At 39.6% G+C, this 72,089-nt stretch overlaps 1 protein-coding gene and 1 long non-coding RNA gene across 11 annotated transcripts; one reads left to right on the top strand and one right to left on the bottom strand.

Annotated features, from left to right (window-relative positions):
• Positions 1-37,982: 37,982 nt before the first annotated feature.
• LOC113275565 lies at positions 37,983-44,099 on the bottom strand. 10 transcript variants are annotated; one of them, XR_003323671.1, is made up of 8 exons: positions 42,804-44,099; positions 42,497-42,546; positions 42,127-42,251; positions 41,902-42,025; positions 41,375-41,673; positions 41,207-41,283; positions 39,754-40,726; positions 37,983-39,631 (listed from the first exon to the last, which is right to left on the bottom strand). It is a non-coding gene; the product is annotated as an uncharacterized LOC113275565 (long non-coding RNA). The 10 variants fall into 10 exon arrangements; XR_003323670.1 differs by having other exon boundaries at positions 42,127-42,289; XR_003323676.1 differs by lacking the exons at positions 41,902-42,025; positions 42,127-42,251 and having other exon boundaries at positions 39,754-40,357; positions 40,475-40,512; positions 40,623-40,726; positions 42,804-44,097.
• A 1,368-nt stretch (positions 44,100-45,467) lies between these two features.
• LOC113272553 lies at positions 45,468-48,222 on the top strand. The gene is made up of 5 exons (XM_026522374.1): positions 45,468-45,615; positions 45,718-46,511; positions 46,685-46,740; positions 47,001-47,550; positions 47,725-48,222. Exons 1-5 carry the CDS (start codon positions 45,468-45,470, stop codon positions 48,220-48,222), a joined length of 2,046 nt encoding a protein of 681 aa, XP_026378159.1.
• Positions 48,223-72,089: the final 23,867 nt, after the last annotated feature.

Genomic DNA, 72,089 nt, shown 5'->3' on the forward strand with positions numbered 1-72,089 from the left:
GTTTAACAATCTACCATAAATAAATGAATCCCAATCATAACTACCAAGGTTTTGTAAGCTTTCAGAATCTCCCAAAACAACCAACCATGCTTTTGAAACGTTAGACGAACTCGTTCCGGTGAATACTTGACCAACAACCCAAAGAAGAAAAATCCTAGTCAATTCCTTCCAGTTCCCAGAGTTGTACAAGTTTTCCCTACTGTAGGCGCCTAAGTCAAATGGCAATACGAAACTTGGGGCTACTAAATCTAAAGGCAGCTAGGTTAGTATTAGCGCCTAACTAGTACAGTAAGTCCGAGATTCGACATCCTATAGGATTTAGGAATATTAGCGTTGGGCGCTATTTTCATTGGTGTTTTTCGTCTTCTAGCACGCTATTCTGAATAGCGTTTTATGCTAATCTGATTAGTGTTTTCATGAATTCCACGGACCATCCCACGAAATCATGGAACATGGATTGGAAAACTGTGGAAGACCCCAACTTGGAAGCCAATAGACTTGACATTCCACAATTTTTCTACACTTGGAATAGGTTGGTGTTGATGGTGGTTTTTAGCTTAGGGTCAAAATCGTAAAACCTTGCATCTGACGTCACTCTGCAAAGAAACGGTGTCGTGAGTGCTAACCTCTCCACCAGCATATTTATTGAGCCATTCAGTATATTTACATGAAATTTATCCAGACTGGCGAATGTAGCAACCATCCAAAACGCTCTGTAAATTTCGGCACCTCGCCAATACAAGACTCACTGAGTACTTTCTTGTGCTATGTTCCCCGGAAGAACCCTTAATATCGGTATGGCATGACGGATTTGTGTTTGATCGCAGCAGAGTAGCATGAACCTCCAAGTACCAAAATTAAGGCCATTGCACAAAATGCTCAGACGGAAAGCACGCTGCATTCTGTAAATAAGGATTTTTGTGGCAGCATACAAAATCCATCCAATTATTGTGATAACTCACAAAAAGCTCATAAACCCGACTAACTTGCAAAAATTAGGGTTTCGCGCCCCGCGCAGCACACTAGACCCCTTGGTCGAAACTATGCTTAGCCAAACTAGGCAATTAAATCCGCCGCAGCCTTAAAAGAGGTTTCCATACTAAGTTGGTTTCCCAAAAACCCGCGCCAACATGCCAAGCAGCATGCCAAACGTGCGTGCCATATGCACATGCCAATCGGCATGCCAAACATGCCAAGCAGCATGCCAAACCCACCAAACGCGCGTGCCAGATGCACATGCCAAGCAGCATGCCAAACCAGCCAAACACGCGTGTCAGACGCACATGCCAATCGACATGCCAAGCAGCATGCCAAACCCGCCAAACTCGCGTGCCAGACGCACATGCCAATCGACATGCCAAACATGCCAAGCAGCATTTCATACCCGCCAAACGTGCATGCCAGACGCACATGCCAATCGACATGCCTAACTTTCCAAACGCGCATGCCAGGCGCACATGACAACGGACATGCCATATACGTTCGTTAGGGTTTCGACATACCAAACCCTAATTTAGACAAAGTTGTCAGGCGTCGACAGAAGGTATCCATAATCAACGACTATCCTTCCTCATGAGATGCAATCTCAGCCATCCAAGTTCGCCATCGAGCTGACAGAATTATGGCAACTTTCAGGTGACCAGCCGCCTAAAATTAATGGCCATGGCTACGCCAAGCGCCACTTGAACCACCGTGCCACTGGCATGCACGAGCCATGCCAGCCATCCCGCATTGCTACTGGCGTGCACCAAAAACGCCACTGCGCCACCTTCAGGCGCCAACACAAGGTAGCCACAATCAACGGCTACCCTTATTTCATAAGATGCGATCTCAGCCATCGAAGTTCACCACCAAGCCGGCGATCTTGTGGCAAGTCTTAGGCGACTAGCCAAGACGAGCCTAATAGCATCACATGCTATTTACCTGCGGAAAGCCTCTCAATTTCAACTTGTCGCACGTAGCAAAGTGCTACATGTTTTCCACGAAAACACTCGAGACATCAAAACATGTCACAAACTGGGGGATACTCATCAGGGTATTGGTCTGGCGGTTTACAGCGTGCGGCGTGCAATACGCCTGTTACAAGAAAGTGTCATATAGCGAGGTGGTTGGTAATGGAAAGAAGTAGTGGTGAAACGTATCCTTCATTATGGAAACATCAATTCCAGGCGTTACCCGTTACTCTTTTCTTCCACCACTCAACCGTTTTCACTTCCTACGAGACCAGGGTACGTTTTATTGCGACTTGTATAAATAGGTCTCACCTATTTCCACCAAACGACAAGTTTTGGTCAGGAGAACAATGCAACATTCAGAAATCACCTGATAGCCTTTTCATTCAGCTAGGCAGACCAATTTTCTGATACAAGTCACGAAACACCCACACTTACAGAATCAACTATTCTGGTATCAACACTTTCTTCACTTCCCTCCCTAAGACCAATCCTTCTCATTCACTTTGTGATCGAAGCAAGCCTGGAACGACCATTTCTTGGTTTAGGCCAGATTTGTAAAGATTGATCTCTCGAATCAAAAGTACTCCCGTGTAGTACATTGTTTAGGGTCTAGACTCGTTTCTCATCCACACACACGAAATTACCAAAAACAGCAGAAACTGTTTTCACCCTCAAACAATTGGCGACCACAGTGGGAGATTAATCTCTCGGTTACAATATCAATTTCTCAATTCCCGATTCTATCTTTCAAGCTCGTTCTCAAGATGTTAGAACTCAGGTCCAAATCAGCAACAAATCCTGAGAACACTGACGCTGAAATTATCCCCGGCGTTAACGTTCCTTCCAGTGGTGTTAATACGCCACTTGTCAACACCATCAACATGGAGAATGTTACTTCAATGTTACGCCCTCGATTACCAGAGCTAGAGTCTCTGCCGCGGAAAATGCTCTTTCAGGTGTTATACCTCCAATCACCAGAGCCAGAGCCGCTGCCAATGTTTCATCAAGTATGACTCCTCCAACCGTCACCAGAGCCGATGCTACTCTACCATCAGGACGAGATACTGGAGGATCCATAAGAATCCGATCTCCTCTTACCACTGTTGATTTGATGGAAAGACAAAAGGTTCTCTTAAGGCTCAGATAGACATGGCTACAACACAGAAAGAGATACCTATTTTCCTCAAGAAACTAACAGAGCGGCTACCACAAGAGTCACGTCAACCACAAATGGAGCCGACAAGGAATACTTTTAACATCCGGCACAGGCACTTCAGCAGGACGCGCGTTTATAGATGAAGAGCCTCGCGTTGCTCTTGAACACCTAGTAGAAAGGAATCAGCAATCCAATTTCATCACACGTGAAGATCAGGAATGACATCTCCAAAATCGAGGCAAAGAAAATCAGCAACCCTCCTGAGTTCACAGAGACCCTCTTCCCGTCAGGAGCCGCATGATTTTTGGGGACTTCACCCACAAAATCGTGCAGTCTATGATGAAACATTTATGTGAGATTCTGTATTTCTCCAAGGCGCAGCGTCAATATATATTTGAATCCCTCAACCGCACTGCATCAGGAAAGCAACTGTTCCCAGCCAGGGAAGCCGTTCCCAAACCCCAACCTTTCCTGGAAAGCACGATTGATAGATGAAACTAGGGACTCCTAACCACTGTTCACTTGAAGGATGTCGAGTTTGACAGCATGCTTATTGAAGCGGCCTTCGACTTAAACATTCTAACCGTCGAGGCTCTGAGAGTTACAAGGAAAAATCAAACAGAAGAAGCGCATTATTTCCCATGAGAGAAAAACACGACTTGCCGACCAGCACTATTTGTGACGTCTTCCCATATGCCATATCGTGTCAAGTTGTTTTTCGAAGTCAAGGGTTAATAACGCCCTCACTGGAGTTTTCTACAAGAGCCACTTCGACGTCTCTCTCCAGGAGCCACTTCAATGTTCTCTCCAGAATTCGCTCCGCTTCAACGTTTTTCTCCAGGAACCGCTTCAACATTTCGCTCCAGGAACTGCTTTGACGTTCTCTCCTGAAGCCGCCGCTTCACCGAAAACAAATACAAAAAGAAGGGAATAAACTCACATACGTGAGTTATCAAATACCATCAATATTCATGTTCGTGGTCATCCAAGGTTCGTGCTCATAGCCGCCATACTCCTTCCTTCCAAAGTTCGTGCCCGTAGCCACCAGACTCCTCCCTGTCAAGGATCGTGATCACAGCCATCCAAGGATCATAGTCGTAGCCACTTTTTGATCCATCTCGCCAAACCTCGTGGTCGTGGACAGTTTACTCGCTTACGAATCCAGCCGATCCCTTTGCTTCCATGGACTCCCATGCAATTCCAGCCAACCTATTTTGGTTCCCACGATGATATAGTCTCTTCTGATCACATCTGCTGCCAAGAAATGTTGTTGCTCGTTTGTCGATACCAGCCAGAGCTTTACCATAGCAACAACCACTACAAAGTTTCACGTGGAAGAAGTAATAGAGTCACCAGTACGGATGCGAGATGATGTGTTTATCGTGGTCAACTCATCGACCATACAATATAGAAACATGTAAACCACACTTGGGGACTGAGGCTCTACACAGAATCCCTTCATTGTCGAGAACATTTCAACTCAGAAGGGACAACCGACCAAGAAGTCATGACCGTAACAAGGTCACCACTATTCAAAGACATAGTGCAAGGATATCACCACCTCCTTGTCTGGAAGGAGCCTGACCAACAAACAATATTTCTCTCAGCCATTCATAAGCGTTGTTGTTAGTGAGGAATCAAAGAGGAAAGTCGCGCCTCATCAAGCCACGCATACCAACTACACCATGCTTGCCACATCACCTACTCAGAACTTAACACCACCTACCCAAGGCGTGCATGAAGACACGCATCACTGATAGGATCCGGAGATACCTATATAAATGACCGCAATCGCACAGCGTCCAACTAGTAGACAGCGGCAAGTACAGGTCGTTCCCACAGGGAGCGGTGAAAATACTGTAATCAATATCTCTAATAAAACTAACAGAAACAATATTTTTGGATTTTTAGATTTGAAAATGAAATAATAAAATTAAAGTAAAATAATAAAGTGAACTCGCAGAGTGAGAGCAGGTAACCAGGGTTTATAATATCCGCTACTATTTATATTCAATTACTGAAATGAAACATAACTCCTGAATATTTGTCTATTGTTTGTTCTATGGACATCACCTATTATAAGTATTAGAGTCGCAAATATCGCTAGGACACCCTAAGCATGGCATATCAAAAGACTAAACCAAAGCATACACCATCAAATTGCATTAGCGAGAAAATTATACGAAACTAAATTTAGGTTCACAAATGATACCTGACTATTATAAGCATACCCCATCAAAAGATTTTAACTCAAGTATGAAATATCAAATAAGTAGACGAACATATTTGTATTCCTAACAATTATGCGCAAAGATTATTGTATACAAAATCGGTGAAGCAACAACACATATCATCAATCCTGGCCGACGTCTTCTTTCCCGTCTCTGTTCAGTTCTCCCAGTTTCGGCTCCAGAGGCCAACCTCCTCTTTTCTTTCTCGAATGAAAATATGTATAGTGGTGTGAGAAGCCAGACCTAGCAAATCTCTGCCAAGGCCCTGTCACCAGCGGTACATTACTAGCTCCAGCACCTAACCCCATCTTCTATCTGGTCACCACGTATCTGCCTCCGGCTACAACATCACATTCTCCACCGAGTGCACCCATCTCAGCCAACACCATTTTTAACTTCAGGCCATTACCAAACTTGTTTCTGAAATCAATTCTTTCCCGAGCATGGCCGCAACTCTATTTCTTCATAGTTACAGCTCTCACAAATTAGCTGCTCCAACGAAGTCCAACCAATGCTATCCATCTCAACGTCTCAGCTTCCCAGCTCTCGAAACAAAGACCTGATTTTACTCGAAATGAGCCCAACTTTGGTCCATGCAAGAACCTCCAAATTCTGTTATTTCCAGCCAACATCACCAGCAACGATTTCAACCAATAAAACCCCTTGATATACCTCGCTTTGCCGCTGCAAATTACTTCCCAATCGTCAACAGTTCATGCTACAAACCAACCAGCCATATCCATCAACATAAACCAGTTCCGCAAGCATTCGTTTAAAAATCGTTGTTGACGTCGTCATTTCTCAGTTGATAAAAATCATTCGAATCCAATTAAGCTTCAGATGAGAACCCCTAAATTTAGTATTGTTGTTGCCGGTGTAGAGACCCAGAACGACCAATATTATTGCCTGCAACTTCTTCTCTCTGTCCGTTTAAGTCTCAGTCACCAAATCTCATCGACTGCAACCATTTCACACAAAACTCGACGACAACCAACACCATCTTCTTTGCAGCTGCAACCTTATTCAGTACACTAAACTCCAACAGCTCATCTTTCTCCCTGGCACCAGCAGTCATCCATATTCCACCATCTGCATCTCCCATTAAGCATCGGTTGCAACCATCTTTCATTTGTTTGCTTCTCTTTTCTTCTCAGCTAAGTCTCAGATCTCTTTTCTTTGGTAACAAAGTCACCTGGTAAAGAAGAAAGGTGATGTTTGATATTCATTACAATTCACGAACCACTACAGAAATGTGGATGGAAAATGGACACGTCCACACATCCATAGCCCACTAGTGCTGCTGACGTGCTTAAACAAAGAGAATCATTTCTTTGTTTCACTTGATCAATATCTCTGGCCGTGAGTTTGGTTAAGAGGCCTGACAATATGAAATAGGCAACCAAGTTTGCTGGCCATGATAAAATAAGCTTGGTCCCTGATGTCGTGAACAGTAATGGGTGCTTTTGTGTGGCAAACACCATTATAGCTCTTGATTTAGCCGTGATTCTTTCCAGGTGATCGTATTCACTTGTATTTTCTATAAAAAAAGGCACTAAAATAATGTCGTTAGCTAAAATATCGAGTCCTAACTAATATAATATGGGTATAAAATGTAGCATTTACGTGCTTATCAACACCCTCACATTTATATTTTGCTAGTCCTCGAACAAAAACAGAAAATTGACCCGCTACACAGTTGGTCATATCATAAAGAGAGTTAGACCCGCTACACAGCTGGTCATAAAATGAAAATTTGAAATACTCTATAAAAGACCCGCTACATAGCTGGTTATGACAAATACCATACACAAGACCCGCTACACAGCTGATCATAACCCTAAAAAGCATACAATATTTTTTTACTTTTTTTTAAGACCCGCTACACAGCTGATCATCTTTTTTTTCTTTTTTTTTTTATGTAGACCCGCTAAACAGCTGGTCATTCATTAAGGGTGGACTCCCTCTTAGTTGGAAATAGGAGCCGTGGGAATGGGGCTCTAGGAACAAAGCCGGTCTCAATATGACCCTCTATCAGTCTCCTCAATTCCTGGTTCAGAAGGGTGAACTACAGCATGTTCACTATCAGGCATGAAAACCTTGTTGTCTATCACTCTACCACTCCTAAGGGTTTTAATTGCATTTACATGATCAGATGATCTTTCACTTATTCAATTAATTCCTCGAGGGTTGGGTTGAGTTTGACTAGGAAACTTACCTCTTTCTCTTAAAGACTCATTTATCTGACTAACCTGGGTTTTCAACTGGGAAATAGCCTGAGAGTTAGCCTGACCTATTCTTTTATTTTCTTCTAAACCTTGAGCAACAGATTGCTGAGACTGCACAGTGTTACGAGTTAACAAAGCAAGAGACTCTTCTAAACTCATAATCTTCTTATCCGAAGGGTTCTGAAACTGTGCCGGAGCTGAAGGATTCTTAGTATAACCAAAACCTGGGGGAACCTGAGAGTTACTAGACTGACCTTGATTCTGGCCCTTAGACCAAGAAAGGTTGGGATGGTTTCTCCATCCAGGGTTATAGGTTTCTGAATATGGGTCAAGCTTCTGACGGTTATCGAATATAGTGTTGTTATAAAGATCATTGGCTTGCTCCTCAACAATATGGCCTTCCCAAAAAGGCTATATTCTACCACTATTAACACTAGAATGACCTAGTTCTAAGGCTTCTAACCTTTTGGTTATGGCTGCTATTTTAGCATCTGACTCATAAGATCCTTCTACCCTATTGACATTTCCTCTACTTAGAAGAATTTTTTTCTGGGGTTCCCTACTAATTTCCCATTGTTGGGTCTTATCGGCGATTTCATTCAAAAATGTCATCGCCTCATCAACAGTTTTATTCTCAAACCCACTTGTGCATAAGGACTCAACCATGGTTGTTGATGAATAATCTAAACCCTCGTAGAGGATATGAACTAACCTAACCTTCTCTAAACCATGATGAGGACATTAAGATATTAAGTCATTGAACCTTTCTAAATACCTATATAAAGATTCTCCCTCTTGTTGAGCAAAAGTACAAACTTGTGTCCTAATAGACGATGTTTTGTGCCTTGGGAAAAACTTCTGTATAAAGGCAGATGTAAGTTGGTCATAGGTTTCAATTGACTCGGAATCCAAACTATACATCCAAGATTTGGATTTATCTTTTAAGGAAAAGGGGAATAACCTAAGTTTCAACGCATCATCACTAAGGTTTTTAATTTTCAGAGTATTACAAACTTCCTCAAATTCCCTAACATGAAAATAGGGGTTCTCATTCTCTTTTCCTAAAAGATTGGGAGCATCTATAAAGTCCCAGGTTTGAGTTCATCATTTTTCTCGGTTTCAGCTAACTTGATACAAGACGTACGAGAGGTCCTAGTTGGGTTTAATAAAGCTTTCAAAGTTTCTATTTCTGGCACTACCAAAGGATGAGGAGTACTTTCTTCACTAATTGTCAAGTTTTCAAAGCTGAAATTTCCAAAGAAAGGGCTCTCAAAAGAAGAGTCTTCGAGCTCCCCTCCTTCACAAGAAGAACTACTAGGTTTGTCGCTAATCAAACGACCTAGAGTGTTTCTTTTCCAAGCCACCTCTCTAATGACCTCGGGCATACACTAGAAAAAACAACAAAAAAAAAGTCCTAAAAGGAAGGGAATTTCTATGCAAACACAAACAAGGATGACTCCACCACAGCAAACCTACTGATTTCTAGCAAACAAAAAGCATGATGGCTCCACTTAGATTGTTTCTAGACCAGCTTCTAATCCTTCGAAAGGGAATTCGTTAAAATTTAAGCAAACCCCTCTGAAATCAGTCTGAGTTAAAGTAAGTTGAATAGAGATGAGGGAAGCTCAGTGGAGCTTTGATACCCAAGGCCTCACCGGCGTTACAAGGCGGCGTATTCAACTCACAGAAAGCATCATGAACTTCAAAGTATGCTCAAAAGAGTAACCAATATTTTTCGAACGATTTTCCTATTAAGCTCGTTACCCTATAGGTCTCGTTCTAGTCAAAATTTTAGGCTTAGGTTCGCGTTTGGTTTTGTTTTCCTAAGGCAGGCAAGAAGAGAACGGTGATGAAATCCAAACCCTTATCTTTTATGGCAAGTCCTTGACCTTTACTAGGAAATTAAAGCAGCCGTTTTCAATTCCTCAACATATATGCAAACGAAGGAATACAGTAAACCCGCTGACAGGGGATTCACGGGTGTTTAGATAAACTTACCTCCCGTTTCAGACGGGGGATGAACCGCTGAAGTCGACTCGGGCCACGACTCCTATGTCATGTACGAACCCGAGGGCCGAGGCGATATCGTAATCGCCGTCCTTCTCTGCAAACAATTTATTTTTAAACTACCCTTCCGTATGGTTTTAAAAAAAAAGTCCACAGTCCACAATCCAAAAATATAGTGCAAAAGAAAAGGAAAGTCTAAAAAAATAAAATAAAATAAAATAACTCTAAAGAATAAAAACAAAATAAAATGTCTCTCTCTCTATTTTTTTAATTCATTTTTCTTCTTATTTTCTTTCGCTTCTTTCTTTTTGCTTTTACTCCAAATCTTTTAAGTATTCACCAAAACCTTTGGCAAATTTTTCCTTCGCTCCAAATTCCAAAATCTGTAAGGAAAAGGACAAAACCCAAAAACGTAAAGAAGAACAAATAAAAACCTAAAAAAAGAAATCTAAAAACTCTAGCCTAAAGAAAAGTCCGCGTCGGCGGCACCAAAAATTAATGGGATTTTTCAATGATGTTGTAGTAATAGGTTCGTTGAGACTTGTGAAAGTAAAAGATTCTAGATTTAATTTTAAGACTAAAAATATAGCAAACTAAAAGTGATATGAAAAATATGGAGAAGACTGGGGCTATGGATTCCACTATTCACCAATATCAAAGTGATTTATATTCTCTAATTATAATCATGCAAATCATGCATTCAAATTGATTCTTAATACTGCAATAGTTGATTTTTTAGAAATAACAATTGTAGATCGAAAGTATGGGACATCAAAACCCTAGCATGCTCCATCAATTGAAATGACAATTGTTTAACAAAACCCATTTTATCAATTTATTTATCAAGGAAAATAATCATATAATAATTACATAAATTAGAGATTACCACTTTTCATTGGTGAAATAGCTTCCTCCTTCGCCCCAGAGGATGGGTTTAGCTCACCATTATGTAAACACGCTCAAAATATTTCTTCATTGCTTCAAAAATTGTTTACAAAGATGAAATGGAGAGAAAATGATGAAAATCGGGTGTTTGCAACGTTTTTAATTGTTGCAAAACACTGTTACAGAGAACGATAAAAGGAAACCGTTGTTGTTGCCGTAGCTTCTAAGACTCACGCCTCTGTGTTGTTAACACTGTTGATAAACGACTGTCTTGGTTGGTCTGTTCTTCGTGTTCTTCAGCTATGCAGCAGCAGAAATGATAGCTTTGCAACTCGATTTTTCTTTGCACGATGGTGTTCTAAACTCTCCCAAACTCTCCGTCCAACTCTCTGGTGCCCGAGCACCTATTTTATACTCAACATGGTCATCCAATCTCTGCATTAAATCCGGAAATCTCTTCATAACTCGTCAGTGAAAAAAATATTCTCGGGAATATTTTCTTCCCTATTTTACCTCCTCACGCGTTGATTCTCTGCCAGCACACTCTGAACAGGTCAATACACGTTCCATAATGTTGATCGAGTCATTAGAATATGTTCAAACTCTCCAAAACCCGTGAAATATTCTTCCCGAGAAAGTGTTGCTCTGTTTACGTCTACGCGAGAATCCAGCAATTTTAATCGATCAAATCACTCATGATAGTTTTGTTGGGACATATCACAACTACCCAACAAATTTCAGCCCTTTAGTCTACCCAGAACTCCTTCAAACTTCGATCGAAAATCACACAGTTCTGTTCTTCATCTTCCCGCCAAAATGAAACTCAAAAGAAGAAAATGGGTGCTAGGGATGAATTTGGGATATACATAGCCGTGGGTGCTGAGGATGAATTTGGGCTACGCATAACTTTGGGTGCCCCTTAGCCAAATATGGGGTCCATATAAAAAATGTCCTCCGGGGTTCCTTTAGCAGTTTTTCGAGCCGAATTTTCCAAAAATGTTTATTTCCCAAAAATACATACAAACACACAAAACACCATAATAAGTACAAAATCGAGTACCAACATAGAGAAAATTGAGGACAACTTAGACATAAAAAATGTGTCTATCAATCACCAACAAAGCCAAATTCGGTGTTTCTAGATTTCCAATTTCCTATGGAAGGGTGCATGGGATGCCAGAAGTTGGGTGCAATGCAGAATTATCAGGTGCGACTCCCGCCCACTGATCAACAAATGACGAATCAAAAAATATTGCCGCCTTCTTCAATTCGTCAACCACCTTACCAGCAAAGGCAATAGGACTTTACGAGCCGCAAGGATTTCTCAACATAAATCCGTGCACTGCATCAAAGCCTCCAAAAACACACCGCAGAGATATTCACATATCCGACCACGCCATCGTATCTATGACCAGACAGAAGGAACTGGGGACTTCTCATCGCATCACATTCGATACGATAGTCCATGATTCGGAAGATGTTTCGAAGGATGTCCCCTGGAATGAAGTTCTTGGAGACTTATTAGCAACACGTCAACAAAATAATGCCTCTCATCTCCTCTACTTTATCTAGCGATTCCGGAAGATGTCGACCATACAAGCATCCACAACATCGCAATCAGAAAGTCTAGGTACCGAATAACCTAAATCCAAGGATGAACCAACAACGCAACCACAATCTCCAAGATTAGCCCTGACATTATTCAATCCATCCATCCCAAGAATGCAATGGAGTTTGGTAAACTTTGAAATCCACTGGATAGGTCAGATACTCATTCTTCTGGAGTCAGAACCTTATTACACATTCTGGAGAAGATCGATGGTACTGTTGGGTGGATACATGCGAGAGCACCTACCTTGAGTTATCCCGGCTCGCCTTGCTGCTGATTATAACTATTGGAGATTACTTTTTTACCATTAATGCTCGCTCCACCACCGCTAACAAATGACGAAGAGGATCCAGATACTGCGGATGAAAGCATGGAGCCGGACGAACAAAAAACAGAAGAGGGTCGATACCCATTTCATAAGAACGCAGTTTCTAGAGTTTGAACAGAATAAGGATTCCTTATTGCTCCATGAACGGGAATAGATGAATGGGCGCACCACACTCATGCTCCATAGCCGAACAAGTAGTGTGCCAATATCTCCGCTCGATGACCGAACCAGCAGCGCGCCAGCAGGAGGAACACCAGTCGCTCAACCAGCAACTCTCCATGGCTCCAGCACTCCGCAGTCAAGTCAAACTCTCCATGGCTCCAGCACTCCGCGGTCAAGTCAAACTCTCCATGGCTCCAGCACTCCGTGGTCAAGCCAACTGTAACACCCAGTGTTTTTAACATGACGCATGCTAAACGATGCGTCATGGCCTGATATGAAGCTTCATTCAAAGCTTCCGATGCTCGGTAAGAGGTAGATTGGCTTAAGTCCAATACCTCGCCAAAATGGCGCATTATGTTTGGCATTTGTCCAAGAGCCAAAGCTCGCATCATCATGATGCATTAGGCCAGTTGGGTAGGTGGCCTTGAGATCTCAGCGTAATCATTGCCCATTATGAAGGCTATTGGCTTAGAGCCAATATCGCACAATCATTGTGCATCAGGCTAGAGCGGGCTGGCCTAGAGAATATTGCATAATCATTATGCAATACGGCAGAACGAGTGGTGCATAATCATTATGCATCAAGCCAGAGAGGGCTGGCCGAAAGAATGTTGCGCAATTATTACGATGAACAGTGAAGCGGGCATGCCATTTTGCTCCCCAAAACATACTTTTAGAAGTTCCATTGAGACATATATAGGGAGGGGTACTTAGTTGAAGGTGCATATGCGGACTATGCGCCAAGTAAGCTTCATAGCTTAGCCGGAAGAGTATAAATGATTCCTAAAGCTCATTTATAGTTTCGTAGCCTTGCTATGTGGGCATTTGATGCTTAGGCATCACCATGCCACGCCGTTGACCCTATGATGCATAATCATTATGCATCTTGACGGAATGGCCTACGGACCAGGCCATTACCATTTTTGATAGGCTACGACCTTGCAAACGAGTTGGTTAAGCATCTGTACCTTCGTTGATGAACTACGGTCTGTGCTTGATCCCTTTAGAGTAGGTAAGGGTACGTAGGAAGCCGCAGTGAGTTGCATCATTGCCGATCCAGCACTTTGTCGCTCATATCATCTAATTGTGAGATGATTACGACATTCCGGCCTCTCATATCATCTAACCTCGGTAGCTCGATGCAAGAGATGATTGCGGCCATGCTTGATGAGGCTTAGTTGCATGCCAGCAAATGGATGCGCATACTTCCTATCAAGCTACAAAGAGTAGGTACGCGAGGTAAGGTAGGGAATGGCAAGGGCTTGGTGCGGCCTATGCCGAAGTCTAAGGCTCACGCCTGGAGGTATGACGGTTGCTCAGCTAGATAGGAAATTCAGTGATGAAATTCCTATGTAGAGACAATCCCTTGATGCATGCGATATGCATTGGCCTTGGCCTTATAGCCTTACACCCTTTAGCGGACAAGGGTGAGTTTGGAACGGTGTGGAAGCTAAGTTAGCTGCATCATGCTCCACGAGCATGCTTGCAAGGGCAGATGGACGTGTATATGCCTGGGGATGAGACCCATATCGTAACTTCATCATGGCGCACCGGGGGATTTATGGCCTGCTGGGCAACGCGCCAAAGGCGTAATTTTCCGATCCGTCAGTTGGTATCAGAGCAAGTTCCGAGAAAACTCTAGGGACTTGTGCGGAGTGGACTCATTGGCGAGTATTTTCCTTAATGGAAACTTTAAGTTGGAGAGTAGGCCAACTTTTGCGTGGAAAGGAGTTTGTAACTGCTATGCCAGTTACTATGCGAATCGAGTTGAGCTTGTTTAAGTACTGTGAGTTTTCCTGGCCTAAGTGGCACCCCACTTACGAGTGGATATCTGGAAGACCGTCTGGGACGGTGGGTAGGCAATGAGACTGATCATCCCCACACGTTGACAACTGGCCAAGGGTGTGCGTTGTCAGGTGATGAGATTTTTTTGAAGTTGTTGTAGTAATAAAGATTCGAACTCTAAGACTTGTGAAGATTAAATTTAAAGGTTTAATGAAAATAATAAAAAAAAAAGTTACTTGGACTAGGGGTTCACCGAATTCATATCATAAGGTTCAATTATATATTCTTCGGCAATTAGAGCTCAATAAATAAAATATACTGACTCTTATTTTTGCCAAGGTAGATTCTCAAAACATTAGTTATAAATCATAAGCATGGGACATCAAACATTTAAGCAAGCATGACCCATCGAATAAAATAATAACTAATTAATTCAAATCATAAATCAATTTAAAATAAGTGCAAAAGTCATATAGAGAATAAAATAATTTTACCATGTATGAAATTCAGCTTCCTCCGTCGTCCCAGTGATGGGGTTTAGCTTCTCATGTTGTAGACACTCTTAAAAGATTATTTTATTGATCGAAAAGTGTTTACAATGGTGAAAATGAAGAAAAATTAAACGCAACTATTTTTCTCTACCAAAACTCCCCCCTCTCCGGATGATGTTTGGTCCTATTAGCACCCTATTTACACACAACAACCCATTACTCAAACATCTTTTCAAAATATTCTTCCATAACTCCACCAGATCTTCTCGTTAATGAAAGATATCTCAGGAATAATTTCTTTCTCCATTTATCACACATCTTCCTCTATTTGCTAGAATAAAATCCTGGGGATATTATCTTTTTTTATTTATAAATAAAACCACAGATTTTCTTTCTCCTTTTCAATAAAAACAAACTCATCAATATATTATCTCTTTTAACTTCAAGATATGAAAACTTCCTGTATAATAGGCAAGAAGATATCTTTTCCTTAAATCTTTGAGATCTCCCATAATTATGTGAACCTGTTTCAAATGAAGAAGAAGAGGGTGCCTCTATCCATTTGTTGGGTGCCTTTAACAAGTTGGGTGCCCGTATCTGAAATGATGGGTGCCTTTATCAGTTCCTCTGGTTGCCTTTAACACTTTTTCGAGCTATTTTTCCAAAAGAGCTTATTTTCTTGAAAAGACTTAAAACAAGATTATTAGTGATTAAATTAGTCATGGCCAATGTAGTTATGGGTGAAATGTGTCACACTTGCGTGCTCATCATCAGGCCCGACTAGCATCCCACTTACGAGTGGCAACCTGGATGACCGTCAGGGACAGTGGGCAACTGGAAGCTGTTCCACACAGTACCGCGCAAAAACCTTGTCATTTCGATGACATCTTTCAGCCTGGTGAACTTTAGGAACTCTTTAGTGTGTAGTATGGGACGCACATTTAAGAAAACTTGTTGAGATATCCTTTTGGCATGGGACAATTGATAATCTTGGTAATGTTGTGGACTCTTTTAGGATTCCTGAGTAGGCAATATTGGATGTCTTCTCGGAAGATCTAAATTGTTGTTCATGACAACTTGAAGAAACCCGTGATTTTTGAGCATCTGGTATGGGACTTTTTCTCGGGAAATCCAAACCGAAGAGATTGTCCACAATAGTTTTGGTTTTAAATTTCGGGGACAAATTCTTTAAAAGGGTTGAATAATGTAACACCCAATGTTTTTAGCACGACGCATGCTAAACGATGCGCCATGACCTAATATGAAGCTTCATTCAAAGCTTCTGATGCTCGGTAAGAGGTAGATTGTCTTAAGGCCAATACCGCGCCAAAATGGCGCATTATGCGTGGAATTTGGCCAAGATCCAAATCTCGCATCATCATGATGCATTATGCCAGTTGGGTAGGTGGCCTCGAGATCGCAGCGTAATTATTGCGCATTATGAAGACTATTGGCTTAGAGCCAATATCGCACAATCATTGTGCATCAGGCTAGAGCGGGCTGGCCTGGAGAATATTGCCTAATCATCATGCAATACGGCAGAACGAGTGATGCGTAATCATTATGCATCAGGCCAGAGAGGGATGGCCGAACGAATGTTGCAGAATCATTGCGATGAACAGTAAAGCAAGCACGTCATTTTGCTCCTAAAATATGCTTGTAGAAATTCCATTAAGACATATATAAGGAGGGGTACTTAGTTGAAGGTGCATACGCTGACTATGCGCCAGGTAAGGTTCATAGCTTAGCCGGAAGAGTATAAATGATGCCTAAAGCTGATTTATAGTTGCGTAGCCTTGCGATGTGGGCATTTGATACTTAAGCATCACCATGCCACGTCGTGGACCCGATGATGCATAATCATTTTGCATCTTGCCAGAATGGCCTACGGACCAGGCCATTACCATTTTTGCTAGGCTACGACCTTGCAAACGAGTTGGTTAACCATTTGTCCCTTCGTGGATGAACTACGGTATGTGCTTGATTCTTTTAGAGTAGGGAAGGGTACGTAGGCAGCGGCAATGAGTTGCAGCATTGTCGGTCCAGCACTTTGCTGCTCATATTATCTAATTGTGAGATGATTGCGACATTCCGGCCTCTCATATCATCTTAGTTCGGTAGATCGATGCAAGAGATGATTGCGGCCATGCCTGATGAGGCTTAGTTGCATGCCAGCAAATGGATGCTCATACTTCCTATCAAGCTACAAATAGTTGGTACGCGAGGTAAGGTAGGGAATGGAAAGGGCTTGGTGCGGCCTATGCCAAAGTCCAAGGCTCACACCTGGACAAGACTCAGCGGTATGACGGTTGCTCAGCTAGATAGGAAATTCAGTTATGAAATTCCTACGTAGAGACAAACCCGTGATGCATGTGATATGCATTGTCCTTGGACTTATGGCCTTACACCCTTTAGCGGACAAGGATGAGTTTGGAACGGTGTGGAAGCTAAGTTAGCTGCATCATGCTCCACGAGCATGCTTGCAAGGGAAGATGGACGTGCATATTCCTAGGGATGAGGCCCGTATCGTAACTTCATCTTGGCTCACCGGGGGAGTTATGGCCTGCGGGGAAACGCGCCAAAGGGGCAATTTCCCGGTCCGTTACACCAACTCTCCATGGATCCAGTACTCCGTGGTCAAGCCAACTCTCCATGGCTCCATCATTCTGTGGTTAAGTTAATGCCAACGCTCCAGCATTCCGTGATCCAACTAGCAATCCTTCCAAGTGTCATTTCCACCATTCCACGGACTGAAGCCAGTTTCCACCATCCCGCGGACTGAAGCCAGTTTCCACCATTCCGCGGACTGAAGCTAGTTTCCACGACTGAAACCAGTTTCCACCATTCCATGGACTGAAGCCAGTTTCCACGACTGAAACTAGTTTCCACCATTCCATGGATTGAAGCCAGTTTCCACGACTGAAACTAGTTTCCACCATTCCATGGACTGAAGCCAGTTTCTACGACTAAAGACAATTTCCACCATTCCGCGGACTGAAGCCAGTTTCCACGACTTAAATCGGTTACCACCATTCCATGGACTGAATCCAGTTTCCATGACTGAAGCCAATTTCCACCATTCCGCGGACTGAATCCAGTTTACACCAACACAGAAGAGTAAAAAAAAAAGAAGAAGCACAAAGATACATACCTGGAATATGCTCGCCTGTTGTGTCGTCACTGCTTTGCCGGTAACTCCAAAACATGAGAATAAAACTGATGATACGGGATAAAGAAGATGGGCAACGCCTTTTATAGGCACGACTGTTTGGGAGTTTGAAAGGAGAGAGGTTTCCTAATTTTGGTTACACATGAAAAGAGGCAACCAGACCCGCGCTAGCAAGGCTCCATGGCGCCGACAGTACACGACCAAGCTAACGCCAAGATCCCTCTCCTAGCCAGCGCCATCTCCGCGTCGCAGGCAAGCCCTAACCAGCGCCATCCTCCCCGCATCCCAGCCAGATTAGCGCACGTCGCCTCAAGCCAAGCCAATGGATCCATGCCCAAGCCAAGCCAAGCAGCACCATCTCCACGTCCAAGCTAAATACAATGGCTCCATGGCCAAGTCAAGCTAAGTGATAAGCACGAAAGTGCGACGCATTTTAACCCATAAATACATTGGCTAGGACTCGTTATTTCTCTAATAAACTTGTTTTAAGTCTTTTCAAGGAAATAAGCTCTTATGGAGAAAGTTGCTCGAAAAGTGGTTTTTACACCCCAGCGGACACGTGTTAAGGACTCTCACTATTGGATAAGGGGCACCTCAATTACTAAGGGGCACTTCAATTACTAAGGGGCGCATTCTTTACTATTCAGCACCTATTTCTAAAGGGACACCGAAACTGGATAAGGGGAGGTCATCTTCAACCTTTTGAATCTTTGAAATTTGGCGGGAAAATGGCAACAAAATTAGGGTTTCAGTTTTAGAGGTGTTTGGTTGAGACTAAATAGCTCAAATCAAATGGGTTTGCTCCTAGAACCTAAACATGGATGGTAATGTGCTCTGAATCAGTTAAGTTGGGCTGGATAATCACGGATTGATGTAAACAGGAAAGAACAGTTTTGGCGGGAAAGTATAACTCTCACCTGCGGATTATTTTGGATTGATGCCTGTAGAGATTTGCTCGGATTTGTTGCCGTGTTTGGATAGATTTGAGACAGTTAGAGTTAAACAGGGGAGGTATATGTTCCATGCACGTAAAAAATAAAGGATTTTTCATGATTTGATAAACAGGGGAAGTGTTAAATGCTCGAGAGATACTCGATATTCTGGCAGTGATTTGAGAGATTTTGTCGTGAAGATTCTCTGAGATTTGTTTGGAAATATCCTGTTACACTTAAACAGGATTGGTGGGTGCGTTAATATGGGAAACAATGGGCTGTGTACGTGGATTTTACAAAACAGAGTTTGAAGATATACAGAGACTTTGTTTGTGTTATCTTAAAAGATACGTGCTGATTTGGAGGATATTTGTCGTGGGAGTATATTCTGAGTTGATTAGAAGATTTTGGAAAGATTTTCGAGCAAGAAAGAAGACGCGTAATGGAAACAAATATCTCGGGTTGTCTGTTATTTCTCCACGAGATGGTTGAGCTGTTTTTGGGAGTTGCATGAGGTGAAAGAATGTTTGAATCTATCCGGTACGTGTTGGCAACAAGTTTGGAGTATGAAAACCACGAGCAGAGGCGTGAGAATAGAGAGAAGAAAAATATAAGTGAATAATATCTCGAAAAAATGGAGAGAGTGATTGCGGAAGATTTTGGAGTTATTGTTGATTATTTAGAGGCTGTCGGGCATAAATAGTCTTCTGGGGCAGTGAAAAAGGGCATCGAGTGATTGGGGAGGCTACAGAGTCGAGAGAATTGCTGCAGAGAAATCTGCAGCAGCAGCAGCAGAAAAACAGTGAAGAACGAAGAACAGGCTTGCAAAGACAGTCGTTTTCCAACAATGACAACGACACTTAGCCGTGGGTCGTATATCTACAGTGGTTGCGACACATAGTGAAAGTCCATCTAGCTTCTCTGCTCGATAGCCGATGCACCTACGTCCATCTCAGCGCCAACTTTTCCATTCCTGACAAGTGACATCCGCAGCCCAAGACAACTCCAAACCGCGTCCTAGCCAATGCCCTAGACAACAACGCCATGAATCATTCCTTAACCACGCCATGAATCATTCCTTAACCAGTAACCAAAGATGTCGCACCGGTGCCAACATCCCATGGCCAAAACGGATTTATGCAAAATCCACCAACACAAGGATCACGGATTCCTCATGCCTTCCGCCAAAGGTTAGTTGAATTTCCTTGGCAATCACTTCACGTCTTGGTCTTTCGATTTTACTCTTTCCTGTCACCATCTCATGCTTACCCCGCAACAATGCCACTGTTACGTGCTAAGCATGGGACTTAATGTTTATGGTGGTTTTTAGCTTAGGGTCAAAATCGTAAAACCTTGCATCTGACGTCACTCTGCAAGAAAACGGTGCCATGAGTGCTAACCTCTCCGCCAGCATATTTATTGAGCCATTGAATATATTTACAAGAAATTTATCCAGACTGGCGAATGTAGCAACCATCCCAAACACTCTGTAAATTTCGGCACCTCGCCAATACAAGACTCACTGAGTACTTTTTTGTGCTATGTTCCCCGGCAGAACCCTTAAATATCGGTATGGCATGACGTATTTGTGTTCGCTCGCAGCAGAGTAGCATGAACCTCCAAGTACCAAAATTGAGGCCATTGCACAAAATGCTCAGACGGAAAGCACATTGCATTCTTTAAATAAGGATTTTTGTGGCAGCATACAAAATCCATCCAATTATTGTGATAACTCAGAAAAAACTCATAAACCCGACTAAGTTGCAAAAATTAGGTTTCGCGCCCCGCGCAACACACTAAACCCCTTGGTCGAAACTATGCTTAGCCAAACTAGGAAATTAAATCCGCCGCAGCCTTAAAAGAGGTTTCCATACTAAATTGGTTCCCCTAAAACCCGCGCCAACATGCTAATCGGCATGCCAAACCCGCCAAACGTGCGTGCCAGATGCACATGCCAATCGGCATGCCAAACATGCCAAGCAGCATGCCAAACGCGCGTGCCATACGCACATTCCAATCGGCATGCCAAACATGCCAAACCCGCCAAACGCGTGTGCCAGACGCACATGCCAATCGGCATGCCAAACATGCCAAGCAGCATGCCAAACCCGCCAAACGTGCATGCCAGACGCACATGCCAATCGGCATGCCTAACTTACCAAACTCGCATGCCAGGCGCACATGCCAAACGGCATGCCATATACGCTAGTTAGAGTTTCGTCATACCAAACCCTAATTTAGACAAAGTTTCCAGGCGCCGACAGAAGGTAGCCATAATCAACGTCTATCCTTCCTCATGAGATGCAATCTCAGCCATCCAAGTTCGCCACCGAGCTGACAGACTTGTGGCAACTTTCAGGTGACCAGCCACCTAAAATTAATGGCCATGGCTACGCCAAGCGCCACTTGCACCACCGTGCCACTGGCATGCACGAGCCATGCCAGCCATGCCGCATTGCTACTGGCGTGCACGAAAAACGCCACTGCGCAACCTTCAGGCGCCAACACAAGGTAGCCACAATCAACGACTGCCCTTATTTCATGAGATGCGATCTCAGCCATCGAAGTTTGCCACCAAGCCGGCGAGCTTGTGGAAAGTTTTAGGAGACCAGCCAAGACGAGCCTAATAGCATCACATGCTATTTACCTGCGGCAAGCCTCTCAATTTCAACTTGCCACACGTAGCACAGTGCTACATGTTTTCCACGAAACACTCGAGACATCAAAACATGTCACAAACTGGGGGATACTCGTCAGTAGGGTTGTCAATGGATAAATATCCGTTGGATATTGGCCATACCGATAAGGTTAAGGTTAAGAGTTATCGGATATCCGATAACATCCGGCGGATATCAAAAAATCCAATTCGATAAGGTTAAGGTTAAGCTATCGGATTTTTATCCGTTAAAATTCGGTTTCATTAGTTCCAACTGAACCCTATCTTAGTTTTATTTAGCGATCAAACCTAATCCACAATGGAAGGCGATGAATGCCCAACATCAATTGCTTTCCTACCAATAATGATTTCCAATAAAAGAATTCCAAAACTAAAAACATCTGTTTTAGTACTTAAATTATCAGGAGTTAAATAACCAGGATCAAGATAACCAATTGTACCTTCAGGTGGAGTCGATATAAGCCGAAAGTCATCGACATGACACCGCAGAGCTAAACCAAAATCACTAAGACGAGCACCAAAATGTCCATCAATCAAAATGTTTGCTGATTTAATATCCCTATGAATTACAGGAGGATAAAATGTATGGAGTGTATCAATGGCTTTAGCTGTTTGAAGAGCAAGTCTAATTCTTCGAGACCAATTCGGTACTGGTCGAGCATTAGAATGAAGTACTTTATAAAGGTTTCATTACTCATGAACTCAACGACTAAAAAACGGTCTATAGAATCATCAGTAGTAAAACCAAGTAAATTAACAAGACTTGGACTTTGGATTTTCGAAAGAATATCAATTTTGTTATCAACTTCATTTTTACTATCCGAATTATTATTAGAAGTCAAGTTAAGAGATGAAGAAGAACGAGATGGTTTTTTAACAGCAACTTAACGGTCATTGTGAAGAACAGCGTATTCTTCGACACAGACTAAAGAATATAGAGAGTATTCTCCGACACAGTTGATAGATAATACCTAAGGGTAGGAAATTACAAGCACACCCCTAGGCTATCGGATGTCGGATATTAACCTAACGGAAGAAGTCTATTCCGATTCCGATTCCGATAAGAGGTAAAATCCGACAAAATATCCGATTCTGATATCCGATATGTCGGATTAAATCTTATAGGATGTCAGATTTTCGGAAACGGATCTCGGATTTTGGCTATCAGTTGCCATCCCTACTTATCAGGGTGTTGGTCTGGTGGTTTACAGTGTGCGGCGTGCAATATGCCTCTTACAAGAAAGTGTCGTAAAGCGAGGCGGTTAGTAATGACAAGAAGTAATGGTGAAACGTATCCTTCATTATGGAAACATCAAATCCATGCGTTACCCGTTACTCTTTTCTTCTACCACTCAACCGTCTTCACTTCCTACAAGACCAGGGTACGTTTTATTGCGACTTGTATAAATAGGTCTCACTTATTTCCACCAAACAACAAGTTTTGGTCAGGGAAAAATACAACATTCAGAAATCACCTGATAGCCTTTTCATTCATATAGGAAGACCAATTTTCTGATACAAGTCATGAAACAACCACACTTCCAGAATCAACTATTCTGGTCTCAACACTTTCTTCGCTTCCCTCCCTAAGACCAACCCTTATCCTTCACTTTGTGACCGAAGCAAGCCTGGAACGACCATTTCTTGGTTTAGGCCATATTTGTACAGATTGATCTCTCGAATCAAAAGTACTCCCGTGCAGTACATTGTTTAGGGTCTAGACTCGCTTCTCATCCACACACACGAAATTACCAAAAACAGCAGAAACCGTTTTCACCCTCAAACAATTGGTGACCACAGTGGGAGATTAATCTCTCGGTTACAATATCAATTTCTCAATTCCCGATTCTATCTTTCAATCCCGATCTCAAGATGGTAGAACTCAAGTATGGATCAGCAACAAACCCTGAGAACACTGGCGCTGAAATTATCCCCGACGTTAACGTTCCTTCCAGTGGTGTTAATACGCCACCTGTCAAAACCAGCAACATGGAGAATGTTACTTCAGGCGTTACACCCTCGATTACCAGAGCCAGAGCCTCTGCCGCAGAAAATGCTCCTTCAGGTGTTACACCTCCAATCACCAGATCCAGAGCCGCTACTGCCGCTCCCAATGTTTCATCAAGTATGACTCCTCCAACCGTCACCAGAGCCGCTGCTACTCCACCATCAAAACGAGAGACTGGAGGAGCTAGAAGAAGCCGATCTCCTCTTACCACTGTTGATTTGATGGAAAGACAAAAATTTCTCATAAGGCTCAGATAGACATGGATACAACTCAGAAAGATATACCTATTTTCCTCAAGATACTAACAGAGCGGCTATCACAAGAGTCACGTCAACCCCAAAAGGAGCCGACAAGGAATACTTTTAACATCCGGCGCAGGCACTTCAGTAGGACGCACGTTTATAGATGAAGAGGCTCGCGTTTCTCTTGAACGCCCAGTAGAAAGGAATCATCAATCCAATATCATCACACGTGAAGATCAGGAATGACTTTTCCAAAATCGAGGCAAAGAAAATCAGCAACCCTCCTGAGTTCACAGAGACCCTCTTCCCGTCAGGAGCTGCATGATTTCTGGGGACTTCGCCCATAAAATCGTGCAGTCTATGATGAAATATTTATGTGAGATTCTGTATTTCTCCAAGGCGCGGCGTCAAGACATATTTGCCGCCCTTAACCGCACTGCATCAGGAAAGCAACTGTTTCCAGCCAGGGAACCGTTCCCAAACCCCAACCTCTCCTGGAAAGCATGATTGATAGATGGAACTGGGGACTCCTAACCACTGTAAACTTGAAGGATGTCGAGTTTGACAACACCCTGATTGACGCGGCCTCCAACTTCAACATTGTAACCGTCGAGGCTCTGAGAGTTGCAAGGGAAAATCAAACAGAAGAAGCGTATTCTTTCCCATGAGAGAAAAACACGACTTGCCGACCAGCACTATTTCTGCCGTCTTCCCATATGCCATATTGTGTCAAGTTGTTTTTCGAAGTCAAGGGTTAATAGCGCCCTCACTGGAGTTTTCTACAGGAGCCACTTCGACGTCTCTCTCCAGGAGCCGCTTCAATGTTCTCTCCAGAAGTCGCTCCGCTTCAACGTTTTTCTCCAAGAACCGCTTCAACGTTTTTCTCCAGGAACCGCTTCAACATTTTGCTCCAGGAACTGCTTCGACGTTCTCTCCCGAAGCCGCCGCTTCACCGAAAACAAATATAAAAAAAAAGGAAATAAACTCACATACGTGAGTTATCAAATCCCATCAATATTCATGTTCGTGGTCATCCAAGGTTCGTGCTCGTAGCCACCACACTCCTTCCTTCCAAGGTTCGTGCCCGTATCCACCAGACTCCTCCCTTTCAAGGATCGTGATCACAGCCAGCCAAGGATCGCAGTTGTGGCCACTTTTTGGTCCATCTCGCCAAACCTCGTGGTCGTGGACAGTTTACTCGATTACGCATCCAGCCGATCCCTTTGCTTCCATGGACACCCATGCAATTCCAGCCAACCTATTTTGGTTCCCACGACGATGTAGTCTCTTCTGATCACATCTGCTTCCAAGAACTGTTGTTGGTCATTTTTCGATACCAGCCAGAGCTTTACCATAGCAACAACCACTACAAAGTTTCACGTGGAAGAAGTAATAGAGTCACCAGTACGGATGCGAGATGATGTCTTTATCGTGGTCAACTCATCGACCATACAAGAGAGAAACATGTAAACCACACTTGGGGATTGAGGCTCTACACGAAATCCCTTCATTATCGAGAACCTTTCAACTCATAAGGGACAACCGACCAAGAAGTCATGACCGTAACAAGGTCACCACTATTCAAAGACATAGTGCAAGGATATCAACACCTCCTTGTCTGGAAGGAGCCTGACCAACAAACAGTATTTGGCTCAGTCATTCATAAGCGTTGCTATTAGTGACGAATCGAAGAGGAAAGTCGCGCCTCAGCAAGCCACGCATACCAACTACACCATGCTTTCCACATCACCTACTCATAACTCAACACCACCTACCCAAGGCGTGCATGAAGACACACATCACCGACAAATCCAAATTCGGTGTTTCTAGATTTCTAATTTCCTATGGAAGGGGAGCATGGGATGCCAGAAGTTGGGTGCAATGCAGAATTATCAGGTGCGACTCCCGCCCACTGATCAACAAATGACGAATCAAAAAAGATTACCGCCTTCATCAATTCGTCAACCACCTTACCAGCAAAGGAAATAGAACTTACGAGCCGTAGGGATTTCTAAACATAAAGTCGTGCACTGCATCAAAGACTCCAGAAACACGCCGTAGAGATATTAACATATCTGGCCACGCTATCGGATCTATGACCAGACATAAGTAATTGGGGACTGCGCATCGCATCCCATTTGATACAATAGTCCATGATTCAGAAGATGTTTCGAAGGATGTCGCTTGGAATGAAGTCCTTGGAGACTTGTTAGCAACACGTCAGCAACAGAATGCCTCTCAGCTCGTCTACTTTATCTAGCGATTCCGGAAGATGTCGACCGTACAAGCATCCACAACATCGCAATCAGAAAGTCTAGGTACCAAATAACCAAAGCCAAGGATGAACCAACAACGCAACCACAATCTCCAAGATTAGTCTTGACATTATTCCATCCATCCATCCCAAGAGTGCAATAGAGTTTGGTAAATTTTGAAATCCACTGGAGAGGTCAGATACTCATTCTTTTGGAGTCAGAACCTTATTACACATTCTGGAGAAGATCGATGGTATTGTTGGGTGGATAGATGCGAGAGCACCTACCTTGAGTTCTCCTGGCTCGCCTTGCTGCTGATTATTACTATTAGAGATTACTTTGTTACCATTAATGCTCGCTCTGCCACCGCTAACAAATGATGAAGAGGAGCCAGATACTGCAGATGAAAGCATGGAGTCGGACGAACAAAAAACAGACGAGGGTCGATACCCCTTTTCATACGAACGCAGTTTCTAGAGTTTGAACAGAATAACGATTCCTTATTGCTCCATGAACGGGAATAGATGACTGCGCGCACCACACCCATGCTCCATAGCCGAACAAGTAGTGTGCCAATATCTCCGCTCGATGACCGAACCGGCAGCGCGCCAGCACGAGGAACACCAGTCGCTCAACCTGCAACTCTCCATGGCTCCAGCACTCCGCAATCAAGTCAACTCTCCATGGCTTCAGCACTCTGTGGTCAGGTCAAACTCTCCATGGCTCCAGCACTCTGTGGTCAAGTCAACTGTAACACCAAGTGTTTTTAGCATGAGCATGCTAAACGATGCGCCATGGCCTGATATGAAGCTTCATTCAAAGCTTCCGATGCTCGATAAGAGGTAGATTGGCTTAAGGCCATTACGGCGCCAAAATGGCGCATTATGTGTGGCATTTGGCCAAAATCCAAATCTCGCATCATTATGATGCATTAGTCCAGTTGGGTAGGTGCCTCGAGTTCGTAGCGTAATCATTGCGCATTATGAAGGCTATTGGCTTAGAGCCAATATTGCACAATCATTGTGCATTAGGCTAGAGCGGGCTGGCCTAGAGAATATTACATAATCAATATGCAATACGGCAGAAAGAGTGATGCGTAATCATTATGCATCAGGCCAGAGAGGGCTGGCCGAACGAATGTTGCGCAATCATTGCGATGAACAGTGAAGCACGCATGTCATTTTGCTTCCTAAAATATACTTGTAGAAATTCCATTAAGACATATATAGGGAGGGGTACTTTGTTGAAGATGTATATGCAGACTATGCGCCAAGTAAGCTTCACAGCTTAGCCGGAAGAGTATAAATGATGCCTAAAGCTCATTTATAGTTGCGCAGCCTTGCGACGTGGGCATTTGATGATTAGGCATCACCATGCCACGCCATGGACCCGACGATGCATAATCATTATGCATCTTGACGGAATGGCCTACGGACCAGGCAAACGAGTTGGTTAAGCTTCTGTCCCCTCGTGGATGAACTACGGTTTTTGCTTGATCCCTTTAGAGTAGGGAAGGGTACGTAGGCAGCCGTAATGAGTTGCAGCATTGCCGGCCCAACACTTTGTCTCTCATATCATCTAATTGTGAGATGATTGCGACATTTCGGCCTCTCACATCATCTAATCTCGGTAGATTGATGCAAGAGATGATTACGGGCATGCTTGATGAGGCTTAGTTGCATGCCAGCAAATGGATGCTCATACTTCCTATCAAGCTACAAAGAGTTGGTACGCGAGGTAAGGTAGGGAATGGTAAGGGCTTGGTGTGACCTATGCCAAAGTCCAAGGCTCACGCCTGGAAGAGACAAGGCAGCATGACAGTTGCTCAGCTAGATAGGAAATTCAGTGATGAAATTCCTACGTATAGACAAGCCCGTGATGCATGCGATATGCATTGGCCTTGGCCTTATGGCCTTACACCCTTTAGCGGACAAGGGTGAGTTTGGAACGGTGCGGAAGCTAAGTTAGGTGCATTATGCTCCACGAGCTGCTTGCAAGGGAAGATGGACGTGCATATACCTGGGGATGAGGTCCGGATCGTAACTTCATCATGGCGCACCGAGGGAGTTACGGCCTGCTGGGCAACGCGCCAAAGGCGTAATTTTCTAGTCCATCAGTTGGTATCAGAGCAAGTTCCGAGAAAACTCTAGGGACTTGTGCGGAGTGGACTCATTGGCGAGTATTTTTATTAATGGATACTTTAAGTTGGAGAGTAGGCCAACTTTTATGCGGAAAGGTATTTGTAACTGCTATGCCAGTTACCATGCGAATCGAGTTGAGCTTGTTTAAGTACTGTGAGTTTGCCTGGCCTAATTGGCACCCCACTTACGAGTGGATATCCAGAAGACCGTCTGGGACGGTGGGTAGACAATGGGACTAATCATCCCCACACGTTGGCAACTTGCCAAGGGTGTGTGTTGTCAGGCCCGACTAGCATCCCACTTACGAGTGGCAACTTGGATGACCGTCAAGGACGGTGGGAAACTGGAAGCTGTTCCACACAGTACTGTGCAAAAATCTTGTCATTTCGATGAAATCTTTCAACCTGGTGAACTTTAGGAACTCTTGAGTGTGTGGTATGGGATGCACATTTAGGATACCTTGTTGAGATATCCTTTTGGCACTGGCCAATTGAGAATCTTGGTAATGTTGTGGACTCTTTTAGGATTCCTGAGTAGGCAGTATGGGATGTCTGCTCAGAAGGTCTAAATTGTTGTTCATGACAACTTGAAGAAACCCGTGATTTTTGAGCATCTGGTTTGGTACTTTTGCTCAGGAAATCCAAACCGAAGAGATTGTCCACAATAGTTTTGGTTTTGAATTTCGGGGAAGAAATCCTTTAAAAGGAGTGAATAATGTAACATCCAATGTTTTTAGCATGACGCATGCTAAACGATGCGCCATAACCTGATATGAAGCTTCAATCAAAGCTTCTGATGCTCGGTAAGAGGTAGATTGGCTTAAGGCCAATACTGCACCAAAATGGCGCATTATGTGTGGTATTTTTCCAAGAGCCAAATATCGCATCATCATGATGCATTAGGCCAGTTGGGTAGGTGGCCTCGAGATCGCAGCATAATCATTGCGCATTATGAAGGCTATTGGCTTAGAGCCAATATCGCACAATCATTGTGCATCAGGATAGAGCGGGCTGGCTTAGATAATATTGCATAATCATTATGCAATACGGCAGAACGAGTGATGCGTAATTATTATGCATCAGGCCAGAGAGGGCTGGCCGGACGAATGTTGCACAATCATTATGCGCAATCATTGCAATGAACAGTGAAGCAGGCATGTCATTTTTCTCCCCAAAACATACTTGTAGAAATTCTATTAAGACATATATAGGGAGGGGTACTTAGTTGAAGGTGCATATGTGGACTATGCGCCAAGTAAGCTTCATAGCTTAGTCGGAAGAGTATGAATGATGCCTAAAGCTCATTTATAGTTGCGTAGCCTTGCGATGTGGGCATGTGATGCTTAGGAATCACCATGCCACTCTGTAGACCCGATGATGCATAATCATTATGCATCTTGAAGGAATGGCCTACGGACCAGGCCATTACCATTTTTGCTAGCCTACTACCTTGCAAACGAGTTCGTTAAGCTTCTGTCCCTTCGTGGATGAACTACTGTTTGTGCTTGATCCCTCTAGAGTAGGGAAGGGTACGTAGGCAACCGCAATGAGTTGCAGCATTGCCGGTCCAGCCTTTGTCGCTCATATCATCTAATCGTGAGATGATTACGACATTTCGGCTTCTCATATCATCTAAGCTCGGTAGTTTGATGCAATAGATGATTGCGTCCATGCTTGATGAGGCTTAGTTGCATGCCAGCAAATGGATGCTCATACTTCCTATCAAACTACAAAGAGTAGGTACGCGAGGTAAGGTAGGGAATGGCAAGGGCTTGGTGCGGCCTATGCCGAAGTCCAAGGCTCACGCCTGGACAAGACTCGGCGGTATGACGGTTTCTCAGCTAGATAGGAAATTTAGTGATGAAATTCCTACGTAGAGACAAGCCCTTGATGCATGCGATATGCATTGGCCTTGGCCTTATAGCCTTGCACCCTTTAGCGGACAAGGGTGAGTTTGGAACGGTGTGTAAGCTAAGTTAGATGCATCATGATCCACGAGCATGCTTGAAAGGGAAGATGGACGTGCATATGCCTGGGGATGAGGCCCGGATCGTAACTTTATCATGGCGCACTTTGGGAGTTACGACCTGCGTGGGAACGCGCCAAAGGCGTAATTTTCCGGTACGTTGCACCAACTCTCCATGGATCCAGTACTCCGTGGTCAAGCCAACTCTCCATGTCTCCATCACTCTGTGGTTAAGTTAACGCGGACTGAAGCCAGTTTCCACCATTCCATGGACTGAAGCCAGTTTCCACGACTAAAGCCAATTTCCACCATTCCGCGGACTGAAGCCAGTTTCCACCATTCCATGGACCGAAGCCAGTTTCCACGACTGAAGTCAATTTCCACCATTCCGCGGACTGAAGCTAGTTTCCACGATTGAAGCCAGTTTACACCAACACAGAAGAGTAAACAAAAAGAAGAAGCACAAAGATACATACCTGGAATATACTCGTTGCTGTGTCGCCACTGCTTTGCATCTAACTCCAAGACGTGAGAAAAAAAAATGATGATACGGGATAAAGAAGATGGGCAATGCCTTTTATAGGCACGAGTGTTTGGGAGTTTGAAAGGAGAAATGTTACCTAATTTTGGTTACACATGAAAACAGCCAACCGGACTCACGCTAGCAAGGCTCCATGGCGCCGACAGTCCACGGCCAAGCTAACGTCAAGAGCCCGTTCCTAGCCAGCACCATCTCTGCGTCGCAGCCAAGCCCTAACCAGCGTCATCCTCCTCGCGTCCCATCCAGATTAGCGCACGTCGCCTCAACCCAAGCCAATGTCTCCACGCCCAAGCTAAGCCAAGCAGCACCATCTCCGCGGCCAAGCCAAGCCAATCCAGCAGCGTCACGGCCAATCCAAGCCGAGCCTGCAGCGCCAACGGCTCCGCGCCCTAGCCAGCACCAACAGCTTGCATCCTCTCAGCACTATCTTCTCTGCTCGATAGCCGATGCACCTGCGTCCATCTCAGCGCCAACTTTTCCATTCCTGACAAGTGTCATCCGCAGCCCAAGCCAACTCCAAACCGCGTCCTAGCCAATGCCCTAGCCAGCAGCGCCATGAATCATTCCTTAACCAGTAGCCAAAGATGCCCCAACGGTGCCAACATCCCATGGCCAAGACGGATTTATTCAAAAGCCACAACCACAGGGATCACGGATTCCTCATGCCTTCCGCCAAAGGTTAGTTGAATTTCCTTGGCAATCTCTTCACATCTTGCTCTTTCGATTTTACTCTTGCCTGTCACCATCTCATGCTTACCCCGCAACAGTGCCACTGTTACGTGCTAAGCAGGGGACTTAATGTTGATGGTGGTTTTTAGCTTAGGGTCAAAATCGTAAAACCTTGCATCTGACGTCACTCTGCAGGGAAACGGTGCCATGCGGCTAACCTCTCCACCAGCATATTTATTGAACCATTCAATATATTTACATGAAATTAATCCAGACTGGCGAATGTAGCAACCATCCCAAATGCTCTGTAAATTTCGGCACCTCGCCAATAAAAGACTCACTGAGTACTTTCCTGTGCTATGTTCCCCGACAGAACCTTTAATATCGGTATGGCATGACGGATTTGTGTTCGCTCGCAGCAGAGTAGCATGAACCTCCAAGTACCAAAATTAAGGCCATTGCACAAAATGCTCAGACGGAAAGCACACTGCATTCTGTAAATAAGGATTTTTGTGGCAGTATACAAAATCCAGCCAATTATTGTGATAACTCACAAAAAACTCATAAGCCCGACTAACTTGCAAAAATTAGGGTTTCGCGCCCCGCGCAGCACACTAAACCCCTTGGTCGAAACTATGCTTAGCCAAACTACGCAATTAAATCCACCGCAACCTTAAAAGAGGTTGCCATACTAAGTTGGTTTCCCAAAAACTCGCGCCAACATGCCAAGCAGCATGCCAAACCCGCCAAACGTGCGTTCCAGACGCACATGCCAAGCAGCATGCCAAACCCGCCAAACGCGCGTGCCAGACGCACATGCCAATCGGCATGCCAAACATTCCAAACAGCATGCCAAACCCGCCAAACGCGCATGCCAGACGCACATGCCAAGCAGCATGCCGAACCCGCCAAACGTGCATGCCAGACGCACATTCCAATCGGCATGCCTAACTTTCCAAACGCGCATGCCAGGCGCACATGCCAAACCGCATGCCATATATGCTAGTTAGGGTTTCGGCATACCAAACCCTAATTTAGACAAAGTTGCTAGGCACCGACAAAAGGTAGCCATAATCAACGGTTATCCTTCCTCATGAGATGCAATCTCAGCCATCCAAGTTCGCCACCGAGCTGACAGCTTTCAGGTGACCAGCCGCCTAAAATTAATGGCGATGGATACGCCAAGCGCCACTTGCACCACCGTGCCACTGGCATGCACGAGTCATGCCATCTATGCCGAATTGCTACTAGCGTGCACGAAAAACGCCACTGCGCTACCTTCAGGCTCCAACACAAGGTAGCCACAATCAACGGCTACCCTTATTTCATAAGATGCGATCTCAACCATCGAAGTTCGCCACCAAGCCGGCGAGCTTGTGGAAAGTTTTAGGCGACCAGCCAAGACGAGCCTAATAGCATCACATGCTATTTACCTGCGGCAAGCCTCTCAATTTCAACTTGCCACACGTAGCAAAGTATTACATGTTTTCCACGAAAACACTCGAGACATCAAAACATGCCACAGACTGGGGGATACTTATCAGGGTATTGGTCTGGCGGTTTACAGCGTGCGGCGTGCAATATGCCCGTTACAAGAAAGTGTCATAAAGTGAGGCGGTTAGTAATGGCAAGAAGTAATGGTGAAACTTTTATGGAAACATCAATTCTAGGCGTTACCCGTTACTCTTTTCTTCCACCACTCAACCGTTTTCACTTCCTTCGAGACCAGGGTGCGTTTTATTGCAACTTGTATAAATAGGTCTCACCTATTTCCACCAAACAACAAGTTTTGGTCAGAAGAATAATACAACATTCAGAAATCACCTGATAGACTTTTCATTCAGCTAGGCAACCCAATTTTCTGATACAAGTCACGAAACACCCACACTTACAGAATCAACTATTCCGGTCTCAACACTTTCTTCGCCTCCCTACCTAAGACCAACCCTTCTCTTTCACTTTGTGACCTAAGCAAGCCTGGAATGGCCATTTCTTGGTTTAGGAAAGATTTGTACAGATTGATCTCTCGAATCAAAAGTACTCCCGTGCAGTACATTGTTTAGGGTCTAGACTCGTTTCTCATCCATACACACGAAATTACCAAAAACAACATAAACCATTTTCACCCTCAAACAGTTGGATTCTACCATAAGACTTGCTCTAACTCACTAAAAGAAATGGTTATAAACCAATTTTATATTGATCCTTACATAAATAATGAGGTCTTAACTTCATTTATCAGAACTAACTCATTTTTTAGGGTTTCGTTAACCATTAGTTTTGTTTCTCTCCTCTAGACTACCTAACAAATCGCAAAAACTACTAATGGTCGTATCTCCCTTCCTTTTTTTCGCCTTTTCATAATTTTCAAGCTCTTGTTGAGATAAAATGGTACTTGCTCGCATCCATCTTACACCTTATCATTCTATAATACTTAAAATATGATTTTGGTTTGGTTTCTCAACCTGAGAAAACCAAAGAGAAAGACTTAATTTATATATGAATCACCAGAGGCTTACAGAGACTTGTACAACAAACAATAACAAAAATAACTTAGGCTAAACCTAAGCTAATAAAGGAAACTAGCACAAGCGATTACAGTAAACTATCAAAATCTAATATAAGAAAACACAGGCTATGTAATAACTCCAATACCCACTCTCGATCTAAGCGGATGATCAGTGACATTAAGCTTAGAGCGAAGAGAAGAAAAATATTGTTTAGGAAGTCGTTTGATGAAATCGTCAACAAGTTGATCTTTGTAGAATAAAAAACGAACATCTAGTTGTCCACGTTGAACTCTTTCACGTGCAAAATGATAATCAATTTCGATGTGTTTAGTACGGCCGTGAAAAACAGGGTTCATAGTGAGGTAAGAGGCACCAAGGTTGTCACACCATAGAACAGGTGGATTACAGACTGGAGCGCGAAGTTCTTTCAGCAGGGATTCAATCAACGTAAGCTCCGCAGTAGCAATAGCAAGACCTCTATACTCAGCTTCAGTACTAAATTTCGGAACTTTTTTGTGCTTTCGGTCACTCCAAGAAATAAGATTGGATCCTAGAAAAATACAGTAACCACTCGTCGAACGTCTATGAGTTGGATCCCCAGCCCAATCAGCACTTGTATATGCTTGAAAATTTATTTTCAGTGAAAGGGAATGTCGAAGAGTAATACCAAAGGTATATGTACCTTGTAAATAACGTAAAATCCGTTTGGCGAGAAGTAAATGCTTGTCGGTAGGATTTTTCATGAACTGACAGACTTTGTTAACAACAACCGCAAGCTCAGGAGGAGTAAGCAATACATATTGTAAACCACCGACAAGGCTTTAGTAAACTGTAGGATTAGATAAAAGAGTTCCACCTTTAGGATGTATGTCAGTAGAAGTATTTAATTAAGTACTCACTGGCTTGGTTCATATTAGCACGTTCTAATAAGTCTTCAACATATCGGCGTTGAGATAGAAACAATCCATCAAAGATACGAGTAACTTCAATACCAAGAAAATATGAGAGATTTCTGAAATCTTTCAAAGCAAACTCTTTGTGAAGAATATCAATTAAAGATTTCAAACAAGCTAGAGTAGATCCCGTCAAACTGATATCATCAAGGTAAACAAGTAGGTAAATAATACCATCATGGGATCGACTCATGAATAAGGAGGAGTCTTCTCGTGAAATAACAAAACCAAGCCTTTGAAGAAAAACACTTAATTGAGTGTACCATTCCCTGGGTGCTTGTTTTAGGCCGTATAAGGATTTATGCAGTCGACATACATGATCATGATATTATGAATCTGTATATCCCGGTGTAAGAGAATCAAAAAGAGAACATGTCCATGAAGTCGGCCTGTCTGATACCAACTTATAATAGGATTTTGGTTTGGTTTCTCAACTTGAGAAAACCAAAGATAAAGACTTAATTTATATATGAATCACCACATGCTTACAGATACTTGTACAACAAACAATAACAAAAATAACTTAACCTAATACAGGAAACTAGCACAAGCTATTACAGTAAACTACCAAGAGCTAATATAGGAAAATACAGGGACTACGTAATAACTCCAATAATAATAGTTCCATAATTTTTAAATTACAAACCTACAATGCAGAAGAAGGTGATTCACTGTTGTTTTTTTCTTGTCTTGGTTGAACAATTAACACATTTTATTTAGAATCAAGCACCCTCTTCTTAGCAAATTGAAGACTAATGTAATTAGATTTGGTACCGTAGACCAATTGAATTGATGTTGATCATAAAATCTTCATAATCACAAACAAATAATTGACAATTTCATACATTATCATAAAAAGAGAACTGATAATTTCATATTATCCATGGCCTTCTAAGCCACAAAATTAGGTACTACATATCCGTTGGAGATAATTCAAAATACGTTACTATGTTTGTGCTAGATTTGTTTACTGATTTGGTGTTTAGATTTTAAAATTATTGATTTAGTCGTGGAATTAAGCCTAACAATTATAGATTTTAAACGTGCATTTAGTTATTGGGTACGTGGGATTATTGATACCTACAAAATAGGAAATTAATGCAATTAGTGGGTTAGGGTTTCCAGTTTTATGTAGCCTGTAAAAGATATAGAGAGTTTTAACAATGTAGGTGTATCAGGGTTTTGGTTTATCTTTCTTCTCCATGCTTTCCGTTTTTAAAAGTTCTACATTTGGCATCAAGAGCCAGGTGATCTTCGGGCGTAATGGCGAAGAAGAAAAAAAAATGTCTTTTGTTTTTTGTGAGTCAAGAAAAAAAAATTAGAAAAAGGTTTTGACGTACTTGGTGAGAAAATTTGTGTTTAGAAATATGGTTTTACGAGTTTAAAAATAAGTTGGGTTTTTTTTAAAAAAAGTTATGTTTAATTGATAGAACAGTGATTATTGTGTATTTGGAAAACAAAGGTTTCCATTATAAAAAAAAAAAAAAGGGGTTAGAAAACATGGGTTTCTAGTTGTGATGAAGAAAAAGTTGGGAAGCAAGGGTTTCTAACTGTGAGAAAATAGTGTGATGAAGAAAAATCCTACAAATTAGGTCTATGGAAAACATGGGTTTCCATTGAAGAAGAAAAAGATTTTGAGAAAGTTTTCTTTTTTTATATATAAATAATATTGATTACAGTTTTTGTTGAGAGAAGAAAACTGTTATGAAGTATTTTTGGTGAAGATATTTTTTTTTGTTTAAAATATGCAGAGGGATTCTAAAATTTTGTTCAAAAATTACGGGTTATTTGAAATTATGCGGACGCTGATCGGCTAACAATGATGATGATGAAGATGCAAATATGATTTTCATAATATGTCAGGATAGTTGAGATGATGTGCGATGTTGATCAACTAGCAATGGTGATGATGAAGATCGTGACTACGATGATTTTATGAAGATGAGGATGGCGACAAAAAAAAAATCAAAGATGTTGCTCATTTATGATGATACTTATAGTAACAAATAATTAAAGGTGTTGTTGATTTTTGAAGATGATAATTATGAAGATATTTTGAATTAAGTGTGGATGGTAGAGATGATTCAAAATATGTTACTATATTTGTGCTAGATTTGTTTACTGATTTAGTGGAATTAAGCCTAACAATTAGGGAGTTTAAACATGCATTTAATTAGTGGGTACGTGGGATTATGGTACCAACAAAACAGAAAATTCATGTAATTAGTGGGTTAGGGTTTCCAATTTTATGTAGCCTATGAAATGTATATTTTTATTAATGGAAATATATAGAGAGTTTTAACAATGTAGGTGTACTAGTGTATGACCCGAGCCGTAACGGCCCAGGCTTTGGATGGTGATTGTTCAAAGTTTTTTCTCCGTCCGTAAAACTGATTCGAGATATGGATATTTGTGCTATTTTCAATTCATTCGACTTTGGGACAACGATATACAGGAACACCTACACTCAAATTTTGGATTAACAAAATTTCCCCTTTTCAAATTAATTTATTAATAACAAATACCCCAATGGGACAGGAAGTTTAAATCTTGAAAAATTATGAAAGTTTCAGTTAAATCCAGTTAAACTTTGTGGCACACATAAGTCTAAAGTCTTCTGCTCTTTAAGACCAAGGATGTTAATGGGGATACCATTTTGTTTGGGGTGCATCGATATACATATAGGACAAAAAAAATTATATTTGGATTGGTACACCTCCAAGTAAATAAAAAACTGTTCAAGCCACTTGCGATAGAGGAGAGATGTTGTGGTAGTGTTGTAGGTTTTCAGTAGGCGACATGTCCGCTTTAATCACCATGTGGATGCAAAGAAATGACGGTGCATTTGATATGATGGTTTCTGCAAATAGATCTCTTCCATTTGAAAGTTTAACTTATGCCTGAAAATTACAAACCAATTGCATAAGTGAGGAGTATAAGCAGGGCCTTCTAACACGTTTACGGTGCTCTAAGCAAACAGAAATTTTGAGATTTTTTTATGAATATATGAAGATAAATTAATATACTTAACACGTCAACTTGGATTAGGCTATGTGGTCGAAGGCTGGAAAAAAAATTTGGTAAGATTTTGGATTCCAAGCTTGTAATTTGGCATAAAGTAACCCAAAATGGGTTATCAATTTCAAAAACTAAAAATCTAGTGGCGCTTTTATCTATTACAAAATATGTTACAGTTACCACTGTCACAACCGTCTGTAATTTAATAAGTGTGATAAACACTTTAGTAACACTTTTAATATCACAGATCGATTATAATAAAGAAAAAAATGGGCCCTCAATAATTGGGGGCTCTAGGCGGTCTAGACTTCCTTTCCCATGAGACGGTCCTCAGTATAGACTTCACATACTCGACTATTCAGGAGTATATTCTTGCCGTGCATACTGCTCTTGGTTTTGATCTCTTCCGGTATCACTCATAGAGGCTCAATGGCTTCGCATCAGAGTGGCTAGGCCCTCCCAGCTTTGAACAGTTATTGTAGAAGCTCAATGTGCCTGTTGTAAGCTTGAATAAGTCAGACGTAGAAGGGGGAGATCGGCTGGAGCAAAAGACAATGTTTCCACTCCCGGTTTGTATTATGGTTGGTGTTGCATATTCAGGGAGTGTACCTTGTTAGAATCAAGTGTTGAGCTCACTTAATAATCTGTTAACAATCAGCGAAATGTGGGGAAAAAAAGTAACGTTAATAAGCTAATAGATGGAAACAACTCAAAAAAAAGCAAATGGAAATGAAATAAGTTCTGCTAAGCTATATAATTTAGCACCTGCTTAAGATGCTTTCCATTTTCTAAAAAAGCAAATGGAAATGAAATAAGTTCTGCTAAGCTATATAATTTAGCACCTGCTTAAGATGCTTTCTACTAAGGAAAAACAGATAAACAACGTATCGTCCTATACTACACACCCACTAAACAAAGTAGCCTTTTAAAAGACTAAATGACCAATACATTTTTATTTCACAGTCACTGCACCTCAAAACCGTATAACAAACCTAATTAGCACTAATCAACTCTTTTTTCTATAAATTACAAACTAACAAATTTCATAAAACAGAAACATTTTTCAGTTTATGGTGGTATCGAACTCTTTTAGACCCTACATAACACCCACCATGAGAGGAGAACATAACAGATAATAGGGCTTAACTACAACTCGAACACTGAATTTAAAATCCGTATAAATGGAAGTTGTTTTAAACAAAGATATTTAATGGTCAATGGAAAAAATTTAGTTAAACAAAAATTAAATGTGCATAGAGTTTTGCAGCCAATGCAACCAAATAAAAAGATAGAGAGATGCCACTGATTCCCAATCAGAACTATATCACCACTAAAAATGTCAGTGCTAGGGGAGATTCAAATGCCAATGACCCTCTAAACTCTAAAAGTAACTCTTATAATAGGTTAAAATGGTCCAGTGATTCTACAATTATTAACATAGCTTCTTAAACGATAGCCCCTACCTGATAAGTGAAGTGCAAATGACATCCTTTGGAAGACATTATATCATTGACTTAGAATATATCTACATGCAATCAATCATGTCTTGCCTTCCATTGTCAAATAACTTAAAAATCTCCTTTATCATGGATACATAGCGTCACTAACTTAGTAATGCAGATGAGTGCACGTATTTAAGTATTCAAATTGAATTATCACTTCCCTTTTTGGATTTTGATAGACGCTTCCATAATCTCTCTCATGGTTTGCAAGTGTCCTGCAATTAAACAGAATGAAAATAATAGTTATTCAGTCAAACAATTAATAAATTACAAATAATGCTTTATTTAATCTTGATATTTGATTAAAGAAAATATTGGTGAAATCATCTTTCAGTACCTTCTATTCCTAGACTCTTCATTGCTTCCTAAGCCCTCGTCCTTAAACCCCCACTACTGCTCCCGGCTATTGTTAGAAAAACATATATTAAAGGCCAGCCGACCATCCAGTAACTGCAACACAAAAGCGGTGGAATAAGTAAAAACTTTAAAACATATACGCAGACATGCACCAACAGTATCGGGTTTCTGATCAAAAAAAATAGCATCGGGTAAGAGTATCAGCCAGAGCCCCCAATTAATCATAACATAGAGATCAGCATATTAGTCATAAATATGATCCACGATGAGAGATGGCAGGGATAAATTGGTTAAAAATTTACTTTAAAATATAACTCTTAGAAGTTGGAAGTCCACTCAACATAAAGATATGAAAACATTGATAAAATGCAACTACAGGCGCTTCGGAGATATCGTGAAGCAATATGTTCGCTGCATATCTTCAAGGTTTATACTTATCGAAGAAAAATCACTTCAGGTCCTTCGGAGTACAGGCGCTTCCATGGAATCTTGCTAGCCACATCCTTGGAGAAGCCCCATTCCAATATACCTTTTTCAATCTCCAAGGTTGTTGAGATCCATGAAAGCGAAGTCCACTTCGAAATCTTTTGAGAAAAATAATAATAATTGAAATGAAACATAAGTTGTTCTAGTGCCATACGAATAAGTTCATGAAGCACCAAAAAGGGTGGTAATCTATCACAGAATTTTTGTTTGCATACCTTAAAAAATGTAGGATCGATACACTGCATGCAATCATCTGTTATCATGAGTTTATCAAGTATAAGGACCAATAAGAGTATAAAAAAGATCACCCAATTACTTTAGAACCAAGTCGAGGCTGTCGAGCGAAGCAACAATCAGTTTTACCGAGTATAGTCCATGAAACGACTTAATTCAGCTTTGCGAATTTTCTTCAAAGCATATAGCTACAATCAAAACCGTTTTGTACCCCATCAAGGAACTCCCAGTTTCTGCTTTTACCAACCAATACATAGGAGATATCAGAATTTGGGTTGTGGATAATAAGAAAATAAATTAGAAGAACAAATAATAATCACTATGACTCCATTTGGACTAACTAAGAACCACCCACTCTTTACAGGAAAGTATCTAGCAGTAAAACTGATGGTCTAATATGCATATTCATAAATGTAAACAACGGTGTAACTAAAAGAATTGGCATATCTTGAAAAATTATCATTTCATATGTACAGAATATCGAAACTTTTAGTGTTTCCACTAATATGCAAAGGATTGGGAAGGTCCAAACAGTTACCTCTTGTGATTATTTCAAACAGCTACAAATATGACAGTCAGTTCATAATCCCATACCCAGTTGTAATAGAAACATTTAAAATTAATACCCAATTCTATAAAAGGGAACCGGTGAAAGTAACATAATACAAAGGACCGTGAAGTTAAAAGTCAAATTACTTTATTGAAAGTGATACCTTTCTTTCATGTCATGAACCCCACGTCAAGTTTGAGAAGACCTTAGTGGCATTCGTGGAGGAGAAAGAATACTTCCCTGAGAAGAAATACCGGGACATGAATAAGAGAAGTTTGTAAACTGGGATATCAAATTGGAGTACAAAGAAATAGTAGTTTGGATAATTTACCTTGATATTTTTTGACATAGGACGATAAGACTACGCATCAACAGTTGTTTCCTTCATTCAATATGTGTCTAGGATCACCGGAGCTCGTTCGTTGACTCACCCTATAATGTTATCTTCCCGTTGGCTCTCATAAAAACTTTTAGGCTCAATCCTAAAAATGTCGAATGTGGCTGAAAGGTTAGCTCATATATACGTTTGTACCTTAGGTTCAGAAGAGTTAAGGCGTGCATCATGCAAGGCTGACAGTTGGCTCCCTTCATTTCTTGCAGATACTCCACCCAAAAAAATTTGGTAAAAACCTAGCAAAATGATGCCGACAGTTTAATCAATGATTTACAGCAAGATCAAAAGAATACCCATTAGACTTTATCTTCAAATAAAGAAGTTTTGAAAACCTTTGACTGCTCTTTGGCAGTATGCACACGATTAAATATTAAAGGAAGTTTGTTGACCTAAGGGCAAAAGATCGAGGTATAGGAATCACAAACAAAAGTTACTCAAAGATAGAAAGAAATAGAAGGCGTCACCATTCAGTTTCCCACTTGAATAAAAAGCGGTGGTGATTGCAAGCAAGGAGAAAAAAAATTCTGTCACCAAAATTATGAGTGTGTTTTAAGTGAATATAGCTCCATTCCCTTGCAACTCATCACCCTAAGACATACATGAATTATTTTTGATCAAGTTAGTAAATTGTATCGTTCTATCACCTCTATTTAGAGTTCTTTTTAGAAGGGGTGGTTGATACTACTAACATTTTCATTGATCATGAAGACATTTAAGCTTGTAACATCATTCTTCCGTATGAAACTCATTCTACTTCAGAATGTATGTTATCCAGGGTTTGCCTCCTTCAGCTTGGCTTATATAACTGAAAGGTCTGTATGTAGTAGAGACGACAGGAAGAGCTGGTGAAATCTGGGAACTCATTTGAATAACCATATGTGCAAGAATCAGTACAACAGGTGGCAATCATAACATCCAAAGAATATAACATAAATCGATAATATATCTTATGAGTCATAACTCACAATTGATCATAAGAGTTCCGATACAAAACAATTCAAATCTTAACCTAAACCTCACAAACCGATCCAGATCAAGTAAAATTTAATTGACCCTTACCTAGGATGGATGTTGGTTTGTCCGGGAATATGTCGTGCACCAACAAAAATCTGCAATCAAAAAAATCAATCAGATATATTTCTTGAAAAGTACCTAATAAAACAACTCGGATGGTCAATGAATAGATTGATCACTATTGCATGAAATTAAGAATGATTGTACGCCATCAGTGAATCAAAAGCTACTAAAACAAAAAGGGTGAATCAGAAATCTAGGGCTTACCTTTTGATAGAGAAAAAATAAACACCCAATATTAAGAGACATGTAAGAAACCTGATTTGAAATACCAATATCAAATTAGTCATACCTGTTCTTCTTCGACCTATTGAGCTGAAGAAACGTATGTGGGTGAGTTAATGAGGTTCAAGGAAGATTCCGTTCAATTGCACTCCATATTGATTTCAGAGAAGAAAAAGGTATTCAACATAATCCCATTAATTGGGATTTGAAACGGATGGGACTTGGTTCTTATGTTATGTGCGTTTTGCTTTCATTTTTGTCAAGGGATTAATTAGGCACATTGAATGTAATGTTTTCATGAAGCGGAAGAGTACGTGAGACACTCCGAGACGTGGATGAAGGCGGATGAAGGCTTAAAATATGGGTGTATTTTAAGCCGAGATTTATCTTTTGCGCTTTCCTCCACTTTTGAAAGAATAGCAGCCATTGATTCAAGAAAAAATCCTCTTTACATCGGCCGTATCAGCAAAAACACATTTGTTTTTGTGCACTTTCCTCCACTTTTGAAAGAATAGCAGCCATTGATTCAAGAAAAAATCCTCTTTACATCCGTCGGATCAGCAAAAACACATTTATTTTTGTAAGAATGATCAGAGTTTTGGTTTATCTTTTTTCTCCATAATTTCTCTTTTTTAAAATTCTACATTATTGAACTCAATAAACTTATCCATAAACTGATAATTTCAAACTTGATATGCTAATAGATCCTACATAATTAATTAGGTAATACGTTATTGATCTTAAACAAATAAACATCTTCAAGCGTTGTTATCTTCTTCAATCTCATCACCATTGTTGGTCGTGGTGATGCTGCTTCTGCTTCCCTCCCCATCATCTTCAACATTTCTAGGGACGTCTCCAGGAAGATTTACCAGTATGATGACTTTTTTTTTGAGTCTTAGGTATCTTGGATTGCTTGACAATACAAACCGAATTTTCAAAAACAAATAAACTAAATCAACATGTTTAGCAAATCACAAAAGTAGATCTATATTCTATAGGAATTTAGCTTTCTTACAATCTGGGTTCTTGTGAATCCCAGGTACAAGTACTAGGGATCCACAAAATCCACTACTATCAACTGTAATGTTTCTGATGGTTGGTTTTTTGAAGCCATTTTGAATTTTTGAGCAAGAATGTTAATGATCTGAGTGAAGGGATTCAAGGGAGAGTCAGGGTTTTGATAGTTGTATCTTTCAGGGGAACTAGATTTGAGAGGAGAAAATTTAGGGGGGGATTAGAGTTTTAATTTGTACGGACATGAAAACTAGTGACAGGGTTTTCGGCCGTTGTATTTTTAGTCTATAATTATCGGTCTAGTTCTGATTATAAACAAGCCTTAATATATTTATTTTTTATATATTTTATCACAGGGACCCACTATAATAAAAACTTCATATATTAATAGTCTTGGGACTTCATGAAATTATTAATATACGGAGTTTATTAATATATGGAGGTATACCAAAATATATATTATTTTTTTGCTAATTCAAAGTATGTAAATGATATTGGATAACGTGTATACATATTTTTGTTCCAATATATAAACACATGTATCCATTTATAAACTTAAAAGACCATTACGAATTTTTTGTTATTTTTTCTAGCTAATTCAATGTATGTAAAGGATGTTTTGAGACGAATGGAAGGGCATGTTTCGAAACCATCAAAGATATCCATCATTGTTGGAATTGTAAATTCAGATGCATCATGTTAAATATATGTGAAGCCAGCGTAATTGAAAATTATTTTAAACACTGCAAACTTCGAACCACTAGTGACAGTAAATCGTCAGTTGCAAATGCAGTACATGAGTAGTATTAAAGAATAGAGCGCTGATAAGTGAATCAATACAAAACCCGTTATAGGGAGAGATCCCTAAAGTGGTACCGAAGAAGGTTTGGAAACTTAAAGAGAAGAATCAACAACAACCAGTTGGTTTTGATATCTGCTATTCTCCTAAAATAAACAAGTCAAGGAAGTTGAGAATGAAGTTTTGTGTGAAGATGAAGTAATTACTGCTATTTTGCCTCCAGTAAAGAAGGTAATTGAGAATACTTTTAAGTCATCAGGTAGAAGCTCAGGGAAATTTCATGTATTTCAAGAATTAGTTTTTGAAGAGCCACCTCCTATTAGTGTGGAAAAATTATTGGAAGTTGTCTCCTGTAGTTCTTCTATTATTAATTCTGTTACTATTGAGACTGATAAAGTACAGGGAGATCATGAAGTTGTGAAGAAGATTATTAAACCCAAGAATATAAGCTTAATTACTACCAGAAAACAAAATGCTGCAAATTTAGTGAAAGAAAAGAAAGGTGTGAGAAGTCCTGCTACTTCTCAGTCTCAAATTTCTAAATAAAGATAATATTTTTGAATGTCAAAGGCTTAAGGAAACCTAAAGCCAAAGACAAATTAAGAAGTTTAGTGAAGAATTTTAGTCCTACTTTAGTATGGGTGGTTGAACCAAAAATAAAATGGAATTCTAAAGATTTCAAAAGTTTGAAGCTATATGGTATGAATAACAAGATAATTCATAACTCAGTAAATGGGGGGAAGGGAAAAATTTGGTTATTCTGGAATGCTTCAATAACTACTCCAACAATTGTTTCCATAAACAAAGCAAGTTATTATTGTAAATGTATGAGGTGTACTTGTTTTCGGAGTATATGCTGCATCTTTAACAGTGGATAGAAGAGAATTATGGAAAGAATTAAAATATGTTAGTAATATGAATTTACCATGGTTGCTAATTGGTGATTTTAATACAGTTTTAAGTGCCGATGAGAAGATGGGTGGTAGAGCTCCAATGAGGATTGCAATGCAAGATTTTCATGAAGCTATGAATACATGTAGTTTAATACAAGCTCCTAGTTCAGGTCTGCAATTTACTTGGTGTAACAATAGAGCAGGTGGTAAAAGAATTGTTTGTACCTTGGACAGAGCTTTTTACAATTTAAAGTGGATTGAAATGTAGCCAGATTGGTGTTATAAAGTGGGAGTGAGGAATGTATCTGATCATAGTCCCTTATTGGGCTCTTGTTTAATGGTTACTAAGCCAAAAAATGTGCCATTTAGAGTTTTAAAATTTTGGTTGGAACATGAAGATTTTAAGAGAGTAATACAGGAAGTGTTGAATGAGGAGATTATTGGAAATCCTATTTTTGTCTTTATGCAAAAAATGAAGAAACTTAAAGTGAAAATTAAGGAGTGGAATTGGAGTGTATTTGGGGATGTTAGAGTGAAATTAACTGAAGTAGAAAGAGAAGTTTTAAATGTTACTCTGGTATCAGATAAAGACCCCAGTAATATTGACTTGTTGAATAATCTGGTTATGGCTAGAGGGAGACAAGAAATTCTGATACATCAACAACAGTCTACACTTCAGCAAAAGTCAATAGAACATTGGATAAAGGAAGGAGAAACAAATACCAGGTTTTTTCATACTTCTATCAAGTTAAGACAGACTGCAAATGCTATAACAGAGCTTGAAGATGAGTCTGGGACTATTATAACTGATCAAGCTATGGTTGCATCCACTTTGGAGAATTACTTTAAGGATAAATTAAAATTTAAAGAGGTTAATTTTATTGATGGGGTATTTGATGTAATTCCTAAAGTAGTATCTCCAGAAGACAATAAAATGTTGGAGAGCATCTCTTCAGCACAAGAGATTCAAGAAGCAGTTTTTTCAATGAATGCAAATGGTGCTCCTGGTCCAGATGGATTTCCAGGTTTTTTTTACAGATATGCTTGGGAGTTTATAGGGGAAGGAGTAATTAATGCTATCAGATATTGCTGGAGAAAAGGTTTCATACCAAGATGACTGAATTCTAACTTCTTATTTCTACTTCCAAAAGTTAAAGGTACTAGAAGACCAAATCAATTCAGACCAATTGGCCTTAGTAACTTCAGTTTCAAAAATTTTACAAAAATTATGACTATTAGGATGTATGGGCTGATGGGGAAGGTTATATCAGAGCAACAAGGTGCTTTTCTAAAAGGTAAATGCATTCAGGAACAAATAGTCTTGGCATCTGAGATGATAAAAGAAGATTGATACTAAGAGGAGAGGGGGGGATGTAGGCTTAAAACTAGATATAACCCAAGCTTATGATTCCCTGAGCTGGGAATTTTTATTTGAAGTCATAAAAAGATTTGGTTTCTCACATAATTGTGTGAAGTAGTTACATCAATTGTTTACCTCAACCAGAATATCAGTGTTGATCAATGGTTGACCTGTTGGCTTTTTTGAGGTAAGTAGAGGACTGAGGCAAGGTGACCCATTGTCACCCATCCTCTTTGTCATAGATGAAGATGCACTGACTAGGAGCTTGAGTAAGATGGTAGAGGAAAATCAAATTATACCAATGGTAAACCTCAGAGGTGTGCATCCAACTCACATGTTATTTGCTGATGATGTTTTTTTGTTCTTTAATGGTCATAAAAGAAATATTCAAAAGGTGATGAAATTGCTACAAGATTATCAATCATCCTCAGGACAAGTTATAAACCAAATGAAGAGTAAATTATTTATGGGTGGTGTCAGTGAATCAAGGAAGCAAAAAATTGCTGCAGAATGCCAGATGAACCTTTCTCAGTTTCCAGATAAATATTTGGTAGTTATCCTACATCCAGGAAGAGTGAAAACAAGCACTATTTGGGGAGTGGTGGAGATGCTACAGGGCAAACTTGCAAGTTGGATTGGTAAAATGTTGTCTTTCAAAGATATAATTACATTAATTAAATCTATTTTAAGTAGCACTCCAATCTACAATATGTCAATATATAAGTGGCCTGTAAATGTGGTGAAGGTTTGTGAAAGATTGATAAGGAAATTTCTATGGACTGGAGACCCATATGCTAAAAAATGTGTAACTCTTAAGTGGGGGGAAACTTGTGCACCAATGGAGGAGGGGGGGCTTGGTATAAGAAGGTTGGAAGTTATTAACAAGTCATTGTTGATGAAAATGGTGTGAAAAATTCAGACTTCTGATGCAGAATGGGTCAGGTTTGTGAGGGCAAAATTCTACACTGTAAATGGTGAATGGATTTCAGGGTATAAGAAATCATCTATATGGAATGGTTTAAAGTGGATTATTGATGATGCGAGACAAAATACAAGATGGATCACAGGCAATGGTAACCAAATCTCAGTTTGGAAGGATGCTTGGATCGAAGAAAAACCTCTTGAGGAACTGTATCCAAATGATGAATATATTTTGCAAAATGTTAATATGAAGGTGACTGATTTAATTATAGATGGAGAATGGCTAGTTCATCAAAGAATGCTCTTGTATTTTCAGGTAAATGAACTACCCATTATTTCAAGACAAGATGATAGAAGAATTTGGTCTGGCACTATGTCTGGTGAGTTTACTATGTCATCATCAGTAGAAGTGATAAGATTGCATTACACTAAGGTTGATTGGGAAAAGAATGTATGGCATCCAGTTTTACATCCTACTACTGCTAGTAATGTTTAGAAACTGATGAGGGTGTATGTGCTACTGATGAGAAAATGCAAGGTAAGGGGTTCAGTCTTGCTTCAAAATTTTATATGTGTGGGAATAATTTTGATAACCTTGAACACATTTTATGGTATTGCAATTTTAGCCAGTTAATCTGGAAATGGCTTGGAGGGATATTTCTCTTTTGTAACCCTAAGTCTTATAAAGATGTGATCTGTCTTGCCAAGCATAAAAGTGGAGCTGTGAAAGTGTTATGGATCCTGGTAGCTTCAATAACAATGATGGAACTATGGTTCCTTAGGAACATGATATGCTTTGATGAAGAAAAACTGGATGTGAATAAGTTTAAAATAAGAATAAAACAGTATACATTAGACTGTGAAGTGAGGATTAAAGGGTTTATGTGGGAGTGCAGCTATGATTTCATGATCTTCAAGTATTTTGAATTGAAGAACCAACCAATAAAAAGGCAGAGGATAGTGGAGATAAGATTCATTCTCCATGCAATAAGTCATACATTGATATGTTGTGATGGTGCATCTAGGGGGAATCCTGGTGTTGTAGGTTATGGATTTGTGTGCAGAGACCATCAAGGTAGATTCATCTATGCTGAAGCTAAAGGAATAGGTATAGCAACAAACTTTATTGCTGAAGTTATGGCTATTGTTGGAGCAGCAGAATGGGCATTGATAAATAATAAAAGTAATATATGTATTCACTCATATTCTAGTGCAGCAGTCAAAGCCTACACCTAAAGGAAACTTCCTTGGTTCATTATGGCAAGGTGGAAAAGAAAAAGAGAGCTTCTAAGGGATATTCAATTTGTACATAGTTTGAGAGAAATAAATTTCTCTGCAGATTCATTTGCAATGAAGGGTGCAGGTTTGGAGAGGGGGGTGAGTCAAGCTTTTACTACCAAACCAAATTTCTTGTCAGAAATGGAATTCCCTGACAAAGTATATTATAGGTTTTGCTAAACCTGATGTGCTTGGGCCTATAGTTTTTGTTTAGTTTTTTTCTTTAAGTATCATATGTTTTTCTTGATTTTGGGCTTTGTCAGTTTTTGTTTAAACTGTTTGGTCTGTATTTTTTCTATAATGAGTAATAAAATTAAATTGATTGAGCAAAAAAAAAAAAGAATAGTTAAGGAATTGACTAATCAAATTGAACAACTTCACTACACTAACGAATGGATACGGATGTCTTCCGTAGTCATCCAAATGAGAAAAAAGTCGTATATGTTTTAATCGAAGAATAAATCATCAATGAAATCACACAAGAAGTGGAGGAGAATAATCCTGATGATGATATACGAAAATTTTCATGCCAAGAAGCTTTAAACATGCTCGAAAAGTTAAAAATGTTTTGGCTTCAACAAGAAGGTGTCCATATTGATGAGGTCTTATGCATTCACAAATTAAAAGATGCGATATCAATTCAAAAAGTTGCACTCTTTTCGTGAACAACTATAGATGACTATTCATCTTGGATTTTGGTGTAAGAAGATTTATAAGTTTCCAATATAATCTCGATTATATTAATATACAGAGGTAAATTCCTTATAGCGGGACCATAAAAATTCATTAATAAGTATTAAAATATGTAGGTTATTACTATTTGTAATTGGACCAAGTTGGGACTACGATATTTTATTAATATATGTAGTTTTTACTGTAGTTATTTTAGACAATTCACATTGGATTATAATTGTGGTTGGTTGGTGAAAACGCAGGGGTACCAAAATACATCACCACTTTTTTCTTAGGAAATCTGTATGGAAAAACTCAACTACGTGAGTTAAACTCAAATAAGGAAAGTGTCTATAGTTATATCTTTCTCCCTCTTGTGATTAGAACGTTTACAGAATTGAATCCGTGAACCTAATTAAAAAAAGAGTTCTTGGACGGTACCAAAGACCAATGTCCAAGGATCAATTAAGTCGCATCTAGTTAACTAGGTCGGTGTCTCTACTATGATTGATTAACAATCTATGATATTTCAATTATAAAGATAAACAATATAATACGGATAAAGAAATAACACAGACACCAGAGGTTTTTTTAATGAGGAAACCGCAAATGCAGAAAAACCACGGGACCTAGTCCAGATTGAACACCAAACTGTATTAAGACGCTACAGACACTAGCCTACTACCAATTAGCTTCGGACTGGAATGTAGTTGAGCCCTAAAAGGTATCTCACCGATTAAGGTACAGTCGCGCTCCTTACGCCTCTTGAATCCCAGCAGGACTCCGCGTAATTGATTCTCTTAGCTGACGTCACACCAACTAAGAGCTGCTTCAACTCAATTAAAGACTTTAAACCAAATCAGCCTCCCAAAGATTAAGCCTATACAATTGATTTTTTGATTATGATCGAAATGTATGATCAAAACCAAACGTATGATCAAGGTGATGTAAATCGATAGCAATTCGGAAAAGTCTAGCTATCATCAAAATCCGGACTTATGCTACCCGAAGTGCAGTCTAGATTGTTATTCACCTCACAAGTATAAAACATGTGAAATCAACAAAGTTTGAGACGAAAAGAACTTTAATGATTTCTATCTATCTTGATCAAGTGAGTAAACTCAACAATCGATCAAGATACATGAGTTATCAAGGAAATATAACTGGACCTGGCTTCACGAATCTCAATGAAGTCTTTATAGTCGCTAAACCCTAAAAAGGTTTCTGGAGATGACGAATCTAGATAAAACTATGACACACCAAAAAGTAATGTCAGGATTCAAAGATCCCAGTTGCTTGGTGTTCCCCTTTTATATATATCCAAAGCATAGGTTGCTTTAGGTTTAAGCTAAGATAGCTTTGGAACCAAGCAAACAATATCCACCGTTAGATGAGTCTTTGAATCTGATTCTCATAAATGATGTAGTATTAATTTTGCGGTAAATAAAAATTCGTTTCTCGGACTTGAAAAGATTTTTAAAACAAAAATATATACAAAATTTGTCACAGGATCAAGAGATACTAGGACTCAGGATTCCACCAATTCTTACACTCATGCGAATCAACTATTAATTCTAGACAATTATAGCTTATAATGATAACAAATATCGACTCTTTTCTTTGCGAAAAATAGATTTTTGTAAAGTATTAGATGTAAATCATAAGCATGATGCATCAAGAGTTCCTAGACTAAGCATACATCATCAGATAAAATCACAAATAATCAAGAAAAATCATAAATCAACTCATAATAGTGCAAATAGTCATAAAAGAATTAAATAGAATTACTCATGCATAAAGAATGGTTTCCTCCATCATCCCAGTAATGGGGTTTAGCTATTCATAATAATCATGTTCTAAAAATATATATTTGATGCTCAAAATATGATTAAAAGAGTCAAAAGTTATAAAACAATAATTCTAAGACTCACAGAAGGCGTCCAGAAAGAAACGATAGAACTAAATTGTTGTAAACGAACGATAGAACCTGAGCGCTGTAAACAACGACACTTCATTTCCGCTGCTGGAACTGTTGAAGAACGACTGTCTTTAAGTGTCTGTTCTTCGTGTTCTTGAAGCTTTTTAATGGCAGCATCAGCAGCAGGTGAACATTGTTGCTGGTTCCATTTTCTCGCTCCTCCTAGCTATGGATCGACCCCAAACTCTTGATAACCCTCTATCAGCTCCCAAGGGTCCCTTTTATACCCAACAGGCGCAACGAATCACTCGCAATAACTCCACATAATCCTCCATTACTCGGAAAATATTTTTTTCCATTTTCTTCACTGTCAGCCGAGATATGATCTTCTCCATCCCCTCTGCCTGCGCATATGAGCTGTAATACTTCCATAGTTGCATAAACACTTAAGAAGATCAGATATCTTCCCCATTTAGTCCACAAAACTTCCCAAAAATTCCTCTCACAGAGAACTCGAGCGTATTTCCCCTGTTTAACTCTCGATTGAAAGTTAGCGGATTCTAGCTAAATTTAACTCATTCCAACGCTCAGAATAATCTTGTGATACTCAATAGATATGACCCAATTAATTCCAGCCATTTAGTCTCTCCACAAATCCATCGAAAGTCAATTTGAAAATCTACCAGGGAGAGAATATATTTTCCCGCCAAAACCATTATTTGAATTTTTTGTTTCCCTCCAAAATTGTTCTTGATGTTTTGATCAATTGGTGATTATACAGCCAATTCTAACTGAATTCGATCATACCACTATCTTTGTTTAGCTCAATGGAAGATACCCAATGATTTTTAGCTGTTTAGACTCACTGTAAGACCTCCAAAATCCTAACCCTAATTTGACAGCACTATTCACCCATTTTCCCTCCAAAATTCAAATATTTGAAATGTTGAAGATGGTGTCCCCCTAATCCAGTTTGCGTGTCCCTTTAGCAATTTGGGCTGAAATGGTAATTTTGGGTGGAAATAGTAATTTTTCTGGGTTCTTCCAGGACATTTCTGGGATGTTTACGGTGCACTTCTGGGATACTTCCGGTGCGCTATCAACGGAGCTCCAAACGCCGCATTTTAAACCAATTTCGCCTCAAAAGATTATTTTTCCAAAAACACCTATAAATAAATAAAACACCATAATAAGTATAAAAATGGGCACTAACAGTATATACAAATGAGATATATTAGACACATAAATGCGTCTATCGAATACCCCCAAACTTATTATTTGCTAGTCCTCGAGCAAAATTTATTTTTGAAAAGATAAAAAGACTACACTTAGCACGTGCAGCAGGCCGTTAAACCGCTAGGTGGCCCTAGCGGCGAAGTGTTGTCTCCGGAGGGTTTACCAGAGGTATACCCACAAAACCTTTACTCCTAATTGGTCACAAGTATCCAAAGAGCTATGAGGACATACATATTCTCAACCTATCTCCAAGTAAGTAGAATGCCAGAGAAATTAAAGGTGTCATCTCTAAAGATGACTGAAGAAAAGGGGAGACACATTTGCACCACTGCTAGATAAAGAGATATCCGCTACACAGCTAGATAAAAATTGTAAGATGCGTCTGCTGCTTTACAGCTGGATAAGATTAGGAGAGAGATAAAAATGAGAGGGACATCTGCTACACAGCTGGACTAATTACGTGTGATGAGTTAAACCAGTGCTAGAAAGATCTTGTGCCAGATTGAAAGCAGACTAACAAAGCAACCAAAATGCATCTTTCTTCGACTCTCTCACAATGCTCAGTAGAAACAACGCCTTCTTCGGTCTTCAACTGTTGATGATAAACTCTCGAACCTCATAGAACCTTGACAATTAACTCTTCTCTTCGATTTCTTGCTTGACTTATAAATTTCTTCTTCCCTATGGCCTTATTGAACAAAAAGAACGTAATGATGTTTCATTTTTTTTTTTCATTTTTCATTTTTCATTTTTTTTTTTTTTTTTTTTTTTGAAAAAAAAAAATTACAAGACAAAAATTTACATGGCCATGAGAGAAGGACTTTCAAAACTTGGATCTTCGCAACTTGTGATGTCTTGGTATCATGGATTCTAACAACTTATATCATTTGCTCTTATAACTTCAACTTTGATTTTTGAATTATTCTCTTCTATTGTTGCTTCTAAACCCAAAACGTCTTCAACTTTCTTCATAGATTTTGATGTCGCTCCGCTTGTTGATGATGATAAGTTTCTACTGAGAGAGAGTCGCAATCCAGTAACTAAGACTACATTGTGAGGTTGTTTTGTCTTTCTGGCATTTCCCTGACCTACTTGCCTTTCCATCATGTATGGTTAGGTCCATCACGGTTACCCTCTAAAAGGAACAAGTTCTCTCCTGAATTTCAAGGATCTCAATGTCTTTTTCTCTAATGCTCAATAAGTTGTTATCTCTAGCATTCCAATTTCTATCTTTTCGGTGAGAAACAGTATGTAAACTTAGATAACCGGATACCATGTGACGCTAGAAGTTTCAAAAGTGCAACTAAAAAGTTTCTCCCATACACCCAAACTTAAATCTAACATTGTCCTCAATGTTCTAAAGATAAAATTAAAAGCATATGAACAAGGAGAAACTGTTACCATTTGAAGCAAAAGAGTTAAGGAAAGATATTACCGTGTCGCATGAGATTAGGTTACATCCCAAGAAGTGCTAAGTTTAAAGTCTTCAGCCAGACATCGGAAGGAATTAGTCACCTCATAGAATCAAAAAGTAACAGCCGAAATAACTGTGGGTCTTCAAAACCAAAAAGAGCTGACCAAAGGAAACTACAATAACCCAAGAAAGTGAACAAGGATATCATCCCCTTATCTAGTTTCCTGATTAAGATATTTATATCTAATTGTGGTTCATGTTCAGGTTATAAGAAAGGGTCTAAATAAAATATTTTCATTGGTTGTGTTTCTTCATAGGTGGGATCCGAATCATTAGGTCCTAGAGTCTGGAAAAACTCAAATATGATCTTAGAAGCGCACAATAATAACCTAAATAACTGAGGATCCTCTAAGTCAATAAGATTTGACTTACAAAATTGACCACAATGAGAGTAGTGGTCACTCTTAAGCAAATGTGTCGATTCTAATTTCCTAAAGCATTTAGGTTTAGTCTCACAACTTAATATTCGACACATTTGAAATATAAATGTTCCCACATTTGGTAGAAAACTATTTGGTGGGAAAACAAAGTCAATCTGGGTATCATAGCCTTGGCAAACCACATCAACCATAGGATGGGTTTCTAACGACTGAACTTCTTCCTGGACATCAGTAGGTTCGGGAGAACGAGTATGAAGGTAATCTTGTAAAATGGTCGAGTATGAAGGGATCTCTGTAAGAGCTAAAGGTATGGCACAAGGAGAATGATAATCACCCCCAAACTTAGATTTTTGGGTATCTCTAGATAGACTAGCTACAATTTCCTTAATTTCTAGATCATTGGAATCCTGAAAATAGTCAATTGCTCCTTCGAGGTTATACTCAAGCGACGCATCCTTACTCATATTTAATAGATTTACGAGTTCATTTTCTTCGTCTAAGACTATTGTTTCTAAGTCGCTAGACTCTAAAACAACATTTTCAGAATAAACTCGTTCCTCTAAAGCATTATCGGCTTCGTAATCAAAAGGAAAAACTACATCGTCTAAAACGGTGGTATCCCTAATCAAATCCTCGTCCTTTTGAATAGGTGAATAATCATAAAAATTATTTGGATTTGAACTAGAATCATTATAAAGCTCAATTGGATTAATAGATTCCTGATCACTATGCCTACACATTTCAGATTCTTCATTACTACTATCCTCATCATAATAGTACGAAGATGATTGAACCTTATCTAAATAAGTAGTGTCTTTTATTCTAACCTCGTCCTCTAAATTAGGAAAATATATTCACTATTGATATCAAGGGTAGAATTAGAAACACTATTTTGGAAATTTAGATCATTTCGAGCAGCATTAGCTAACTGTTCATTTTCTGCCTCTAGACGTGCCCGAATTTCACTGAGCATAACACTTATACGTTCACTACTCTCGCTTATCATCTCAGAATACCGTGTACACTCTTCTTTTAAACTATTCATTGCAACTAAACGTTTATACGTCCTTTTAATCCGTTGTTGGGTCTCTTCTAGAGAAGGAACAGGTTCAGAAATATCATAATCAGGACTAGTTTTTAAGTAATTTTCCAAACACGCGTAACTAGTACTATAATGTTCCTGATTTTCTTGCTCGTAATACCAATTCGCGTGTGGATAGTAATTGGGCTCACTATGGTATGAACCATAACCTTGAAAAGGATGGTGTTCCCAACCACTATTCCCAACATGGTCATAGAAAGGATGATGTCCATATTCAAATTCAAATCGATAATCATTGTATTGGCTTCTATCATACCAGTTCGACATTCTTAATTGCAAGGGAATTCTACACAATCACAAACAAGGCTGACTCGACCAAATCAAACCTATAAAATCTAGCAAACAACAAGCATGATGACTCCACTTAGATTGTTTCTAGACCAGCTTCTAATCCTTCGAAAGGGAATTCGTTACAATTTAAGCAAACCCCTCACCGGTATTATAAGGCGGCGCAATCACGCATTCAACTTAAAGAAACCATCAAGAACTTTGAAGTATGCTTAAAAGAGTAACCAATATTTTTCGAAAGATTTTCCTACCAAGCTCGTTACCCTATCGGTCTCGTTCTAATCAAATTTTAAGCTTGGGTTCGCGTTAGGTTTCGTTTACCTAAGGTGGGCAAGAAGGGAGCGGTGATGAAATCCGAACCCTTATCTTGTATTGGCCAGGCCTTGCCCTTTACTAGGAATTTTAAAAACAGTCCAAATTCGTCCTCAATCAATGAATCACCTTAAGGAATACAGTAACTCGTTTACAGGAGATTCACGAGTGTTTCGATGGACTTACCTCCCGTACCAGACGGGGGATGAACCGTTGAAGTTGACTCGGGCCACGACTCCTATGTCATGTACGAACCCGAGGAGCCGAGACGATATAGTAATCGTCGTCCTTCTCTGCACACAGTTTATATATAATTTTTTTTAATTAATAATACCCTTCCGTAGGGTATGAAAAATAATGTCCCAAAATTTAAATTCCAAAGTCCATAAAAAAAGTGCAAAAGAAAAAATAAAGTCTAAGAAAAATAAAAAGTCTAAAAAAAAATAAAATAAAATAATATATATAAATATCTCTCTTTTTTTCTCTCTTTTTTTTATCAAAATAAAAAAAATAAAAAATCTTTTTCTTTCGCCCCTTTCGCTTTGCCTTTTACTCCAGTCTTTAAGTATTCACCAAAAACTTTGGCAAAATTTTCTTTCGCTCCAACTTCCAAAATCTGAAAGAAAAAGACAAAAACCCAAAAACGTAAAGAAGAACAAAAATAAAAATAAATAAAAATAAACCTAAAATAAATAAATAAAAATAAATAAATCTATATACAAGTCTGCGTCGGCGGCGCCATTTTGATGTAGTATTAATTTTGCGGTAAATAAGAATTCGTTTCTCGGACTTGAAAAGATTTTTAAAACAAAAATATATACAAAATTTGTCACAGGATCAAGAGATACTAGGACTCAGGATTCCACCAATTCTTATACTCATGCGAATCAACTATTAATTCTAGACAATTATAGCTTATAATGATAACAAATATCGACTCTTTTCTTTGCGAAAAATAGATTTTGTAAAGTATTAGATGTAAATCATAAGCATGATGCATCAAGAGTTCCTATACTAAGCATACATCATTAGATAAAATCATAAATAATCAAGAAAAATCATAAATCAACTCATAATAGTGCAAATAGTCATAAAAGAATTAAATAAAATTACTCATGCATAAAGAATGGTTTCCTCCATCATCCCAGTAATGGGGTTTAGCTATTCATAATAATCATGTTCTAAAAATATATATTTGATGCTCAAAATATGATTAAAAGAGTCAAAACTTATAAAACAATGATTCTAAGACTCACAGAAGGCGTCCAGAAAGAAACGATAGAACTAAACTGTTGTAAACGAACGATAGAACCTGAGCGCTGTAAACAACGACACTTCCTTTCCGCTGTTGGAACTGTTGAAGAACGACTGTCTTTAAGTGTTTGTTCTTCGTGTTCTTGAAGCTTTTTAATGGCGGCAGCAGCAGCAGGTGAACATTGCTGCTGGTTCCATTTTCTCGCTCCTCCTAGCTCTGGATCGACCCCAAACTCTTGATAACCCTCTATCAGCTCCCAAGGGTCCCTTTTATACCCAACAGGCGCAACGAATCACTCGCAATAACTCCACATAATCCTCCATTACTCGGAAAATATTTTTTCCATTTTCTTCACTGTCAGCCGAGATATGATCTTCTCCATCCCCTCTGCCTGCGCATATGAGCTGTAATACTTCCATAGTTACATAAACACTTAAGAAGATCAGATATCTTCCCCATTTAGTCCATAAAACTTCCAAAACTTCCTCTCACAGAGAACTCGAGCGTATCTCCCCTGTTTAACTCTCGATTGAAAGTTAGCGGATTCTAGCCAAATTTAACTCATTCCAACGCTCAGAATAATTTTGTGATACTCAATAGATATGACCCAATTAATTCCAGCCATTTAGTCTCTCCACAAATCCATCGAAAATCAATTTGAAAATCTGCCAGGGAGAGAATATATTTTCCCGCCAAAACCATTATTTGGATTTTTTGTTTCCCGCCAAAAATTTTCTTGATTTTTTGATCAATTGGTGATTATCCAGCCAATTCTAACTGAATTCGATCATACCACTATCTCTGTTTAGCTCAATGGAAGATACCCAATGATTTTTTGTTGTTTAGTCTCACTATAAGACCTCCAAAATCCTAACCCTAATTTGACAGCACTATTAACCCATTTTCCCTCCAAAATTCAAATATTTGAAATGTTGAAGATGGTGTCCCCCTAATCCAGTTTGGGTGTCCCTTTAGCAATTTGGGCTGAAATGGTAATTTTGGGTGGAAATAGTAATTTTTCTGGGTTCTTCCAGGACATTTCTGGGATGTTTCCGGTGCACTTCTGGGGTACTTCCGGTGCGCTATCAACGGATCTCCAAACGCCGCATTTTAAACCGATTTCGCCTCAAAAGATTATTTTTCCAAAAACACTTATAAATAAATAAAACACCATAATAAGTATAAAAATGGGCACTAACAGTATATACAAATGAGATATATTAGACACATAAATGCGTCTATCAATAAACAAGATATACACTCTGGTTAGGTAAACCATAACCGAACCGTGTACAAAGACTATGTTCAACATGGTTAGCCGAAACTAACCGGTTTGACCTTGAAGCTTAATCTTCATTTTCATGGACACATAAGACATTAACTCTGAGTCACAAACATGTGATCAATTAAGTCTAGTGATTTTAGAGAATTAATCAAATGTTAATTATCTCGTAGAAATAATTTAAACGCACTTGAAAATATAATCGATATTATTAGTAGATGCACAAAGTACAAATACATAGTAGTTCGCGAGTCAGTTCAGTCATAGTACGCGTACCGGTTTGTAAACGTTTAACCAAACCGAGTTCCAGAGTTTATAACTTTTTAAGTTTGTGTACCGGTTTGTAAACCTTAATATTGTCGCCGGTTCCGAAGTTCACAGAACAAAAACAGTTTGCATACCGATTTGGGAACGCTGTCGAGTTCAGGAACACATTACTGTTTCAGTTCGCGCACCGGTTTGGAAACAAACCCCGTTCCGTAACCACAGTTCAAAAATGGTTTGCGTACAAGTATGCATACCGATCCGGTTCACGAGTCACACAAATTTTCATATGATATACATAAGAATATGTTTACCACTAATCTGTAAGTCGATATATAGCTACTCCGCTACATGTACGAATACATGTATACGGGTTCAGACATACAACATTTTTCCCAGTAAACTGATACCACTGTCTTGTATCTGAATCAATAGTAGTTCTATATTTCTTTAAATCGATTTGAAACATTCCTGAATAATATCAATGACACATATCATTGTTCCGTGTTTTTTCCGAATGATAAACTTGAATCACAATTTTGATTCCGAACAATAAATTGTCCTTAATAGAAATGTATGAAGTATGAACAAATGTTCATTAAGCTTAGTCATTATATTTTGAGAAATTCGTTAACTAAGCAAGTGAATCAAAAATTCTTGTCTATGCATATTAGTCTAATTAGTTATGCGAGATCGTCTCAAATGATAGAAAGCGAATATAACTTGAGATATATGTGGTTAAATCTTCACTTACCTTTTGTTGATAAAGTTCTCCAAAAGCTTCGGTTGATCTTCGCCTTCAAACGGTAGAACGCAATGATGACTGTTCTGATCTACTGTTTCTCAACTACTTTCTATCCTAGTCTGAGACTTAACTAATTGTAGACTAGAATTCAAGATTTAGTTTTGACAACAAGATTGAGATAGTAACACTTGTGAGTTTGACCGAGAAATGCTCTAACAATCTCCCCCTTTGTCAATTTTAGTGACAAAACTATCAATACATATTGATAAAAAATAAAGCTTTGACAACTTCTTGAATCCAACATGTCTTGATTTCCTTGGTATCTTCAACTCCTTGAACTCTTCATAATTTCAAGATGCAATGATTCTGAACGTGTTCAACTCAGCATCGTTGTTGTTGAAGAACTGATTCCATAGCGATAACAACTTTAGAAAACAAATGTTCTCAATCGTCGTTATACAAAAACATAATATTATTCCTTTTTTCCAAAGTTCAATTGTATCTCAACTCTGAAGTAATACTACGGTGATATGTTTCTCCCCCTTAATCAATACTTACATCTTTTGCATAATAGGTAAAACCTATAGATTATTGATTCACTCCTCCTTACATTATGAACCGTGAACCATATGCATGTAGTATGCAACTACTAAATAGTTTTCCCTCTTTTGTCAATAAAATTAACAAAGGTACGAAAATCGTGGGATCGTAATGAATACAATCAAAAGATATGTCAGGTTTTGGAGGAAGTTTTGAGATTCCAAAATATAACATAGTTAAAATGCAACTCCCCATATCAACTTTTTTGGATGATATCACATAGTAATAAATAGTTAGCGCTCATATAGGAGATTAAAAAGATACAAGCATCCCCCTTCAAATTCCACAGCCACACACCCCACAAAGATATAATAATTAAGCACAAGTTCATTTAAGAACTCTCCCCCATTTGATGTCATTCCCAAGAGAACAACACGAGTGATCTTTCTTTATAAAAAGAAGGATTTTTGTTGGACATTAACAAATCACATGTATCTGTATCCGATAATCGACTTAAAATAATCCCTACGCCAGTTACGGACAAAAGATAATTTTAATTGATATGACTCAACATAAGAAAATCTTATGCAGTGTGTCAAGAAGTAAAATACAAAAGTGTGATCACGATGTCATGTACCGGCATAAGAGAGGAGAGTGGCCCTTATCATAATCAAGGTGGTAAGTAGTCCTTAATATTAATTGTTGTTAGTAGTTAATTAGAGATAATTATTAGTTAACGATATTTGTAATTGATGGTTGGGATGTAACCATCTGTGAGACTTAGGATCGTTAGATCTAGTTGGGAGAAACCTAGCTATAAGAAGTCAAAGTCTGTAATGAGAACGGCAATCAAATTATAATCAAATTAATCGTTAACTCGATTTTAGGTTGTTCGCAAGAGCAGAGAAACTTGATTCTCTGGATCAAGTATTTACCTGTCATTGTACCTCCTTGGTACATGACAATTGGTATCAGATTAGTTTCGATCCATGGGTGATTTGTTGTATCAATCTAGGGCTAAATGCCAACTCTATGTCCAGTTACTGGATCTGAAGAGAAAGTATCAAGTTTTGCTTAACGAGGTACCTTCATTCAATCGAAATTATACTCTTTGGGAACTAGAATCTCAAATAAACTTCACCAAGCTTATATGGGAACCAATTCACCTTCCACTATCATTTGAGAAGTATTTAGAGTCAACCAATGGGGTTATTGAATCTCAACAGATTCAGAAAGAAATTCACTCTGCAGAACAAACAGTGGAAGAAGCTGGGTTTCCAAAAGAAACACAGACTGAAGAGAGGTGTGAGGCTGAAGAATTGATTGTTGATTCTCTCGATTCGCTTGATGAGTTAATTCTATCGTTTTTCTTTGATGAAAAAGAGGACCCAATCACTGATTTAGAAGAATATTTGATTTCTCAATTTCTCTTTGTTGAAACTGAAGAAGATGATGATTGTCTCGATTTCGAATTGCTCATTCCTTCGTTTTTCTTCGGTGAAGAGGATGATTTACCTAATGAGGTGAATTTTTAAACTACAGAAGCTATGAGTAATAAGGGTAGTTTTGAGAAACTCCAAAGCTTGAAGGTGTTCGTCAGCGGTAACAACAAAGTCATTGGTAAGAATCATTTTTCTCTTCTTCTTGCTTATACTCGGTTATTGTTTGATCATGGAAAAGATTTCAGACTCATTAAGCCTTTTTCTTACTTAGTTGGAGTTTATAAAATTGGTTTTTATACAATTACTTCATATTCTCTTACATTAAATGTTTTTTCAAATTTAATGAATCAATGCGATGGAATATCTGTGTTTGAGCTTCTCTCTAAGAATGGGTACTGGTCAGCTTCTTGGTCTGGTGATTCAATCGATTGTATACCAACTAATGAGGGTGTTATTAGTACTACCGGAATGATGTTTGATAAAAAATTCCGAGAGTAAGGCTGTGAAATTGAGTGATATTGGAGTTGATTTCGTATGGAAGATCAAAATGAGTAGAGTTTTTGACCGTGGGAAAGAAATTGAACTTCTGCAAAGGTATTCTAAATGTTCTTTTTTCGAGGGTTTGAAATTTTTGGATGGCATTTCTAGAAACAAATTTCAGGAGATGGTTTCTAAGAATGGATACTTACGAGATTCGTTTTTTACTGGTTCAATTGCTAGAGCACCAGCTAAGCTTGCAATTATTCTTACTGCTAGGAGTTTGAATGTCAATGTCTATCTTTATTTTTAAGATACTTGCTCATTATTTGATCGAGGTAAGTACGCTATTTTCTCCTCGATATATAACTAGAAATTGTGTATCCGACTGCTTGTTAAGTTTGGGTTCGAATCCAACTGGGTTACACATTCGATGGTTCTTGTATGTGTTGTTCATCACAGGATATTCGAGTTGATAGTAAGTTGTTCGTTCACATGCCTGGGAGAGAGCGATTTTGCATACTCTTGTTTGCTAGAGTATGTGATATTGGACAGGCTAGTCAATTATTGGTTCAAATGCTTAATATGAGGGGAGAAGCTTTTGTTCTTTCACAACTGCAGATAATTTGGGTTCCTTGTCATAGCACCAATTATACACCAGCTGGAGTGATATCTTTACAACTGCTTCATTCTCTAAGTACAACTCATGTTGTTATCGGAATTCATGTTTATACTTCTCTGTTGCTGCTTACACCTTCCAGACATTACTTTAGATACTTCAGCGACAGTTTCTCTCTGCTTTATCCATTGCCTATCTCTGAGTTCTATATTAACCATATCTTTGAGTTTCCACAAGAAGGTGTCCAGGTGTTGCAGCTCAACTGTGGTTGTTTATCTACATTTGACTTTATCATGTATCTCCTTTTATGTGGAAACCACCTGGCAGAGATGACTTATAGCTCGACTCATCACCTTGCAAGGGTAGTTAAAACTCAGTTGGTGCTCAGGGTAATTCAACAGCTACATGGAAGGCTGGTGGAATACTTGAGGTGGAAGTTCAAATTGGTTCTGCCTGCTTTGTGGAGTATGAGAAATGCTCGTTGGATTGATAACAATTTCATCTCAGTGTTGTGTTCAGGGCTTAAATGGGATACTGTATACTGTAATTCAGTGGTAACTCAAGTCATAAAGAAGTGTGAGACTGATAAGACATAAGTATGGTTTGGTAAAATGCATAATACTATTCTATGGAGTTGTGGTGTAGGTACAGATTTCTTATGTTTGCAGCTCACATCTAGGTTACTTACAGGTGTACATCGCCTCCATGTTCGATCAAAGAAGCTTCTTCTTAACGCAAAAGAGAAATATGATATTTTTAGGATTCTTGTAACGAGTTTAACAGGTAACATTAGATTTTTTTCAATCAATACGGTAGTTACCGTCTATCACGGGGCCTGTAAAATGCAAATTCGAGCTTCTCCTTCTCATGTGTTGCTGTCTTCGGATGCTTGTGGAAATTGTTTTGCTCGCCTGCTTATGAGAGCTTATACTTCAGCTACTACTGTGTCTACTCACTGGCTTCAAGTATTGAATTCAAATGATGACTTTCTGGATTTCCCTGTTCTTTCTCTTGTGAAACCGGTGTGCGGCTCTGGATTATCGTGGGTGGTGTATCAATGATAGACGATTTATACCAGGTTGGATTTCCTTGCAAAGATAAGTGGAATTCCGGTTTTGCTTGTGGTGTCTCAGATTATAAATGTGTTGCTATGGGTAGGTTACCTGAAGTGGAAGTTCAGATTGGCTCCACTTGGTAAGTTTCTCTCTACTGACATAATACCTCAAGAGACGTGGAAAAGTAAGTCTAGGAATGTACATGAACTACTTTGTCGAATGCTTCATAATGATAGATGGAGTTACAATTGTAAAGGTTATCTTATTTGGCAGCTGGGACATGGTTTACTTGCTGCTATAGAAATGGTGCATATGGGATCTCTTAAGATAATTGTTAATGCACAAAGACAAGATGATGTGTCACATATTCTTGTGGAGAGATTTATATGCGTACCAATGTTTCTTCCTGTTAGTGTATTGCCTAATTTTGCCGAAGACAAGGCTGTACATCTAAATTTGGATGTTCGGGGTCTGAATTATGGACATAGGGTATTTGACCTTGGCAAAAGGGGTTTCCGCCCGTAAGGAGTTACTCTTTCCTTGCTATCCACTGGGGTACAACAACAGGGACCTAACATCTTTATCCGAATTGGATTTGAGTGAATATTATCTTCCTTGTTACCCTGCTATATGGAAGTTTGCGTCAAATGGTGATTCTCAGCTCAATGAGGTACTGGTACTCACACATGTAGTGAGGAGATTTGCCGAGTTTCTCAAGCACTTGCAGTTTAATGGCTGGATTACAGTCAAGAGTTTTATACGTAGTTCACACCTGGGAGGAAGCGTAATGGTGGAGTACTTCGCTTATCTTTTTGTATCCAAATCCAAGACTGTGTTTTCAGCTGTGCCGGAGCTCAAGCAACTTCCACCAAGGGTAGACAACACTGTACAAGTTCAGAGTGGAGCTTATGCAAATTGCACAGTAGAAAAACTCATGGCAACTCCAATCTCCTTGGTGTCAGACAGTGAGCATGTTCTCTCGGCTAATTTTATCTCCGTCACTCGCTACTTTAGGCCTGGCAGCTCTGTTCACATCCTTGAGGACAAGGATGTTCCGAAGGGGTAGGGAATGTCATGTACCGGCACAAGAGAGGAGAGTAACCCTTATCATAATCAGGGTGGTAACTAGTCCTTAATATTAATTGTTGTTAGTAGTTAATTAGAGATAATTATTAGTTAATGATAGTTGTAATTGATGGTTGGGATGTAACCATCTGTGAGGCTTAGGATCGTTAGCTCTAGTTGGGAGAAACCTAGCTATAAGAAGTCAGAGTCTGTAATATGAACGTCAATCAAATTATAATCAAATTAATCGTTAACTCGATTTTAGGCTGTTCGCAAGAGCAGAGAAACTTGATTCTCTAAATCAAGTGTTTATCCTGTCATTGTACCTCCTAGGTACATGACACACGAGTAGATCAATATTGCGAGAAAATTTCTCAAAGAGTTTGTTCTATTCTCCGTTTATGAAAAACATAATAAATTTAACTTATGAGCATATATGAAATATCAACTCGATTCACGAAAACGTAAAGGCACGTATATTTCATAAGACTTTTGCAATAATAAAACCAATTATGATTACATACTGCAAGTACATCTTCCAACAATTCTAGAATTTAAATAAATATATTTAAAAACATGCAAGATGAAAATCGTTGGAACTAGCTTGTGTAATCACAATTTTTGCTATACCAAACCCTGGTTATCCTTCTCAAAAATAAGAATAAATTCTTAGAAGAAGTTTCCTAGATAAAAACAGAAGAAAACAAAATAAACTAGATTTTTCAAGACTCTTCATTGGTTTTGAGACCCTTGAATTTGTCATCAACTGTGAAAACGCGGGGGTACAACAACCACACACAACTTTTTCGTTCGGCAATCTGTATGGACTAAACTCCAATATAATCCTGAGAGTAACAACTCGATCAAGGAAAGATATCAAAGAGATTTATCTCTTTCTCAACACAATCAGTAAATCAAACAGATGTGAATCCGTGAACCTGATTGGTATGAGAATAACTCAGACGGTACCAAAGACCAATGTCTGAGAGTCAATCAAGTTTTATCCAACAAACAAGGTCGGATTTATCAACTGTTATTGAACAACGCACAACCTATGATATTTCAATTATATAAAAAAAATATAATGCGGAAAATAAATAACAAAAACACCAAAAATGTTGTTAACGAGGAAACCGCAAATGCAGAAAAACCCTGGACCTAGTCCATACTTGAACACCACACTGTATTAATCCGCTACATACTCTAGCCTACTACAAGTTAACTTCGAACTGGAATGTAGTTGAGCCCTAAACAAGTATCACATCGGTTAAGGTACAGTCGCGTTCCATACGCCTCTTGAATCTCGCAAGACCTTGGTGATGAGTGCCAAATATTGTATATATTTATCCCTTTTTGTTGGCATTTAACTCATCTTTTGCGCATTAATTCTACATTTTATCCCATATTCTGTATTTTCATTGTTTTCAAGAATAAATATTTTTATTAATTAATTTTGCATTTTTAGGTAATAAATAAAGTTCGGATGAGACGTGGAGCGAAAAGAGCAGAAAAGTAGTGAAAAGCCGGGAGAAATTACGCAAGGAAACCGCAAAGAATGGTGCGCACAACCTCATTTTCTACACACAAAAGCGCCTCCGTTCTCAGCCATCAGATCAGTTCTCAGGAGCATCCGACGGTCGCTCCTTCATAGAGCATCAAAATCTGATGTTTCTGCCGAGCACCACAGCGCTGAAATTCCAAGCCTTCAGATTAGATGGTAGTTGAATCCAACGGTCGATCCTATGCCTGTGCATCAACTCCCGATGATTCCGCCTAACACTACAACACCTAACTCAATCTAGCACCGTTGACTTCGTTGTATTTTACATCCTACGGTCGCTACAAGCTGCCTCTTCCTTAGCCGTCCGATCTACCTACCATCTCCACACCCCACGGCTAAGCATCGCAAGACATCGAAATACGATGGGCCCGCCTCACACTCAAGCAGTCGAGAACCTACACCCAACCAAACAGATCCTTCTCCTCAAACCCATCGACCACCTCTGCCATCACCTTCTCCTTCACAGGCTCTGCAACACCATGTCCTGCCACCACCATCGCCTGCAACCCACTGCCACCACCAGACCTCGAGCTTCCTTCCCCACCACCAGTTCCATCACTGCCACCACCATCTCCAACACCCGACAACACCCTAGCCTAGCTATTTTCTTCATCTCACAACCTCTGAAACCCTAGGTTTTGGGGTGAGTAAAATAGCTAGAAATTAGGGGACAATAGGAGCAGGAAGAGCATCATAAGGACGATTCAGAGCATGGGTCGAGCAATTTTTGGAGTTTGGAGGCCAAATTTTGGGTAATAATTTATCCCTAAATTGTACTGTGTATTGATACTTTTGGGAAAAATGTGTGTGAAACCCTAATTTGTTAATTTGGGTATAAATAGGCAATGTGTAGGAGATGAAAAACTTGTTCTTGGACTAGCCAAGTTTCCACCCAATTTGGGTTAGCCTAATTTCAATTGTTCATTGTAGTGTCTTGTTTCTGTTAGTGTCTTGTTACTGTTAATGTGCAATTTTCAATTGTTCCTGTTAGTGTCTTGTTCCTGTTAGTGTCTTGTTCATGTCATTCTTAGATGTGTGAAATGTTTTAGGATAAAATTGAATCAAGGTAAGCCACATTTTACTCTCACAGTGCATATCATGTATGCTTTGTAGTTAGGATAAAACTATGTGATATTACCACAACTCATACCTTATTGACATTGTCAGATTCTTTGACTAATTGTGCTTTAGTCAGACAGTTAGTGCTTAGGATTGACACATCAGTTGTGATTCAACTATCCATTGGTGAAACACCTTAGGTAAAAGGCAGACTTGAACCTTACCTTTACCTGCTGTAAGGAAGAATTGGCATGATCAGTTGAATTCATCTTCTTGTCTTCACTGATTTGTTTTGCTCTTTTTCATGTTTAGAATCATTCCATTGTTCACTGTTTTCTTTCTTTCATTTGCTATTTTCTTCACATCACTGCCCTTGGCCTTAGGCCTTGGTTCATCCTTTGTGTCATTTTGTTTTGCCTTTGTGTTCTGTTGTTGCTGTTTAGTCTTTCCAATGCTTGTACATTCTACTTGCACTCCTGCTTGCTTTTTGTTCACTGCTTAAGCAGCTGCAGCTGTTGCTGCAGCTCTGTTGTTACTGCACTGCTGCCTTTCTGCAGATGTTGCTGCCAAGTTGCAGCTGCTACTGCATTTCTTCTACTGCAGCTGCTTCTTCTGTGCAGCTCTTCCTCTGTTGCCCTGCAGCACTGCTGCATTGCTTCCTGCCACTGTCTTTCTTGCACTGCTACTGCCACTCCTTGCCTTGTGCTGCTGTTGCAATACTGACTTCTCTTCTGTGGTTGTTGCATAGCTGCTGCTTGCTTTGCTCCAAAGCTCACTTCATTCTTGAGCCCAAGTTCAACTCAGTGAAGCCCAAAGGCCCAGATTCTTAACTGTAAGACCAAAACCAAGGTCTAGTTCACTAAGGCCCAGTTAAGGCAAAAGCCTAGTTCACTACTAAGCCCAACTTGCAAGTGAACTGTTAAGCCCAACTCCTAGTTGAACTGTTGAGCCCAAAGCTCAGACCAGTTTCTAGAACCACAGCCCATTTGCACTTTAAAGATAACTGAGCCCAAGCTCAGTTCATTTTATGTTTAACAAACCCACTAAGCCCAATCCATTCAAAGGGCATTCAAACCCAATAGTACATTAAGCCCAACACTTCCAAAGGGCTTCTAAGCCCAAAGCAAATCTAGGAACCCAATTAGCTAAAACACTTCCGAAACACACCCGATCTCTGTGGATCGACCCGTACTTGCACGAGCTACAACTGACGACCGTGCACTTGCGGTATTACTGTAGGCCCGTTTCCATTGCATCATTTCTATACACCTTTCCTGGCCTGCCAAGTTTTTGGCGCCGCTGCCGGGGACTCGGTTGCGGCGCAATTGCTCTTTCTTTCTTTTGGGTTGTTACTGAACTCTGCTTGTTGTAACTCCTCTGCTTGCTTGCTGATTTTGCTTGCTGTAACTCCTGTTGAGTTGTTGCTAAGTCTGCCACTGAACTGCTGCTGCTGCTTGAAATCTGCTGTGGTGCTGTTGAAAATCTGCTGCTGTTGCTAAGCCTGCTATTGAACTGGGCTGCCAACTGATGGGCTCTGCCTTCTACTGGTGCTGTTGGAGCTGGTGCTAGGAGAAGCTGCCTGACCCTGGTGCAGCTGCTGAATTGCTCCTGTTGCTGAAGCTGTGCCTCAGCTGTTGCTGCTGTGCAAAGGCAAGCTGCTGCTACCCCCTGCTGGTCCTGATCCAAAGCCCAACTGGGCTGATTCCAAGCAGCTGAAAAAGAACAAAGCCCAACTGGGCTTTGCAACTGAAATACCCAATTGGGCCACAGAAAAGCCAAAGCTTAGGATGATCCAAAGCCCAACTGGGCTTTTGCAACCTAACTGAGCAGTTGGGCTGTGCTTAAGCAAGTAAGCCTAAACCCATTAAGAGAACCCAACCTGTGGGCTTCCATTTTTAATTTGTGGGCTTGTAATAATTTTTGTTTTTCTTTATTTTTTTTATTTGGGCTTGTAATAATTTTTCTTTTTCTTCTTTTTTTTTTTTTGGGTTTGTAATTATTATTGTTGTTTTTATTTTCTTTTATGGGTTGTGCTAATTTATGCTAGGATAATTTCTAAAAAAAAAAAAAAAAAAAAAAAAATTATTTTACCTGTTCCCAGATTTTAAAACCAAATTTTATTTTGCTCCCACATTAACAACCAAATTTTTTCTTCTTCCTCCTTATCCCGACAAAACCAAAATTCTCCCATAAAAACCAAAAAGTTTTCCAAATCTTTCCCTAAAAACCAAAATTTTTCTTTTTCCCATCAAAACCAAATTTTCAAATGTCTCCCGCCAAAACCAAAATTTTCCCAACAAAACCAAATTTTTCCAAAAAGTCCAATCCCTTAAAAACCAAATTTTGAGCTTTGTAAACTCTTTACTTAGCCTTTGAGCCCAATCATGTATAGATCTTTTTCTACAGTTGGGGAATACAACGAATCCCTTAGAGAACTTGCGTATGGACAAACTTCACGTTATGAACCTCCCATAGACCATGATGTCAATAGTCATAGGAATTATTATGGACATTTTCAAAGTCCCGAGCCTCAATACATGAACCCTAATGACTATTCACACATGCATCATTCGCCACAACGTGAAAATGAACATTTTGCTAATGCCTCACTCACACAATCATCTCTTGTGGATCAATTAGAAGCTCGAATCGCAGCTTTAGAAATGCAATCACATGAGGAGTCTGTCACATCTAATTTCCTTAGGCAACCTAAAATCTATGCATGTCCCGCATGTGGTAGTTTAGACCACCCTGTTGAGAATTGTCATATTTTGCATAATTTTAGGGAATCTAGAGAAAATCCAAGGTATGAAATGCCCATAAATTGTGAGAATGGTAGTCATTGGGACCATAATCAATCCTTTGAGGGTTGCGATCAATCTTTTATAAACCCTAATGACCATGCACACATGTACCAATCACCACAATTTGAACATGAAGAATTTTGTACTCCCATGAATTTAGACTCCACCACAGAAGCTTTCAGACTCAGTGAGCAAAACTTCGATAGATCTACATCACGAATTCAGGCATATTTAGATCAGATTTTGCTTCACCTACAAAAGGAGGAAATTCATGAGGAAATGTATGTTGTCCCTAATGAAGTGTCTAGTCCCATTCATGTAAATGATGTTGAATATGAACCTAATTTAGAGGAACATGAATTGACTAACGACACCACCACTTTTAATGAGGACCAATATGCATGCTACCATGATGATGATTATGATGATGTGTTAGAAGAACATGAAAATATTGTGGAACCTGTTGGTTCAATAACATATGGCTTCTCGCCCTCGACCGTCATGCATGTTGTTCTTTCTAATACTCATTGTAATTCATATGATTTTGATATTGACATGGGATTCGTACAATTATTCTGTGAAGATGAGCATGACATAGGAATAGTTGAATCTTCTGTAGACACTAATATGCATGAAAATATATTTGATGTGTCTGATTCTCTACCTAGGTCACATTGTGATATTTCTCCTGATTTGCCGATGCATGAGAATGAATCTGTTGATGATGTCGATGACTCTGATTGTGATCTTGCCAATTTGTTTGATGATTGTGAGCATGGTGTGACATGTGTAGATGATTTAGGAGATTTTGATTTGATTAATAATGATGTGCCTATCGTCCTACATAAGTCACAATCTGATGGCCTTCCACCCAACCTAGATTTGGTTTGTACCCATATTGTCAAACCGACTTTTCTGAGAGTCCCTAATCTAGGTTTGGAACTGTGTGCTTCCCAAGTCCTCTTGGACTATTTTGCTTCTAAGTATAATACATTTGAGGAACCACAGCTGGAATTAGCATGTTTGCCCGTCCCTAGCACAGTTCACTTTGAGCTAGACCTTGTACATGATGAACCCCCAAAACTGCGAGATTTTGTTTCCAAAATTTTATCCGTTGAAAAATCCAGGTTTGGGGGTAGCTCATTTTGTTTCACAGTTTCACTTGCGTTTCTATCATATTATTATTGTGTGAAGTTGTTGAAACCGCTACACTTTGTCTTTTGGGTTGATCCTCAACTCTTTAGATTGTTAGTGTATGGTGAATTTTTGTATATAATCCAGTAGATAAAATTTCTTAAAAACCCTTTTGTTCCTTTTGTATATATTTTGCTAATCCAATATGATCTCGGCTGAAATATGTTGGATTTTTGCCTTGAATAACGGAGTTTTAATTCTGCTTTCGCCGAAATCGGGTATTCTCTCTCCTTTTACTCTACTCAGCATGTCCCTTTCCATATGTTGCATTTTAATTCTTTCCATGTTTTGAAACATTGAGGACAATGTTTAGTTTAGGTTTGGGGGTATGGAATGGATAC

Source organism: Papaver somniferum, chromosome 4 (genome assembly GCF_003573695.1).
Source record: "Papaver somniferum cultivar HN1 chromosome 4, ASM357369v1, whole genome shotgun sequence".
Lineage (NCBI taxonomy): Eukaryota > Viridiplantae > Streptophyta > Magnoliopsida > Ranunculales > Papaveraceae > Papaver > Papaver somniferum.

Bases quoted from the DNA above. Each gene is read 5' to 3' on its own strand.
- LOC113272553 (XM_026522374.1), top strand. From the start codon at position 45,468: ATGAATTTACCATGGTTGCTAATTGGTGATTTTAATACAGTTTTAAGT. The intron at 45,616-45,717 runs GTCTGCAATTTA...AAATGTAGCCAG, and splicing joins AATACAAGCTCCTAGTTCAG to ATTGGTGTTATAAAGTGGGA. The intron at 46,741-47,000 runs GTAAATGCATTC...TGAGGTAAGTAG, and splicing joins ACAAGGTGCTTTTCTAAAAG to AGGACTGAGGCAAGGTGACC.